Here is a 72,089-nt window from a genome sequence, read left to right on the forward strand (position 1 = left end):
CGCCGCCACATGTACACACTGAACCTTTCTCTCCAGCAGCACCGCCTCACCTTATCTCAAAACTGTTCTACTCCGCAGTTTCATTTCATCCTTCGTCTCATCCGACGCATTAACAAAAAACTTTTTTATTCCTTTCAGGTGTCAACAAACGCAAGCTCCAGCAGCTGATGGGGACGAATGCCCCTCCAGATCCTTCTTCCCCTTCACTTCCCTCTGATCCCACCCCTTCTGATCTGACCCCTTGCCGTGTATTCACTATACCCTATGACCTCCCCCTCTCTGACGCTGAACGTTCTGTACTCAGCAAAGGTCTCAGTTTTACCCCCTTTCGTCCCCACCTCTATGAATCTCGCGCTTGGCATGACATTGAGCTCTTCTTCCGTCGCCTCCACCTCCGGCTCACTTCTTTGACCAGGAGTCCTCCCCCTGACCAGCAGACCCATTCACCCACCTCCAGTATTCTCCCTCTACCTGGATCCCTCCCCCCGGCCTGTTACCTGCTCTTGATCTTTTCATTGAAAACTGTTGGCAAAACATTGGTCATCTCAATTTCTCTGCCCCCCTCACTCACTCTAACCTGTCCCCCTCTGAACTTGAGGCACTCCGTTCTCTCAGGTCTAACCCCGACATGGTCATCAAACCTGCAGACAAGGGTGGTGCTGTTGTTGTATGGCGTACCGACCTCTACCTTGCAGAGGCTCAGCGCCAACTCTCAGACACTTCTTCCTACTTCCCCTGGACCATGACCCCACCACCGAACATCAAGCTATTGTCCACAGGACTGTCACTGACCTCATCACCTCTGGAGATCTTCCCTCTACAGCTTCCAACTTCATAGTCCCGCAAGCCTGGACAGCCCGCTTCTACATCCTTCCTAAAATCCACAAACAGGACTTTCCCGGTAGACCCACTGTATCAGCCTGCTCCTGCCCCACTGAACTTACTTCTTCCTATCTTGACTCTATCTTTTCTCCGCTGGTCCAGTCTCTTCCCACCTACATCCGTGACTCTTCTGACACCCTACGTCATTTTGACAATTTCCAGTTTCCTGGCCCCAACCGCCTCCTCTTCACTATGGACGTACAATCTCTCTACACCTCCATCCCCCACCAGGATGGTTAGAGGGCTCTCTGCTTCTTCCTTGAACAGAGGCCCAACCAGTCCCCATCCACCAACACCCTCCTCCACCTGGCTGAACTTGTTCTCACATTGAACAACTTCTCCTTCAACTCCACTCACTTCCTTTAAATAAAAGGTGTTGCTATGGGTACCCGCATGGGTCCTAGTTATGCCTGTCTTTTTGTGGGATATGTCGAACATTCCTTGTTCCAGTCCTACTCAGGCCCCTCCCCCAACTCTTTTACCGGTACATTGATGACTGTATCAGAGCCGTTTCCTGCTCCCACCCCGAACTGGAAAACGTTATCAACTTTGCTTCTAATTTCCACCCTTCTCTCACCTTTACATGGTCCATCTCCGACACTTCCTTTCCCTTCCTCGACTTCTCTGTCTCCATCTCTGGGGATAGGCTGTCTACTAATATCCATTATAAGCCCACCGACTCCCACAGCTACCTCGACTACACTTCTGCACACCCTACCTCCTGTTTCTGATTCTCCGTCTCTGACGCATCTGCTCTGATGATGCAACCTTCCATGACAGCGCTTCTGATATGTCTTCCTTTTTCCTTAACCGAGGATTCCCCCACCCACTATTGTTGACAGGGCCCTCAACCGTGTCCGGCCCATTTCCCACACCTCTACCCTCACCCCTTCCCCTCCCTCCCAGAACCGTGACAGGGTTCCTCTTGTCCTCACTTTCCACCCCATCAGCCTCCATATCCAAAGGATCATCCTCCGCCATTTCCGCCACCTCCAGTGTGATGCCACTACCAAATGCATCTTCCCCTCCGTTCCCCTGTCAGCATTCCGAAGGGATCATTCCCTCCGCGTCACCCTCGTCCACTCCTCCATTACCCCCACCACCTCCTCGCCTTCCCATGCTACCTTCCCCTGCAATCGCAGGAGGTGTAACACCTGCCCATTTACCTCCTCTCTCCTCACTATACCAGGCCCCAAACACTCCTTTCCGGTGAAGCAGCGATTTACTTGTACTTCTTTCAATGTAGTATACTGTATTCGCTGCTCACAATGTGCTCTACATTGGGGAGATCAAACGCAGGCTGAGTGACCGCTTTGCGGAACACCTCCGCTCAAAGAACAAAGAACAGTGCAGCACAGGAACAGGCCATTCGGCCCTCCAAGCCTGCGCCGATCTTGATGCCTGCCTAAACTAACACCTTCTGCACTTCTGGGGCCCATATCCTTCTATTCCCTTCCTATTCATGTACTTGTCAAGATGTCTCTTAAACGTTGCTATCGTATCTGCTTCCACCACCTTCCCTGGCAGCAAATTCCAGGCACTCACCACCCTCTGTGTAAAAAACTTGCCTTGCACATCCCCTCTAAACTTTGCCCCTCACACCTTAAACCTATGTCCCCTAGTAACTGACTCTTCCACCCTGGGAAAAAGCTTCTGACTATCCACTCTGTCCATGCCGCTCATAACTTTGTAAACCTCTATCATGTCACCCCCTCCACCTCCATCGTTCCAGTGAAAACAATCTGAGTTTTTCCAACCTCTCCTCATAGCTAATGCCCTCCAGACCAGGCAACATCCTGGTAAACCTCCTCTGTACCCTCTCCAAAGCCTCCACGTCCTTCTGGTAGTGTGGTGACCAGAATTGCACGCAATATTCTAAGTGTGGCCTAACTAAGGTTCTGTACAGCTGCAACATCGGTTGGAGATAGATATAGGACAGATGTCAGAGGTAGTTTCTTTACTCAGAGAGTAGTAGGGGCGTGGAACGCCCTGCCTGCAACAGTAGTAGACTCGCCAACTTTAAGGGCATTTAAGTGGTCATTGGATAGACATATGGATGAAAATGGAATAGTGTAGGTCAGATGGTTTCACAGGTCGGCGCAACATCGAGGGCCGAAGGGCCTGTACTGCGCTGTAATGTTCTAATTCTAATTCTAACATGACTTGCCAATTTTTATACTCTATGCCCCGACCGATGAAGGCAAGCATGCCGTATGCCTTCTTGACTACCTTATCCACCTGCGTTGCCACTTTCAGTGACCTGTGGACCTGTACGCCCAGATCTCTCTGCCTGTCAATGCTCCTAAGGGTTCTGCCAGTTACTGTATACTTCCCACCTGCATTAGACCTTCCAAAATGCATTACCTCACATTTGTCCAGATTAAACTCCATCTGCCATTTCTCCGCCCAAGTCTCCAACCGATCTATATCCTGCTGTATCCTCTGACAATCCTCAGCATTATCCGCAACTCCACCAACCTTTGTGTCGTCCGCAAACTTACTAATCAGACCAGCTACATTTTCCTCCAAATCATTTATATATACTACAAACAGCAAAGGTCCCAGCACTGATCCCTGCGGAACACCACTAGTCACATCCCTCCATTCAGAAAAACACCCATCCACTGATACCCTCTGTCTTCTATGACCGAGCCAGTCAGCAAGCATGATCCCGAGCTTCCGGTTGCTTGCCATTTCAACACTCCCCCCTGCTCTCACGCCCACATCTCTGTCCTGGGATTGCTGCAGTGTTCCAGTGAACATCAACGCAAGCTCGAGGAACAGCATCTCATTTACCAATTAGGCACACTACAGCCTGCCGGACTTAAACACTGAGTTCAATAATTTCAGAGCATGACGGGCCCCCCATTTTACTTTTACTTTTAGTTATTTTTTCTTTTTTATATTTTTTTGTGTATTTATTTTATTTTATTTCATCTTAGTTTGTTCAGTTTGCTTACCCACTGTTTTTCTCGTGTTTGTACTTGCTGCTGTTCAATTTTCAGTCCGTTAACACCCTATCTGTACTAATGCTTTGTCTTTCAACACACTATTAACATATGGTTTGCCTTTGCTCCATGACCTTCTGGTCAGCTATTCTGTGACCTTGTCCTCTCTACACTTTCTCCTTTGTTATCTCTTGCCCCACCGTTGCTTTACTTGCTCATAACCTTTCACATTTCTAATATTTACCAGTTCTGAAGAAGGGTCACTGACCTGAAACGTTAACTCTGCTTCTCTCTCCACAGATGCTGAGTATTTCCAGCATTTCTTGTTTTTATTTCAGATTTCCAGCATCCGCAGTATTTTGCTTTTATTAAGGTAGTTTTACTTACCCGTTATGCTGAAACTTTAAGAGGCTCTTAAGTTCAGAGTGATTACTAGTGATTCGTCTGGTGATTTGCTGCTGCCAATAGCTGCAATTCCCTGCCTCGGAAACAGTTGACTGTTGTTTGGTCCCAAAGGTCCATTTGGATTCTTAGACATCAATGACAATATTTGCATTTTTTTTAGTACTTCTTATGTGTCAACATATTGAAGCACTTTATTTTAAAGAGACTAATAAACAGTGGACACCAAGCAGAAGGGGATAATTGAAAAATGGAGCACTAGAAGACTTAAGGGTTCAGAATGTGTGCATGATTTAGGTGAGGAACAGAAGTTTATAAGGGGAAGATAAGAGGTTTTGTTCATAACCTGGGACCTATTTTTATAAATCTTTGAAGCACCTTAAGATGCCTTTCTATTATAAAGGTGCTATACAAATGCAAATTGTTGTTCCTCATACCTGGACATGTTAGAGGAGAGATGTCTTCTTCTGTTTGATTTTACAAGACCAGGTTGTCACAGTGTTGTAACATCTGCTGCAAGATGATCTCCAGACAACCTCCAGACAAGAAAGGCTGTTCTCATAGAAATAAACATTCCTAAAGCATGACATTGTCATATGATTAGATCCTTCCAAACCACCACAGAGGTCATCTGCCATATCATGTGGTCTACAGTACACAACATGTATCAAGCAAATGACAGACACTACATTTGAAAGAGACAACAGCTTCATCACATTTCCTGTGGAAAGCAGGCATTAGCTGGTCATTGCGTAGGGTTCTCAGGCACTAAATGTCACAGACGGCATCCATGTAGGAATCAGGACTCCTCATATCAATCCCACTGCTGACATGAACAGCAAGAGTTTGCACTCAATTAATTCGTCAGTTAATATCTGATTACAAAAACATCACTGTGCATTGGCCATTATCAAATAAAGACCATTACACCTTCATTATGCTTACTCCTGCATCCAGGCCTGCTGAATCCACTGAAAAACCCCTTAACAACCGAGGACGCTTCAGGTTGGAAGTTATTTGTTATTCCAAGGCTGCCACCTCCAATAACAAGATAAATGTGCTTTACAGGTTTGGCACGGTGGATGAGTATACACAAAAGGGAACAGTAGTGTACCATGCTTAAATGAGAACATTTCAGTGGGTATGCAAGCTCTTAAATTTGGTTTATGCCATGCTCAATGGGTCCCACAAGAATGGTGTGAAAAAAATGGAAAGCCCTATTTTTGCCACTCTCACAACAACCCCCAGGACTATAATAAAAGCAAAATACTGCAGATGCTGGAAAATCTGAAATAAAAACAAGAAATGCTGGAAATACTTAGCAGGTCTGGCAGCATCTGTGGAAAGAGAAGCAGAAGTAACGTTTCAGGTCAGTGGCCCTTCTTCAGAACTCAAGAGTTCTGAAGTAGGGTCACTGAACTGAAACGTTAACTCTGCTTCTCTCTCCACAGATGCTGCCAGACCTGCTGAGTATTTCCAGCATTTCTTGTTTTTATTACCCCCACGACTATAACATACTAATTTGGAATTCTGTTAACTTTGTTGATTGTAACACTGCAATAGACAGGATTTTCTGCCCGAGTTACAAACCAACAGTGGCTGCAGCACCAATCCTTTGAAAATGCTACTTGGTATTTCTGTCCAACCCAAAATGTTTGAACAGATACTTTACTTTCAAACTGAACAAAATTACTTGATGCACCTTGGAAAACAATTCAAGGCTTAAGTTCACCAGATAAAAAGACAAAATTAAAGGCTCTTTATCTAAATGTTTACAGCATTCATAACAAAATAGCTGAATTGATGTCGCAAATAGAAATAAATGGGTATGATATGATAGCCGTTACAGAGACTTGCAGCTGGATTTTAAAGCCCCTCCACCATCGGGAACATTGGCAAGGGGGCAATGAAGATCGGTGCGGCGGAGTCCCGCCACTGACCCCGATGACGACAGCCCTGTGCCGATCTCGGCAGTGGCGGCAAGGCCTTGTGGCAGCCGCCCCACCACTCGGCGACAGGACCCCTATTTAAATATGTAAACTAATTTACATAACTGATTTCATGAGGGTCCCGTCGCCTTCTTGATCGCTGCACCAATCTTCATTTGGGCGGCCGACAATGCCGTGCCTTCGCATCCCCGTTCGGGAAAATGTGGCGTGGCACCTGTGGGGGAGGGGGGGGGGATGTTTCCCTGTGCCGGAGTGGGGGGGGTGGTGCGTGAGTGGGGTACCATTGCTGCAGATTGGTCGGGCGGGTGATGGAAAGGGGTAAAGGGCAAAGGTGCTGAACTTTAGGGGGGTGGGGGGAAGGTCAAATTGTTAATAAGCAAATTCCGGGGGTGGCAGGGTAGAAATGTTTTGAAATGCCATGGGGGGGGGGTGGGGGGGGGGGGAAATAAATTTAATGGTAATTTAATTCTTTTTTTTTTGATCATTGAACTGACCTGGCCCTTTAATTTTAAAATCTCCATTCAGGGCTGTAAGCCCTTTAAAAATGGCATTTGCGCATTGGCACTGGATGCTGTTGCCTGCAATGGCTTGCCTTCCCTCTCCATGTAATCGTGGGACGCGGGTGCCACGGCCATGCAAATGAGCCGCCGCATTTGAAATCGCAGTGGCTCCATGACGTGGTGCCCGTGCAGGTGGGGCGCTTTTTTTTACATCCGCCACCTACTTCGGCACTGGACTCTTAAGATGCAGCCCTTGGTTGCAAGATGACCAAGGCTGGGAACTGAATATGCAATGGTGTTTGGACATTTCAAAAGGATAAGAAGAAAGGAAAAGGAGGTGGGGTAGCTCTATTCATAAAGGATGAGATCAGTACAGTCGTAAGAAATGATCTTGGCTTGGAAGATCAAAATGTAGAATCAGTTTGGGTGAAGATAACAAATCACAAGGGAAAGAAATCATGGGTGGGAGTAGTTTATATGGCCCTTAACAGTAGCTACACTGTAGGACGAGATATGAATCAAGAAATAATGGAGGCTTGTAAGAAAGGTACTGCAATAATCGTGGGCAATTTTAATCTTCATATCGATTGGACAAATCAAATTGGCAAAGGTAGTCTTGAGGATGAGTTCATAGAGTTTTTTGGGACAGTTTCTTAGACCAATACGTTGTGGAACAAACCAGGGAACAAGCTACTTTACACTTGGAAATGTGTAAAGAGACAGGATTAATTAATGATCTCATAGTAAGGGATCCTCTCAGGAAGAGTGATTATAACATGATAGAATTTCACATTCAGTTTGAAGGTGAGGAACTTGGGTCTGAAACTATTGATAAACTTAAATAAAGGTAATTACAAAGGTATGAAGACAGAGTTGGCTAAAGTGGACTGTGAAAATATGTTAAAAGGTAAGATGGTAGATAAGCAGTGCAGAAACTTAAGGATATATTTTATAACTCTCAACAAGGGCGGCACAATGGCGCAGTGGTTAGCACCGCAGCCTCACAGCTCCAGCGACCTGGGTTCAATTCTGGGTACTGCCTGTGTGGAGTTTGTAAGTTCTCCCTGTGTCTGTGTGGGTTTCCTCCGGGTGCTCCGGTTTCCTCCCACATGCCAAAGACTTGCTGGTTGATAGGTTAATTGGCCATTATAAATTGCCCCTAGTGGTAGGGAAATGTGGGGACAGGTAGGAATATGGAATTAGTGTAGGATTAGTATAAATGGGTGGCTGATGGTCGGCACAGACTCGGTGGGCCGAAGGGCCTGTTTCAGTGCTGTATCTCTAAACTAAACTAAACAATGAAGATATATTCAATTGAGAAAGAAAGACTCTACAGGAAGGATGAACCCCACCTGCCAAGAATGAGGCACACTAATTTTGTCATGAACATTGATTTTAAACTGTTACTGGAGTGAGGGGAGGACTTGTTAAACAGATCAGCCGTGGCTGGAAAAGACATTTGCATATTAACAGACAGTGTTTGGAAGGACAAAACTGCCATTCCCTGACATTCAACCCACAATGGAGTTTTGATCACCAGATGTTGAAGGTGGGGGAAGCTTGCATTCCAGGTTGACTGCTAAGATGACCGAATACACAAACAGACATGGTCAAACCAGCTAGTCACATGACTAACCTGCTGGACAACCTGAGTTTTTTGAATTTGCACAAACAGTTTGGGCAGAAAGCTGTTTGCTCCTGGATTGAGAAGATCTCTCTCCTGTCTGCTCGTATCTCTTTCTTACAAGCCTCTAAATCCACTGAAGACACATGAACCCCACAAGAGAAAAGTCTCCTACAGCGAACAAGGTTTAAGAAGGTTACTGGTCCCCAACAAAAAGCAAGATCTACCTACAATCAAGGACTCTACAGTGAGCTCAAAGAACTGTAACAACAACTCTTCAGATATTACCTCAAACCTTTCCACTTTATTTTTCTTCTGCTCTTTTCTTTCTCTATTTGCATCTGTGTATCGCATATGCATGCTAGCGTGGGCATGGCATGTATCCGTAGGCGTTAACTGAATTAGAGTTTAAGTTTAATAAATTTCAACTTTTCTTCTTTAAACCTAAGAAAGCCTGTTTGTGCTGGTTTCTTTGCCTTATAATTAGAAAACAGCGAACAAGGATTCACCAAGGGGAAGCTAAAAACACGGTGTGTTTAAAATTAAACTCTGTTACAGTAAGACCAGGTGAACGCTGAAAGGGAACCCTAGACACCTTTCTCACCTGGTCGTAACAACAGTATCAAATTGAAAGAAAAGGTGTATAATTCTGCGAAATTTAGTGGTAGACCAGAAGATTGGGAACATTTTCGAAACGATGACTGAAAAAACAGAGGGAGAAATTAGAATATGAGAGAATATAAACACAGACAGTAAGAGCTTCTACAAATATATAAAAAGGAAGAGAGTATCTAAAGTAAATTTTGGTCCCTTAGAGGATGAGACTGTGGAATTAATAATAGGAAACCAGGAAATGGCAGAGACTTTCTACAAGTATTTTGGATTTGTCTTCATGGTAGAAGATACTAAAGGCATCTCAATAATAGGATAAAATCAAGGGGCAAATGGGATGGAGGAACTTAAAACAAACAATATAACTAGGGAAAAGTACTAGGAAAACTAATGGGACTAAAGGCTGACAAGTATCTGGAGCTGATGGCCTGCATCCTAGGCTCTTAAAAGAAGTGGCTGCAAACATAATGGATGTAATCTTCCAAAGTTCCCTGGATTCTGGAAAGGTCTCAGCAGATTGGAAAACCGCAAATGTAATGCCCTATTCATGAAAGGAGGGAGACAGAAAACAGGAAACTATAGGCCAGTTAGCCTAACCATCTTTCATTGGGAAACAAACTGATTTAAATCTCAAACTGTTACTAGGGAGGGGGGTGGAGTTGGTAGCTAAGTAACAGAGTTTGGAGCAGGGACCAAAAACAACGGCTTCCGTCTTCCCAATATTTAATTGGGGGAAATTTCTGTTCATCCAGTACTGAATGTCAGATAGGCAGTCTGATGATTTAGCAACAGTGGAGGAATCGAGAGAGGTGGTGGAAAGGTAAAACTGGGTGTCGCCAGCGTACGTGTGAAAACTAGTGCTGTGCTATTGGATGATGTCACCGAAGGGCAGCTTGTAAATGAGAATAGGAGGGGGCGAAGTATAGACCATTGGGAGTCACTAGAGGTAAGAGTGTGGGAGCTGGGAGAGAAGCCATTTCAAGTGATGCTCTGGCTACGATTAGATAGGTAAAAATGGAACCAGGTGAGAGCAGTCCTACCCAGCTGGATGACGGAGAGGAGTGGAGAGGCATTCGAGGAGGATGGTGTGGTCAACCATGTTAAAGGCTGCAAACGGGTCAAAAAGGATGAGGAGGGAAAGTTTACCTTTGTCACAATCACACAGGATGTCATTTGTGACTTGTAACTTTAAGATACAAAATTGAAACCAACAGCTTTGTCAGGTACTGTTTATATTGAAGTTTAAATACACACTAGACTAGTAATCCAGAGGCCCAGACTAATAATCCAGAGACATGAGTTCAAATCCCACCATTGCAGCATCTTCTTCTTCATAGAATATCGTAAGAACATAAAAACATAAGAAATAGGAACAGGAGTAGGCCATTCAGCCCCTCAAGCCTGCCCCGACATTCAATAAGATCATGGCTGATCTGTCCCAGGCCTCAACTCCTCTTTCAGTCCTGCTCCGCCTAACCCTCGACTCCCCGAGATTTCAAAAATCTATCTACCTCCTTAAATACATTTAGTGACCTAGCCTCCACAACTCTCAGAGGCAGAGAATTCCAGAGATTCACTACCCTCTGAGAGAAGAAATTCCTTCGCATCTCAGTTTTAAATGTGTGGCCCCTTATTCTGTAACTATGTCCCCTAGTTCGAGATTCCCCCACTAGTGGAAACATATTCTCAACATCTACCCTGTCAAGCCCCGTTAAAATCTTATATGTTTCAGTCAGATCACCTCTCATTCTTCTAAACTCCAATGAATAAAGGCCTAACCTGTTTAGCCGTTCTTGATAAGACAACCCCTTCATCCCAGGTATCAGCCTAGTGAACCTTTTCTGAACTGCCTCTAATGCTAATATATCCTCCTTTAAATACGGGGACCAAAACTGTACGCAGTACTCCAGGTGTGGTCTCACCAACACCCTGTACAGTTGTAACAAGACTTCCCTATTTTTAAACTCTAACCCCCTAGCAATATAGGCCAAAATTCCATTTGCCTTCTTAATTACTTGCTACACCTGCATGCTAACCTTTTGTGTTTCAGGTATAAGAACACCCAGATCCCTCTGTACTGCAGTATTTTGTATTCTTTCTCCATCTAAATAATAATCTGCCTTTTTATTCTTCCTACCAAAGTGGATTACCTCACACTTTCCCACATTGAACACCATCTGCCAAGTTTTTGCCCACTCGCTTAACCTATCTATATCCCTTTGCAGATTCTTTGTGTCCTCATCACAACATGCCTTCCCACCTATTTTTGTATCGTCAGCAAATTTGGATACACTACACTCTGTCCCTTCCTCTAAGTCATTAACATAGATAGTAAATAGTTGAGGCCCTAGGACCAATCCTTGTGGCACCCCACTAGTTACGGCTTTCCAACCTCAAAAAGACCCATTGATCCTGACTCTCTGCCTTCTGTGTGTTAGCCAGTCCTCAATCCATGCCAACACATTACCCCCAATACTCTGAGCTCTTATTTTGTGCAATAACCTTTTATGTGGCACCTTTTCAAACGCCTTCTGAAAATCCAAATACACTACATCTACTGGTTCCCCTTTATCCATTCTGCTTGTTATATCCTCAAAGAACTCTAACAAATTTGTCAAACATGATTTCCCTTTCATAAAACCATGTTGACTCTGTTTGATTGCATTATGTTTTTCTAAATGTCCTGCTATTTCTTCCTGCATAGAAATCATGGAAATGTACAGCTCAGAAGGAGACCATTTGGCCCATCTTGTCCGTACCAACCACCAGATAGCCATCTAGACTAATCCCACTTTGCAGTTCTTGGTCCGTAGCCTTGTAGTTTACAGCACTTCAAGTGCATATCCAAGTATTTTTTAAATGTTATGCCGGTTTCTGCCTCTACCACCCTTTCAGGCAGTGAGTTCCAGATCTCTACCACCCTCTGGGTGAAAACATTTCTCCTCAAATCCACTGTAAACCTCCTACCTCTTAACCTCAATCTATGTCCCTTGGTTATGGAGCCCTCAGTCAAGGGGAATTGGACATTCCTATCACCCTATCTAGACCCCTCATAGTATTTTACACTTCAATTATGTCTACCCTCAGCCTCCTCTGTTCCAAAGAAAACAACCCTAGCTTATCCAATCTTTCCTCATAACTAGAATTCTCGTCCAGGCAACATCCTCGTAAATATCCTCTGTACCCTCTCTAGTGCCACCACATCTTTCCGATAGTGCGATGAACAGAACTGCACACAGTACTCCAGCGGGGCCTGACTAGTGTTCCAGCATAACCTTCCAGCTCTTATATTCTTTGCTTAGGCTAATAAAAGCAGATATCCTGGATACCTTCCTGATGACTTTATCGATCTGTCCAGCCACCTTCAGGGATCTGTGGACATGTACTCCAGGGTCCCTCTGTTCCTCTACACTGCTCAGTATCCTACCATTTATTGTGTATTCTCTTGGTTTGTTAGCCTTCCACAAATGCATTACCTCACACTTCTCCAGAGTGAACTCCATTTGCCACTGTTCCACCCACTTGACTATTTTTTTTTTATTTAGAGATACAGCACTGAAACAGGCCCTTCGGCCCACCGAGTCTGTGCCGACCATCAACCACCCATTTATACTAATCCTACACTAATCCCATATTCCTACCACATCCCCACCTGTCCCTCTATTCCCCTACCACCTACCTATACTAGGGGCAATTTATAATGGCCAATTTACCTATCAACCTGCAAGTCTTTTGGTGGTGGGAGGAAACCGGAGCACCCGGAGAAAACCCACGCAGACACAGGGAGAACTTGCAAACTCCACACAGGCAGTACCCAGAATTGAACCCGGGTCGCTGGAGCTAGTCCATTGATATCTTCCTGTGGTCTACAGCATTTTTCTTCATTATCAGCCACACAGCCAATTTTTGTATTGTCTGCAAACATAATCATACCCCCTACATTCAAGTCCAAATCATTAATATATACCACCAAAAACAAGGGACCTGGTAATCAGCCCTGCAAAACCCCACTGGAAACAGCCTTCCAATGACAAAAACACCCATCAACCATTACCCTTTGCTTTCTGCCTCTGAGCCAACTTTGGATCCAACTTGCCACTTTGTTTTTGATGTTTCCCCTAGGTGAGTCTAGAAGCAGGGAACAGAATAAGGGGCAGGTCATTTAGGATTGAGACAAGGAGGAATTTCATCACTCAAAGGGTGGTGAATCTTTGGAATTCTCTACCCCAGAGAGCTGTGGAAGCTCAGTCATTGAGCATGTTCAAGACTGAGATTGGTAGATTTCTACATATTAAAAACATCAAAGGTTACAGGGATAGAGCTGGAAAATGGTGTTGAAGTAGAAGATCAGCCATGATCTCACTGAATGGCAGAGATAGCTCGAAGGATTGAATGGCCTACTCCTGCTCCTATTTCTTATGTTCTTATCCCATGGGCTTTAACTTTCATAACCAATCTGCCATGTAGGACCTGAGTGAGACTGGCAGTGTTTAAAAAGAGCAGCGACAGCAGGAAAGAAGGAGACTGAGTGAAACCGGCGGTGTTTAAAAAGTGCAGCGACAGCGGGAAAGAAGGAGACTGAGTGAGACCAGCGGTGTTTAAAAAGAGCAGCGACAGCGGGAAAGAAGGAGACTAAGTGAGACCGGCGGTGTTTAAAAAGTGCAGCGACAGCGGGAAAGAAGGAGACTGAGTGAGACCAGCGGTGTTTAAAAAGAGCAGCGACAGAGGGAAAGAAAGAGACTGAGTGAGACCAGCTGTGTTTAAAAAGAGCAGCGACAGCGCGCCTGAGTTTTGAAAAAAAAAAGCCAACAGTGACATCACAGGAGAGCTGCAAAGTGATTGGTTGGTGAGTAGCAGCTGTTAGAATATCTTTAAAAAAGGGGTACGTTTTTTTTTGCTGAAAATAAAACCTCTGGTGATAAGGTGAGTACTACTAAAGTGTTTTTTTTAAAGGACTTTAGATTGAAGTGGGTAGAACAAGGCCCCTAGTATAATTAGTATTTTTTAATTAAGGGAGTAACTAATTAACCTAAGGGTAAGTCATGGCAGGAGAGCTCAGCCCCATGATATGCTCCTCCTGCACTATGTGGGAAATCAGGGATGCTTCCAGTGTCCCTGATGACCATGTGTGCAGGAAGTGTATCCAGCTGCAGCTACTGGCTACCCGCATTACGGAGCTGGAGTTGTGGGTGGATTCACTGTGGAGCATCTGCGATGCTGAGGAAGTCATGGATAGCACGTTTAGTGAGGTGGTCACACTGCAGGTAATGGCTGCACAGGCAGAAAAGAGATGGGTGACCACCAGACGGAGTAGTAGGCGCAGGCTGGTAGTGCAGGAGTCCCCTGTGGCCATCCCCCTCTCAAACAGATATATCACTTTGAACACTGTTGTGGGGGATGGCCTCCCAGGGGAAAGCAGCAACAGCCAAGCTCGTGGCGCCACGGAGGGCTCTGCTGCACAGCAGGGGAGGAAAATGGTTGGAAGACCTATAGTGATAGGGGATTCAATCGTATGGGGTGCAGATAGGTGTTTCTGTGGCCACAAATGAGACTCCAGGATGGTATGTTGCCTCCCTGGTGCTAAGGTCAAGGATGTCTCGGAGCGGCTGCAGGACATTCTGAAAGGGGAGGGTGAGCAGCCAGAGGTCGTGGTCCATACTGGTACTAACGACATAGGCAGGAAGAGAGATGAGGTCCTGCAAAGTGAATATAGGGAGTTAGGCAGAAGGTTAAAAAACAGGACCTCTGGGGTTGCAATCTCAGGATTACTCCCTGTGCCACGTGCTAGTGAGGGTAGGAATAAGAGGATTAGGCAAATGAATGTGTGGCTGAAGAGCTGGTGTAGATGGGAGGGTTTCAGCTACTTGGATCATTGGGATCTCTTCTGGTGCAGAGGTGACCTGTACAAGAAGGACGGGTTGCAGCTAAACTGGAAGGGGACCAATATCCTTGCGGGGAGGTTTGCTAGCACTACTCGGGAGGGTTTAAACTAGTCTTGCAGTGGGGTGGGACCCAAAGTAGTAGTCTCTCAGATGAGATAGTTGAGGCAAATGTAGAGGTTAAAGCAAGCAAGTCCAGTAGGCAGGCCGGGCAGCGGCAGGACAGGGAGCGTGGAAGGTCTGGTAGGCTAAACTGCATTTACTTTAATGCAAGAAGCCTTACAGGTAAGGCAGGTGAACTCAGAGCATGGATCGGTACATGGGATTGTGATATTATAACAATTACAGAAATGTGGTTGAGGGATGGGCAGGACTGGCAGCTCAATGTTCCGGGGTACCGATCTTTCCAGCGTGACAAGGGTGGAGGTAAGAGAGGAGGGAGAGTTGCACTATTGATTAGGGAGGACATCACGGCAGTACTTAGAGAGGATATCCCAGGGGAATGTCCAGCGAGGCCATATGGGTAGAACTTAGAAATAAGAAAGGGGTGATCACTTTGATGGGATTATACTATAGGCCCCCCAATAGTCAGAGGGAAGTGGAGGAACATATATATAGGGAAATCACAGATAGGTGTAAGAAATACAGGGTTGTAATAGTAGGTGATTTTAACTAAGGGATCAGATGGGGAAGAATTTATTAAGTGTATCCAGGATAGTTTTCTGATGCTGTATGTGGATGGCCCTACTAGAGAAGGGGCTACACTCGACCTCCTCTTAGGAAATGAGGATGGGCAGATGGTTCATGTGTCAGTGGGGGAGCACGTTGGGACCTGTGACCATAACTCTATTAGCTTCAAGATAGTTATGGAAAAGGATAGGACTGGTCCACAGGTTGAAGTCCTAAATTGGGGGAAGACTAATTTCGATGGCATCAGACAGGAACTCTCAAAAGTTGAATGGGAGAGGCTGTTTACAGGTAAAGGGACATCTGGCAAGTAGGATGCTTTTAAAAGTGAGATAGGAAGAGTTCAGGGCTGGCATGTTCTTGTTAGATGGAAGGGCAAGGCTGGCAAGTTTAGGGAACCTTGGTTGATGAGGGATATTGAGGGTCTGCTCAGGACAAAGAAGGAGGCATATGTCAGGTATAGGCAGCTGGGATCGAGCGACTCCCTCGAGGAGTATAGGGGATGTAGGACTACACTTAAGAAGGAAATTCGGAGGGCGAAAAGGGGCCATGAGATTTCCCTGGCAGATAAGATAAAGGAGAATCCTAAAAGTTTCTATAAGTATATTAAGAGTAAAAGGGTAGCTAGGGAAAGAGTAGGTCCCATTAAGGATCAGTGTGGCAATCTATGTGTGGAGCCACGGGAAATGGCCGAGGTCTCAAATGAATATTTCTCATCTGTATTTACCATGGAGAAGGTCATGGAAGCTAGTGAGTTCAAGGGAGGGAACACCGATATCCTGGAGCATATCAACATAACAAAAGAGGAGGTGTTGGAGGTTTTGAAGCGCATTAAGGTGGATAAATCCCCAGGGCCTGACCAGGTGTATCCTAGGATGCTATGGGAAGCAAGGGAGGAGATTGCTGGGGCAGAGATTTTTGTATCATTGTTAGCCATGGGTGAGGTACCGGAAGACTGGAGGATAGCTAATGTTGTGCCTTTATTTTAGAAGGGCAGCAGGGATAAACCAGGGAACTACAGGCCGGTGAGCCTTACATCAGTGGTGGGAACGTTATTGGAAGGGATTCTGAAAGACAGGATTTCTATGCATCTGGAAAGGCAAGGTCTGATTAAGGATAGTCAGCATGGCTTTGTGCTTGGGAAATCATGTCTCACGAATTTGATTGAGTTTTTCAAGGAGGTGACCAAGAGGATTGATGAGGGCAGGGCGATGGACATTGTCTACATGGACTTTAGCAAGGCCTTTGACAAGGTCCTGCATGGTAGGCTGGTCCAGAATGTTCGAACACATGGGATCCAGGGTGAGCTAGCAAATTGGATACAAAATTGGCTTGGTGATAGGAGGCAGAGGGGGGTAGTGGAGGGTTGTTTTTCAGATTGGAGGCCGGTGACCAGTGGTCTGCCACAGGGATCGGTGTTGGACCCTCTGTTGTTTGTCTTATATATTAATGACTTGGATGTGAATGTAAGGGGCATGATTTGCAGATGACACCAAAATTGGTGGTATAGTGGACAGTGAAGAAGGTTGTCTAAGGTTACAACAAGATATAGATCAACTGGGAAAGTGGGCAAGGGAGTGGCAAATGGAATTTAACGCAGACAAGTGTGAAGTGATGCATTTTGGGAAGTTAAACCAGGGCAGGATATATACAGTGAATGGCAGGGCCCTGGGGAGTGTTGTTGAGCAGAGAGACCTTGGGGTGCAAGTACATAGTTCCCTGAAAGTGGCAACACAGGTAGACAGGGTGGTGAAGAAGGCATATGGCATGCTTGCTTTCATCGGCCGAGGCATTGAGTACAAGAGTTGGGACGTCATGTTACAGTTGTACATAACGTTGGTTAGGCCACATTTGGAGTACTGTGTGCAGTTCTGGTTGCCGCACTACAGGAAAGATGTGATTAAGCTAGAGAGGGTGCAGAAAAGATTCACAAGGATGTTGCCTGGTTTGGAGGGCTTGAGTTATAAAGAGAGACTGGATAGGCTGGGTCTGTTTTCCCTGGAGCAAAGGAGGCTGAGAGGGGACATGATAGAGGTATATAAAATTATGAGAGGCATAGATAGGGTAGATAGCCAGAGTCTGTTTCCCATGGTAGGGGTGACTAAAACTAGAGGGCATAGATTTAAGGTGAGAGGGAGGAAGTTTAAAGGGGATCAAAGGGGTAAATTTTTCACACAAAGGATAGTGGGTATCTGGAATGAGCTGCCTGAGGAGGTGGTGGAGGGAGGAACAGTAGCGACATTTAAGAGGCATCTGGACAGGTACTTGAATGAGCAAGGCATAGAGGGATATGGAATGAATGCAGGCAGGTGGGATTCGTATAAATAGGCATTATGGTCGGCATGGACACGATGGGCCGAAGGGCATGTTTCTATGCTGTACGACTCTATGACTCTATGATCTTATCAAAAGTCTTGTTAAAATCCATATCGACTACATCAAATGCACTACCCTCATCAGCCCTCCTTGTTACCTCTTCAAAAAATTCAATCATGTTAGTCAGACATGACCTTCCCTTAACAAATCCATGCTGACTTTGATTAATTTGTATCTTTCTAAATGAAGATTTAGCCTGTCCCTCAGAATTTTTCCAATAAATTTCCCACCACTGAGGTTAGGCTGACTGGCCTATAAGTATTCGGTCTATCCCTTTGTCCCTTTTTAAACAATGGTACAGAGTTAACGGTCCTCCAGTCCTCTGACATCACATGTGCAGCCAGACAGCATTGGAAAATGATGATTCGAGCCTCCATTATGTCTTCTCTTGCTTCCCTTAACAGTCTAAGATACATTTCATCCAGGCCTGGGGATTTATCGACTTTCAACGATGATAGACCCCACAATACTTCTTCTCTCACTATGTTAATCTAATATTTCACACTCCCCCTCCCTGATTGCAATGTCTGTATCATCAGTCTCTTTGTGAAAACAGATGTAAAGTATTCATTAAAAACCGTACCAACATCCTTTGCCTCCACACACGGGTTAGCCTTAGGGCCCTACTCCTTCTTTAGATATCCTCTTGCTCTTTATGTATTTATAAAAAGTCTTTGTGTTTCCTGATCTTATTTGCCAATGTTTTCATGCCTTCTCTTTGCTTTCCTAATTTCCTTTTTTTTTTACTCCCCTAGGTTTTCTGCAGTATCAAACCCTCAGCTTCATAAGCTTTACTGTTTTTCTTTATCTTCTCCTTTATGCCCCTTGACAACCAGGGGTCTCTGGATTTATTAGTCCTATCCTTTTATCTTTAATGGAGCATTCTTGCTCTGAACACTCACTATCTCTTCCTTGAATGCCTCCCATTGATGTGGCACTGATTTACTTTCAAGTCGCTGTTTCCAACCCACTTTAGCTAAATTACATTTCAGCTTAGTAAAACTAGCTTTTCCCCAATTGAGAACTTTTACTCCTGGTCTATCTTTGTCCTTCCTTGGTAAAGACGGATGCAAACTATTCATTTAATACCTCAACTATGCCCTCTGCCTTCATGCAGACAGCCCATTTTTGTTTCTTAATTGGTCCCACCCATCCTCTTACTACCTCTTTACTATTTATATGCATATAGAAGACTTTTTTGTATTAATGTGCAGCCTTTAACATAGAAAAATGTCCCTAAGGATTTCAAAAATGGATGTTGTGGCAGGAAAAAAAAGGAGGCATATGTCAGGTATAGGCAGCTGGGATCGAGCGAGTCCCTCGAGGAGTATAGGGGATGTAGGACTACACTTAAGAAGGAAATTCGGACGGCGAAAAGGGGCCATGAGATTTCCCTGGCAGATAAGATAAAGGAGAATCCTAAAAGTTTCTATAAGTATATTAAGAGTAAAAGGGTAGCGAGGGAGAGAGTAGGTCCCCTTAAGGATCAGTGTGGCAATCTATGTGTGGAGCCACGGGAAATGGGCGAGGTCTTAAATGAATATTTCTCGTCCGTATTTACCATAGAGAAGGTCATGGAAGCTAATGAGTTTGAACACCGATATCCTGGAGCATAGCAACATTACAAAAGAGGAGGTGTTGGAGGTTTTGAAGCGCATTAAGGTGGATAAATCCCCTGGGCCTGACCAGGTGTATCCTAAGATGCTATGGGAAGCAAGGGAGGAGATTGCTGGGGCCCTGGCAGAGATTTTTTGTATCATCATTAGCCACGGGTGAGGTACCGGAAAACTGGAGGATAGCTAATGTTGTGCCTTTATTTAAGAAGGGCAGCAGGGATAAACCAGGGAACTACAGGCCGGTGAGCCTTACATCTGTGGTGGGAACATTATTGGAAGGGATTCTGAGAGACAGGATTTATATGCATCTGGAGAGGCATGGTCTGATTAGGGATAGTCAGAATGGCTTTGTGCGTGAGAAATCATGTCTCACGAATTTGATTGAGTTTTTCGAGGAGTTGACCAAGAGGATTGACAAGAGCAGGGTGATGGACATTGTCTCCATGGACTTTAGCAAGGCCTTTGACAAGGTCCCGCATGGTAGGCTGGTCCAGAAGGTTCAAACACATGGGATCCAGGGTGAGCTAGCAAATTGGATACAAAATTGGCTTGTTGATAGGAGGCAGAGGGTGATAGTGGAGGGTTGTTTTTCAGATCGGAGGCCAGTGACCAGTGGTGTGCCGCAGGGATTGATGCTGGGCCCTCTGTTGTTTGTCATATATATTAATGACTTGGATGTGAATGTAAGGGGCATGATTTGCAGATGACACCAAAATTGGTGGTATAGTGGATAGTGAAGAAGGTTGTCTAAGGTTACAACAAGATATAGATCATCTGGGAAAGTGGGCAAGGGATTGGCAAATGGAATTTAACGCAGACAAGTGTGAAGTGATGCATTTTGGGAAGTTAAACCAGGGCAGGATATATACAGTGAATGGCAGGGCACTGGGGAGTGTTGTTAAGTAGAGAGACCTTGGGGTGCAAATACATAGTTCCCTGAAAGTGGCAACACAGGTAGACAGGGTGGTGAAGAAGGCGTATGGCATGCTTGCCTTCATCAGCCGAGGCATTGAGTACAAGAGTTGGGACGTCATGTTACAGTTGTACATAACGTTTGTTAGGCCGCATTTGGAGCACTGTGTGCAGTTCTGGTCGCCGCACTACAGGAAAGATGTGATTAAGCTAGAGAGGGTGCAGAAAAGATTCACAAGGATGTTGCCTGGTTTGGAGGGCTTGAGTTATAAAGAGACATTGGATAGGCTGGGTCTGTTTTCCCTGGAGCAAAGGAGGCTGAGAGGGGACATGATAGAGATATATAAAATGATGAGAGGCATAGATAGGGTAGATAGCCAGAGTCTGTTTCCCATGGTAGGGGTGATTAAAACTAGAGGGCATAGATTTAAGGTGAGAGGGAGGAGGTTTAAAGGGGATCAAAGGGGTAAATTTTTCACACGAAGAATAGTGGGTATCTGGAATGAGCTGCCAGAGGAGGTGGTGGAGGCAGGAACAGTAGCGACATTTAAGAGGCATCTGGACAGGTATTTGAATGAGCAAGGCAAAGAGGGATATGGAATTAATGCAGGCAGGTGGGATTCGTATAGATAGGCATTATGGTCGGCATGGACGCGGTGGCCGAAAGGCCTGTTTCCATCCTGTACGACTCTGATTCTATGAAGTAACACTGCGAAAGCTAAACAAAATAATTTTACAGTCTGTGTCCTCGCCTGGTGACGCCGTGCACATCATCATCCTCCCTGTTAATTAATCCATTTACAAAATCTTTGGCCTCAACTTCAAACTTTTTCGTAGCCTTGCTCCATCCTCCCAGACCAATCTACGCGAGCCAGATGTCTCAGTCTGCACCTTCTGTTCGTCTGACACTGGATTGTTACTCTTTCGTCGCACCTTCTCTTTAATTGGAGGTTAATATTCACTATTGTGTTGCTCTTTGAAATTCGAACCCCAAACCACTCCGCTTTGTTACCTGCCTCCCTATTTTCTAAAACCTCCTAAAGATCCGTCTCTTTTCAACTAAGTCTTCATCCCATTCCTTTTTCTACTCAGTGTACACTTACTTAACTTCTAAAATGCTTTGAAATGTTGCTTTATGCGAAGAGCGCTATAAAATTAGGTTACTTTGTTAAACCTGCAGTGAAGAAGTGTTACTCTTTCTATCGCAGTGTGTTACATTGTATCAACGGCGGTTGTGGTTACTTGAATATCATTGAGTTTGTGTCTATGGTAAAATGATGTAGTATAATATACTAAACAATGCCAGGTTTTCTTTTATGTAAATAGAGGGGGTTGCCCAACTTGTTCAGACTAAAAGTTTATCGAACTAAATATTACAAATATGCTATTCTGGAGAATGGCTGTGCCCTAAACATTAGCCTGGCTTTCCTCCCCGCTATTTGCTGACTCCTCTGTACGTTTCCAGCAGTTCAGGTTCTGCTTGTTATCGGCAGGATGTTTGTTTTTAAATTTAAAATATCCAAACAGGCAATCGCATTCTCTTTCTGGCGTTTTGATTGGATGTACAAATATAATTGCATTCTCAGTTCAATAACCCTGCCCAGGCGTTGGGCGTGTTTTCTCTACTCTTTGCAGGATTTTTTCATCCCTCATCCCCCCTCATCATCCCTCCCCACAAAAAACAAATTGCGTCAATTTCAGCAAAAAGTCTTCAACACCCCCAATATTGACAGGCTGAGGAACCAATCGCTGAGCCACTTTCTTCGAGTGACCGCCCCCAGCAGTGCTCATCGATTGTTCTTTTACCAATAAAAAGAGAAGCCTAGGGTAAGTGGGCGGGACCAAAGCGATGATCCACCACTCGGAAGCTGTGGGAGGGACCTAACTTGCATCTATTTTGCATGGCATTATCATCTGATTAGCAAGGTGTTTAGAAATTGAACTGCGCTGCTTGGGAGTTGAAACTTGCAACTGTAGCTGCAGTGTTGACTCTGGTAGTGTATTTGTGTAGGCTATCTCGATCTACTTTTTGCAGTCATGCCTCCTAAAAGGACGGTAAGTTTTATTGCAGGATCAATTCAGCAAATTTTAATCTGGTAACTCGAATCGTATAGTGTGTTCTTTTTACAAAGGGTAAATAGAAATGCGTTGCGCATTCTTAGTATTCGGTAACATGTATTTTTAAATTGCCTTTTTAAGCTTTAATTTTATGGCAAACTTTTTAAAATGAGGAAACTGAAAAGTGTGGTCCGGTAATTAAATTGCAACACGGTCCTGAGTTATCTGGCGTCCTTCTTCCCCTCCATGATGGCTGCAACAAATGGGTCTTTCTTCACTTAAATATTTCAAATGTTGATTCTGTTTTATATGCTTCGAGGTGGCTTTATTCGGTTTTTTTTTAAGCATATAATATAAAGCATCCGAATCAAAGGACAAGAAAATTGGTGCGTCGGTGTTTAATGCATGTTTGAAGGAACAGTATGTGGAGTCCTTTTTTTTTCATTCCTCTTCGAAGGCTAAAGCCATGTTTGAAACTAATCTCTGCCAGTCGGGTTTTCGTGGAGCCCGTATGTACCTGTCAGTCACTCACACTCACACCCCACCGTCCACCTGCGTGCTCGTTCCCGGGCCGCCCGCGTGCTCGCCCCCGGGTCCGCGTCGCGGGCGCGAGCATTCTCGGGAGCTGATGAGCCGAGGCGGGAATGTGTATTGAAGGGAAGTTGAAGACATTCTCTTAATTGGAAGGAGGTGAGTGTTGGAGATGGGAGAGGAGCAAACAAGAAAGGGATTGATAGCATTAAAGGAATTGTCATTTTTGGGAAGTGCCAAGGGGGCATCTAATGGAGGAGAAGGAGGGGGGAAATAATGAATAATAACTGGAGGGAAGTGAGAATTAAAGGGCCTTAGGAATGTAATGAATTAGAGGGGATTGGGGGTTCAAGAGTCGGATTAACTGGGAGTGAATTATTTAAACATTTTTATATGGTTATAATATAAAATTAATATGACTTGCTAATTTGAAAAATTAGTTTTAAATGGAAATAAGTGTTTGTAAGTAGAATGATGGAATAAGTGCAAGCATTAAAGGGGTTCCCCAACTAGGTTAAAAGAGTATTGAGAATTTATAAAGCCAGCTAGTGTTACACCAAATCTTGAGGCGTTAGCGCGCTCAGTGACTTTTTTTTCTGCCAACATGTCATTCATTTCAAATGTGGTTTTATATTGTGGATTGAGAACATAAATCTCTCAATGCCATGATCGCTGCATTCGTATACCTGGTCAGGGTGGGAAGGGGCAGATCAGTGTCTGGAGAGTGGGAAAGATGAAGGAAGTTATCATTTGGGGCAGAGTAGAAATTGGGTATCACTAAATGTTGGGGCAGGAGCAGTGAGTACTAGTTACTGTGGGGGGGGGCGGGGTGGGAAGGGGGAATTGGGTGAAGTCAATGGACAGGGAGGTGTCGTGGAGGGGAAATCTCAGCCATTGACAGAGGAAAGGGCAAAGTGTAAGGTGGGGACGGGTGCTGGAAGATATGTTAGTGCCTGGGTGAGGGAGTCAATGAAAGATCAGTGTTGGAGAGGAGTGGTATTCGTCAGCAACAGGTTGGAAGATAGGAGCAAGAGTAGGCCATTCAGCCCACTGGATCCTATTCATTCAATTGAGGCTGATCCATGGGTGATCTGTACTTCAACTCCATATTCATTGATACCCTTACCAGCATAAAAGCTATTGACTTCTGTCTTCTGAAAGCTTTAATTGACCCAACATCCATGGCATTTTGATGAGAGAACTCCAGTTTTCCGCTAACATTGGGTGGGGTAAGAGGTGGGTGAGTGGGGAGGGGAACCTGCAGTGCTTCCTCCTTTCACTCCTGAGTAGTCTAGCTCTAACCTTAAAGATAACCCTTTGTTTTGGATTCTCCACCAGAGGAAATAACTTCTGTCTATCCTATTGAATCCTTTTAACATTTTAAACGCATCAACTAGATCATTCCTCAACTTCCTTAACTTATGGGAATACCAGCCAGGTTTATGCAATCTGTCGTCCATAATTTAACTCTTCAAGCCTCAGTGTAACTCTGAGTCTGTGCTGGACCCTGCCCTTTCATCTGTTGATGCCTCATGCCTTTTGGTGTCCATTGTGAATTGCTCTCATCAGCTACACTCTGGTTTCTACCACACAGCCATTTTAGCCCTCCCCACTCCTACCAGACGAATCCATCTGTGAATTTAATGGATTATTTATATTTGGTTTTTAAATATAATTCAGTGAGTTGCTAACTTAATTATTTTGAACCTCTAATATGAATCATTTCTACAGGTTTTCCCATTTTGTATATAGGCAGGAAAGTCTCTCTATGCAATCTATAGCCAATAACCATCAGGTAGCAGGTGACAGCAACAGCACCCTTCCCTGTCCACTGACTGATCCCAGCCTACTTCTGACTTGTGTGCCCCACTGCCCCCACCAGCTTCCATCCCTTCCACCCAGGTACTGACCCTTCCTTCCCTCCTTGTAGGTGGCAGAGATGGGATTTGCTGCCTGAATGTTTTCCTGTGACGAGTTATTTGTGATTTATGGGCAGATTTGCCCATTGCAGAAGATGGAAGTGTTGCCTGATTAAATCTACTCCCTAAGGTTTCTTTGCCATCTTGCCATCAATAGAGTTTCAGCCACGCATGCCCTTTCTCCTGCCTCTAAAGTACTTCTGTCAGGAGGCAGTGTATTTTTGTACATCCAGGTGCACATTTTTTGTCGTCATATGCTATAAATGCCTTCATCTTCCCCTTGTAAGGATCCTCCACCACCCTAAAGGGATATTTAGAAACACATATCTGACTTTTTTTGTATAGGAGCAAAAACATCTTTGTAAAGGTTTGATCTTTTCAGTTGAAATTAGATGTAATTTTTTTTTTTAATGGTTGCCACTTAAAAGAACAAGGAAAATGTATAAGTCATCAGTTTGCATACTCTGTTTATGCTGCTCTGTCCAGGTGGTGATTCTTCGAAAGCGAACATGACTTGAGTTTTAGGCTGTTAGCCATTTTCCTCACTTGCCGCTGGATAGGGTTCAGATTAATACTATATGCAATGTTGTCTTTTCAGGCACCAAATGAGGGTGAGCAAAAGCATGATTCAAAAGGGATTAAGCAGGTGAGAATTTTAACAGGTTTTCCTTCCAGTGTCTAGTTATCAGTAACATTATCATAGCTGTTTGTTCATGCATCTTTCTTGTAGTTACATGACCCTCCGAAAAACATTTAATGGCAGCAATGTATTATCTTAACCTTTTCAGTGTACCTAGGAAAAAAATGAAGAAAATTAACATCCTCCTTTTTTTGCAGCTCCGAAGATCTGGCAGACTGGAAGAAGTAAGTAGATTTACAATCTAACTATGATGTATATAAATGAGAGGATAAATTGGGTTGTTTACTTCAGTGCCAATCCAGGTGGCCACCAAGTGTGTTCTGTCTAAATTTAGTGGGAGTACCTTGCCTATTTAGCTATCCAACAAATGCCTCAATGCTAATGTTTGTTGGAGTAGTAACCTTTAGCATCATGGACAAGTTTGTCTCATTTTCCAACAGTAACAGGTTTAATTATACCCATGACTCATTTCAGGTACCATTTGATGCATTTTAAGAAAAAGAGTCTGCCTGATTTTTAATTTTGAGTACATATTGATGGTGAGGAACCTTGCCCAGCACCAGCATATCTGGTTAACATTACAAGTAGCAGTCCTGTTATCTCCCCAAGTGTGTGTGCTGGTAGGTGAGAATCCCTGGTGTATTCCTGGAAAATGGCCCTCCCCAGCCTATGTTATTACTTGCAAATTCTGATAGAATGCAAATAATACAGACTTGTATAACGATGAAGTTTATATATGTAACAGCAAATTCTCTCTCTATATATATATATATTTTTTTTTTTTTTTGACCACTGCTCTGCACCCATTCTCTTTCTTTTTGATTTATCTGCTTTGCTGCCCTTTCCTTGTGTCCCATCACCGATTATATTCTTTGTCCCTGTTATTGGTCCCATCACATTTTACCACCCTACTGCCTTTAAAACCTCAATCCACTTACCACTATTTATCTGTTGACCTATCCTAACTACAGCTTAATTTGCTCTTGGCATCCCCCACGCACCATTTATGGCTCCTGCCACTGGCTCTTCCAATACAGTAATCCATACTCATTTCCTATCTTGGTGCAAAGTCCACCTATCTTCCCATCTGGGAACAAACTTCTAGCCACCTTCCCGTTCCTCACCCTTCTGTCCCTGCATTCCCCTTTGCAAACAGCCCTGTGGGTCTCCTACTAGCTATACGTTACTTGTCGAAATGTGTGCACCATTATAAAATGAGTTGCTATTTGTAACCTGATCCTGGATGAGTTCATTATTTATTGTGGGCTTTGCTTGCTTCATTGATTTCAACAGTCATCTAGATTCCCCTTGCCCTGCCTCTTCTAATTTGTCTTTCTGTCTTCATTTCATTGTTGCCCTCCACCCAGAACCATCTCTGATTGCTTCTGTATTTCCTGTTGTATCCATGTTGCCCTTCCTGCTTCAAACACTTCTGCAATTGTCCTTAGATAAAATTATCATAACTTTTTTACTATTCATACTCATGTTGATAAAACCCAAAATGTTGTTGGCCTCTCTGCAGTTTTTTCTGTCTGCACTCTTGCTTTAAGAGAATATGTTTTTGAACCTCCTAGTACTGTTTGTTCATCCATACCTTTCAGCAGCTTTCCATTGAGTACGAACTGCTATATCTTGACTTCACTAATTTTCTATCCTTTTAATTTCGTCCTGTACCATGCAAGGATTTTTTTTAAGTCTGTTCAATTCACGTAATTGAAAGAAAAGGAACATGGGAACAAAGCTTAATTTTGCCAAATCGAATCCAACTGAAGAAATAAAATTATTTTAAATGACCTTTTTTCAAATAAGTTGTTAATGTGAATAGCTTGTTCAAATGATTTGCTAGTCAGAGTACTTTTAATTTTAAAAAAATGTCCAAAATTTGATAACTCTTGATTGAATTCCCCTAAAATTATAGAACTGTATCAAGGTATTGATTGTATGCTTTGTACTTTATTTTTACATAATTATAAATGTATTTGAAACGTCTGTTGCAGAATGCTGCTGCTGCCGCCGCTGCTGCTGCAGCTGCTGCTAAGGAAGAGTCCAAACCGCAGAAACGTGCCAGGGTAAGAATCTATTGTTTAAAAGCTGTAGTGCTTTGGCAGATAATGATTATCCTGATTGTGTTAATTTCTATGAATGTGTTTTTTAAAGAAGAAAATAATATCCTCACTCCTCGCCAGACTTGCACGGATGCATGGTTTCATCGGTGTCTTGCTCATATGGTTGTTTGTCGTGTGAGCCCAAGCAGTAATTATATTGTGTTTCTTCAGCCAGGGAGGATATTACAGTTGAGCCTGATGCTGTCCTTGGCTTGATCTCCTCAAACAAGCACTTTACTAGGGGTTATTGACTAGGGGGTCCAAGTGTTTATATAAAAAAAAAAATCTGTTGCACCCCACTGTGGGGTGGGGGGTGGGGGGGGGGGGGGGGGGGGGGAATGGAATGCGAAAGAATATTTTAGCAGCCCCTCTACTCCAGCTGCGATTAGCATATGCAACATGGTTTGAGTATGGAACTTGACCTCTCTGGTTTGTATGGTCAATGGCCACACACTGGTAGTGCATTTAGATACTAAACCCCTAAGGAACTGTAAATGTAGTATTTTTAGTATTATAATCTCTGTCCTTCAGAATGCAATTGAAGGCTTGGAGAATGTCAAAGAAGCAATGTACCCTCGTCTCAGAAGAGCAGCCTGTACCGCAGCATATTATGAGTTTCAGTCTTTTTATAAGTTCTTTCAGTGCAGAATAAGACTATTTTGGGGCTATCTTGATGCTGATGCTTAGAACTTATTAACTTTTAATTCTACACAAAATGTCAATTGCTCGCAGCTGAATTCAGCTGCTTTATAATGCAGAAAATGGTGTAACATTAATCAATAATAGCATCATCTAAAGATTAAGGCTTTACTTATTTTGAAAACCCAATACTGACTGGCAAGAAATTGTGTATAGTTTAAATCTGTTACTAAGTTTAAAAGAGAAGGAAAGTCTAGGTGGGACTTTGTTTTTTTAAGGTGGTTCTTTAGTGTCTATTTTAAAAACTTCATGCTGCTGCCCCAAAACTTATATTAACTATAAAAGGAGCAGAAACCTGGACGTTCAAGTGCAGAAGTCTTTCAAAGTGGGAGGTAAGTTCTTCAAGCTTTTTGTTTGTGTCAGTGGGGGGGGTGGGGGAAGTACCTAAATATATGGATTCATAACTCGATATCTCCATTCATAGACTTTAAACAGATGTCCTGTTGCCATTGCTCCAGCAATTTTGTGCCACATATCAAGAATTCCCTATTATCTCTGCAGGGGTTGAGCCTGCCCCTCGAATCATGTTTAATAAAGGTTACTGATAAACTTGAGTGCTTCTGGAGCTTTCTATTTCCTATTCTGTAGTCTAACCCTGCAGTCTACATTGGTCTTTGGGTAGGTGATCACCTTACCGGTTTTCTGCAATGTAAATAAACTGTGATAACCAAGTGCTGGAAATTCTCGAGTCTGGCAGCATCTGTCAAAAGGTCATTGACCTGAAAAGTTAACTCTGTTTTACTCTCCTCCATTGCTGCCAGATCAGCTGAGTATTTCCAGTATCTGCAGTATTTTGCTTTTAATTTTAGTAAACACACTGCTTGTTTTGTCTCCTTGTAACTCATCACTTTTTCTAGGGCTAGGTTGTCTTTCCTTTATTGTGATTGGTTAATCTGGCCAAGTACAGTGCTCTATATAGCTTCAATAATGCTTTCTGTGATCTATATTCCACTCCATCCCCAATACAACTCCAGTTCCTAAGTTTCTTTACTGCTGCCATACATTGTGCAAAAGGAACCTGTCCACAGTACCCTCATACTTTTTCCTCTGCTGTATTCTGTCATTACTGCCATTTAGTTCATAATTCTGAAGTTTATTCTTGGTCTCATCACTTTGCACTTTGGTATCAATATGTTGTTTACCTTGTCAGCCACGATGTATTCATTAAATTGACTGCATGTCACAAAACAATCAGTTGCATTTGAGGTGTTGCAGGGCTGTTGGAAGCCTCGAAAATTACATGTTCTGAACTACCTGCACCATAGATACTTAATGTGCATAGTTTAACAGTGGTTTTGAGTTCAATGCTCTCTACAGTGAAATTCTTGAAGTTGTGTAGTATTTCCATGCAATGTTAATCGAAAAATTGTCTGGACCGTTTTGATCTCTTTTTGCAGAAGAGTTCACCGAAACCCAAAAAACCTTCCAAAGGGAAGGAGAAGAAAATAGCTAAGGAAGTTGCACCCGCTCAAAATGGTGAAACAAAACCTGATGAGGTACCATCTAAATATAATTTTCACTCAAACTCATTTCTAAAATATAGCTTTAAGGGCAAATTGTGTCCAACTAATTTGAATTTTTCAAATGAAGTATGTGTTGATGTGTACATGGAGTTTCAAAAGACATTTTAATAAAGTGCCACGTAGTGGGCTTGTTAGCAAAGTTGAAGCCCATTGAATAAAAGGGACAGTGGCAGCATGAAGTTGACTGAGTGACCAGAAACACAATAGTAGTGAACGGTTGTTTTTTTGGACTAGAGTATGGTATATTGTGGGGTTCCCCAGGTGTTGATATTAGGATCACTGCTTTTCTTAATTTATATATTAATGACCTAGACTTGAAGGTGCAGGGCACAATTTCAAAATTTGCAGGTAACATAAATCTTGGAAGTATTGTGAACTGTGAGGAAGATAGTGATGGACTTCAAGACAGATGCATGGAAAGTGAGTGCTACATTTTGATGGGAAGAATGAGGAGAGTTAATAGAAAATAAAGGTTAAGATTTTTAAAGGGGTGCAGGAGCAGAGGGACCTGGAAATATATGTTCACAAATTGTTGAAGGTGGAAGGACAGGTTGAGTAAGTGACTAAAAAGGCATATGGGATCCTGGGCTTTATAAATAGGGACATAGAGGGCTATAGAGAACCTTTTTATAAAACACTGCTTCATCCTCAGCTGGAGTATTGCATACTTTAGGAAGGATTTTTGAAGGCATTGAAGAGGATGCGGAAGAGATTTGAGTTACATGGTTAGATTGGCAAAGCTGGGGCTGTTCTTGGAGAAGAACAGGCTTGAGAAAAGATTTTAGAGGTGCTCAAAATCTTGAGGTGGCCTGAACAGAGTAGATGGGGAGAAACTGTTTCCAGTCTTGAAAGAGTGAAGAACCATTGGGCACTGATTTTTTTTTTTTAAGGTGATTGGCAAAAGAGCCAGATGCATTGAGGAAATTTTTTTTAATGCAGTGGTTAGGATCTGTAATGCACTGCCTTGGACTGTGGTGGAGGCAGTTCAATGTGGCTTTCAAAAGGGAATTGGCTAATTATCTGAAGAGAAAATTTGTAGGGCGACAGGAAAAAGGTGAGCGAGTGGGACGAGCTGAGTTGATCTTCAGAGAGCTGGCATGGACATGACAGACCAAATGGCGGTCTCCTGTGCTGTAACCATTCTGATTCTGTAAAACTTTCAGTGATATGATTGCTTGCTCAGTTTTTCTTTCTCCTCAACACCTGTTGCAGATCCATGTCTCTCGACCCTCTGTTAGTGTTACATCAGCTAGAGGTACCCCGCCCAGTTCACTGTTGGTGAAAGGACAGGTTGACACAGTGGCAGTAAAGGGTATGATAGTACATATTAGTGTGCAGTGTATTTGCAATTGTGTGCTGTGGATGACTTTTTTTTTAAATCTAGATGAAGTACCTTCAAGTTGGTAAGATTTTTGAGTGCTGTGTTTCTACCATTTTCAAAGACTCACATTTGAAGTGGGTAATGGGTGTGTTCCTGTGTGCGTAATTTGTAGTAACTTTGTACTGAACGATGAACATTGCTCTAAAGGTTGAAAGACAAATAAATATTATTAGAACAAAAATCAGGTATGAAAGTTTCTGTTTGGAACAAATACTTTGGTTCTGCTGGATAACATTAAGCAATGCTGAAAGACCTAAGTAAGCATGGGTTGCATCTTGTACATCACTACAAAAGGTGAACAGTTAGTAACTCTTTTTCTAGCATTTGATTTGTCTGCTAGCCTGGCCAGTCAACTGAAGTCCATGTTTCAGGCTACTCATAAAGGCAACTTCATAATTCAAGCATAACTACAATTTAATTTTATTGAACAATGCATACTGTCCTTGTAAGTATGAAGTCTGAACATTTCAAATGGCTAAATGAAGAAAATCATTCTCTCAAAACGTAACGACCCAGTGTCTGTCCAAACAATAACCGAGAATCAACAGAATCCTTGGTTTACAGATGGCCTCATTGTGTCACACTGTTGTATTTATACAATTAGTGTTGTGCATCTTTTTGACCTTTAAATTTGGTGTGTATTGTTAGAATTTTAATAATTGTCTCTATCATAGATTTCAGATTTGCAAAGTCGCCTTGCTGTATGTGGTATGAAAATAAGAGATCCTGAGCATTAACATGCAATTGTTCAATTTTGTGGAGTGGTGATGGATATAGCTTCAAGTGCTGCTACACTCCGTTTCTGTCTGAGCAGATTACATAGTCTAGCAGAGAAGGGGCCTAGGTAACCTCTGGCACTTCATGATGGCCACATACAAGGGAACATTGGTGGTATAGAAGTATAGAATATTCCATTTTTGACTTCTGAATTTTTTGAGTCTGTACTAAATTAAAACCAGCTTATTGGGTATATTTGCTCACTATTGTAACATACAAATTGGGTTGAATTTACAGTGTGTATAAAATAGTGAAAGATAATTTTGTTGACTGGAAATTGAAAGCAAAAAGTGTCAGATTTACTGTAAACTGCAGTTGCATTTATAATTGTCTCTAATTAAGCTACCTTTTTGTTTCTAGGAACAGAAAACTGAATCTGCAAGTGATCAGAATGACTGAACAACCTGCCATTGTCTTCAGTTGATTATCTACCACTTGTAGAATTGAAAATATTTTTACCAAGTATTTTGTAAATGCAAATATTTTTAGGATTAGTACATTTTATAGTACATATGCTGAAAGGTATTGAGAGAACGTGAACATCTTTACGAAATGGAAATATTTGTAACTTAGTGTGAAAGAGCAATTATTTTATAATTGGAAAGATTTTACATTGTTTTCTCAAACTTGGATGTATGTTCCATGGGCTTTTAAGCTTGGAAACATTGGCTTTACTGGTTAAGGTGATTGAAATGTGGAATTGCAATCTTAGTTTCACTTTTTGAATTTTTTTTGTAAAACGATTAAATCAGTAGTGAATTGTGCTAAAAGTTGACATTAGTGAGTGAATGAATAATGTGATCACCTGCTTGGTTTGTGATGTCTACTTTTGTAATAAACAGTTTTCCTGTTTACTATGAAATGTTTGTTTTCACAATAGTTTATTTTGTCTGTATACTTTCCAAAAATTAATATACAAATCAAAGATAACAAATGTGTGCATTATTACCTTTTCAGATAGTAAATTGGTAATGATATGAACTTGTTTTTAAGGAGGGTGATGTAGTTTCAGGGTTTAGTTCTACCTTCTCCCCGACTACAATCGTTCCAAAATCGATGGATATTGAAGTTGTACCAAAGGATTTTCAATTCAATATCTTCAAAAAGGATCTAGATCAGCTAGCACAACAATTAGAGAATGGGAGACCAACCAGGAAAGCACTGAAATAGTTAGATATGGTTTGAGCAAAGGCATGAAGGTTTCAGGGCCAGATGGGCTGAGAGGGATCTTGCAAATGGCAGCTTTAACCAATCACTTGTTTGTAATGTTCCTGGTGCAGAGGAATAATGGCAGGCTTTTACTAGTGGGGTACTACAAGGATCAGTGCTGGGGCCACAGCTATTCATCTATATAAATGGTTTGGAAGTTGAGACCAAATGTTTTATTTCTAAATATGCTGATAAAACTAGGTGGCAATGTAAGTTGTGAGGAGGATGCAAGGAGGCTTCAAGGGGACCTGGACAGGCTAAGTGAATGGGCAAGGACATGGCAGATAGAATATAATGTGAATTTTTAAATATTATTTCACAGGATGTGGGCATCACTGGCTAGGCCAGCATTTGTTGCCCATCTCTAATTGCCCTTTTAGGAAGTGGTGGTGACCTGCCTTCTTGAACCACTGCAGTCCATGTGGTGTAGGTACATTTAGATATTTCTCTAGCAGTTTGGTACAACTGAGTGACTTGCTAGGCCATTGCAGAGGGCATTTAAGAGTCAACCACATTGCTGTGGATCTGGAGTCGCGTGTAGACCAGACCAGCTAAACGTGACCGATTTCCTTCTCTAAAGGACATTAGTGAACTAGATGGGTTCTTACAATTGACAATGGTTTCTTGGTCACCATTACTGAGAATTTTTTTTTTTTTAATTCCAGATTTATTAAGTGAATTTAAATTTCACCAACTTCCATGGTGGGATTCGAACCCATGTCCCCAGAGCATTATCCTGGGCCTCTGGATTACTAGTCCAGTGGCATTACCATGACACACTGTCTCCTCCTAGAAGTGTGCAGTTATCCACTTTGGTAGAAAAAAACGGAAATACATAGTATTTCTTAAATGGTGAGAAGTTGGAAGTATTGATGTCCAAAGGGACCTGGGTGTCCTTTTTGATGTGCTGAAAGATAGTAGGGCAGGTGCAGCAAGAAATTAGGAAGGCAAATTGTATGTTGGTTTTCATCACAAGGACTTTTGAGTGCAGGAGTAAAGAAGTCTTGCTGCAATTGTGCAGAGCCTTGTTGAGACCGCACCTGGAGTATTGTGTACAGTTCTGGTCTCATCAAAGGAAGGGTATACTTGCCAGAGAGAGAGTGCAATGGAGAGTCACTAGACTAATCCCTGGGATGGTGCGATTGTCTATGAGGAGAGATTGAGGAGACTGGGCCTGCATTCTCCAGAGTTTTGAAGAATGAGAGGCGATCTCATTGAAACTAACAAAATTCTTACAGGGCATGACAGGATGGATGTAGATGTTTCCCCTGGCTGGTGAGTCTAGAACCAGGGGACATAGTCTCAGAATGAGGGGTAGGCCATTTAAGACTGAGATGAGGAGGAACTTCTTTACTCAGGGTGGTGAATCTTTAGAATTGTCTACCCCCAGAGGGCTGTGTAAGCTCAATCATTGAGAATGTTCAAGACAGAAATCAATAGATAGCTGGATAGTAGTGACATCAAGGGATATGGGGATAGCATAGGAAAGTTGTGTTGAGGTAGATGATCAGCCATGATCTAATTGAATTGGCAGAGCAGGCTAGATGGGCTGAATGGCCTACTATGTTCCTACACATGTTGCTATTTCTGTCCTATAAATCTTAGATTCTGTACAGTAGTTTTACTTCAGCTAAAAGAAATGTATCAGATATTCAAGCTTGCTCATGATTCATGCTCTGTGAAATGCTGCCTTGAAGTTGAGGTCAGCTACTCTCATCTATTGTTTCTATCCATGTCCAGATGTATTTAGAAGAGAGTTCTGGTGGAACCTGAACTGAGCGGTAACTAGGTACTGTTTCATAGCGCTATTGATGACTCTTGTCATATCAGCCTTGCCCCAGTCATCACTGAAGTGACGAGAGTTGCTCTTTTTCTGTGAAAAGGACAAGAGTTATCTTGCCCATTGATGGGCAGTGCCAACTACACTGGAGCAGCTTGGCTAGGGGAGCAGCCTTGCTCTGGTCCACAGGTCTTCAGCAGTACTACTATTAGGGATGCTTTAAAATGGGGCTTCCTGCTTCTAACCATGAGAGGTGAACATAATGAAACCAAAGGTCAAAGCGCCAGGGATCAGAGGATCATATGTTTGCGAGCTGCATGTTGACATTGCTATTATACGTATTGCTCTGCAGTCCTGCCACATCCAGTCATGAATGGTGGTGGACAATTAAACAACTAACTGGAGGAGGTGGCTCCACAAATATCCCCATCCTCAATGATGGGGGAGCCCAGCACATTAGTGCGAAAGATAAGGCAGAAGCATTTGCAACCATCTTCAGCCAGAAGTGCTGGGTTGATAATCCATCTCGGCCACTTCCTGCAGTCTCCAGCATCACAGATGCCAGACTTCAGTCAATTCGATTCACTCCGCGTGATATCAAGAAGTGACTGAAGGCACTGGATACTGCAAAGGCTATGGGCGCGAACAATATTCCGGGAATAGTACTGAAGACCTGTGCTCCAGATCTTGCTGTGCCCCTAGCCAAGCTGTTCCAGTACAGCTACAACACTGGGATCGACCCTGCAATGTGGAAAATTGCCCAGGCATATCCTGTATACAAAAAGCAGGACAAGTCCAACCCGGCCAATTACCGAACCATCAGCCTATTCTCAATCATCAGTAAAGTGATGGAAGGTGTCATCAACAGTGCCATCGAGCGGCACTTGCTTAGCAATAACCTGCTCAGTGATGCTCAGTTTAGGTTCCGCCAGGGTCACTCAGCTCCTGACCTCATTACAGCCTTGGTTCAAACATGGACAAAAGAGGTGAGGTGAGAATGACTGCCCTTGACATCAAGGCAGCATTTGACCAAGGAGCTCTAGCAAAACTGGAGTCAATGGGAATCAGGGGCAAAACTCTCCGCTGGTTGGAGTCATAAATAGCGCAAAGGAAGATGGTTGTGGTTGTTGGAGGTCAATCATCTGAGCACCAGGACATCACTGCAGGAGTTCCTCAGGGTAGTGTCCTAGGCCCAACCATCTTCAGCTGCTTCATCAATGACCTTCCTTCAATCATAAGGTCATAAGTGGGGATGTTTGCTGATTGCACAATGTTCAGCACCATTCACAACTCCTCAGATACTGAAGCAGTCCGTGTAGAAATGCATCAAGACTTGGACAATATCCAGGCTTGGGCTGATTAATGGCAAGTAATGTTCACACCACACAAGTGCCAGGCAATGACCATCTCCAACAAGAGAGAGAATCCAACCATCTCCCCTTGACATTCAACGGCATTACCATTGCTGAATCCCCCACTAGCTCCTAGGGACTACCATTGACCAGAAACTGAACTGGAGTAGCCATATATATACTGTGGCTACAAGAGCAGGTCAGAGGCTAGGAATCCTGCGGCGAGTAACTCACCTTCTGACTCCCCAAAGCCTGTCCACCATCTACAAGGCACAATTCAGGAATGTGATGGAATACTCTCCACTTGCCTGGATGGGTGCAGCTCCAACAGCACTCAAGAAGCTCGACACCATCCAGGACAAAGCAGCCCGCTTGATCACCACCCCATCCACAAAAATTCATGCCCTCCACCACCGACGCACTGTGGCAGCAGTGTGTACCATCTACAAGATGCATTGCAGCAACGCACCAAGGCTCCTTAGACAGCACCTTCCGAACCCGCAACCTCGACCACCTAGAAGGACAAGGGCAGCAAATGCATGAGAACACAACCACCTGCAAGTTCCCCTCCAAGTCACACACCATCCTGACTTGGAACTATATCGCCGTTCCTTCACTGTCGCTGAGTCGAAATCCTGGAACTCCCTTCCTAACCGCACTGTGGGTATACCTACCCCACGTGGACTGCAGTGATTCAAGAAGGCAGCTCACTACCACCTTCTCAATGGCAAGTAGGGATGGGCAGTAAATGCTGGCCTAGCCAGCGATGCCCACATCCCAGGAATGAATAAAAAAAGTTACTTGGGTACAATGCTTTTGATTCAGGAAAGTCCTCTTTTCATTAATAGACTGTGAAAAGCCAAAGGGAGTTCTAGCAAAATTCAGCATTTAACATTTATTCACTATTAGGACTGGAAGCTATGTAATCATTCTACACTCCATCAGAGTACATATCTGGACAAAGCCAATCTGCAATGCCAGCAAGGTTTGAGATTCTTTTTCTCTTCCCTCCCCCACCCTGCATCCGACCAACAATTACTAGTTCCTGTACAGAAGTAGCAGCCAGTAATTTTTAGTCTCTAATACCCTACTGCCCAAAAATGATGTGCTCCTTTTTGAGTTTCAACACAACTAAGCTTTAGGAAAAAGTTACCAGCAAACGTTTTGAATTGGACCATGACAAAACTTTTTGCTGATCTTTTTGACCACTGACCTCTGACCCATTTATGTTCACTTCAAATCAGCAAGTAACATGCACCCATGACACCTCCATCTTGTGGCAAGATCTTTCTCTGATCTAAACTGAGATCCTGCATGAAGTAACTAAAATTCCCCAGGTCAGAGTGCTTGAGTAGGCAGCATTGGAAAGAATCATCTTCAAAAGGATGCAATAGCTTGAACATATACACAGCGGCTTGGAGGCCTTAAATTGTATTCAACTTTGGATTCAGTCACAGCTTCATTAGCTGACAGCAAGAACTACAAAGTAATTAGTCATTGATGTGACTAAGTGACTGACTCCACTAGGATAGCTTTTAATAGTGCCAAAACACTGTTGTCTTGACTGCAGTGACACGTCAACCAACTCCAGTAAGAAGCCCATAACTAATGGAAGCTTTAACCCTGATGCTAACTCTTTATCATCAACATTCATTGCAGAAGTGCAAGTCTGAGATGTTAACGGAGGAGGCCCCACTGATGAATGTGGTTACAAATTCTTCCTCTTGGTCTTGAGAAGCTATCACATTTGTTCAAACATCTACTACTGCAATTACCAGATCGATCTGGTCCAACCTGCAAAGTTTCAACCCTCTCTATTCAGATCCCAAACAAGGCACGAGTGATGTTGAAGATGGAGAGGTGAGTTTTCTATGGCCTTATTGTGGAGGATCCAGCCAATTTTCCCTCCCTTTTGAGGAGGAGAAAACCAATCTTCCTTTCCCAGGTTCTCATATCTGCACAGCACACAAATTCCTAACTTAGTCTTTATATTCTTTGGTCTGTGCAATAGCTGTATTGGCTCACAGCTTGGGAGTTAGGGATAGAAATAAGACCTGATGCCCACACAAAGAAGAAATTTCAGGGACTAACATTCCGCACTCACAATGCAGGTTGAGGGGGTTTTTAACAGGTGGCTGATCTACAACGACCAGTGGTTACCCCCACCAAAGTTGACAATTATTCCCTTTGGCTCAACAACCCTGCCTGCAAGAATATTCCAAACATTGATCACTTTTTCAGTAAATACAGTCTTCCTAATATCTTAGAGAAAATAAATGTTAAACTTAAATTCATGTCATCTGGCTTTTAATTTTATTTTAGAGATACAGCACTGAAACAGGCCCTTCAGCCCACTGAGTCTGTGCTGACCAACAACCACCCATTTATACTAACCCTACAGTAATCCCATATTCCCTACCACCTACCTACACTAGGGGCAATTTACAACAGCCAATTTACCTATCACCTGCAAGTCTTTGGCTGTGGGAGTAAACTGGAGCACCTGGCAAACCCACACAGTCACAGGGAGAACTTGCAAACTACGCACAGGCAGTACCCAGAATCAAACCCAGGTCCCTGGAGCTGTGAGGCTGTGGTGCTAACCACTGCACCACTGTGCTGCCCCATTTATATTCTGAGTTTAACTTGAAATAATATTCTGGTTTTATCACAACACCTAGATAACTACTTCTTGTAAACAAAGATTCTATCTGATTGTCTAATCATTTATCAATCATGATAAATCAAAACTGATAAATTTGAGTGTGTGCTGGCATTGCAGAACCTCACCCACTGGCATTGGATATTCTGGGCAGCATGCCCACCTATATCCAGGAAGTGCCCTCCACAAATTTTCTGTGATCGGGTAATATATTTTAATGCACTCTGAATATCTTCTTACACAAAACAGTTACAGCCATAGAACTCATGACTATTTTGTTGGAAATCCATAACGAAAAAAGGTTGTAAGTATTCCACGGAACAGATAACAGAAATTTATGCTTTGGACAACTTGTCATTGCGTACACAGAGAGGAAATATCAGGTCAGATAGAGAGTTTGCAGGAATATACAGTCCATTCAGTGAACTGATTGTACTACATCAACCCAAAGTGAAAAGTTTCGATAGAATACAACTGCTGATGTCAGAAAGTGAATGATCAGCATTAGCTGCAATACTATTGTGTCAGGTACAGGTTTCATGTGATGCATGACATGAGAAAGCTAGATTGCAATTTATTTTGGAGGACATAGCTTTACTATGGAATATTAATAGGAGAATATATTCCTAAATTTATTATTGATTTATTTCTTTAATTCCCTTTATTTTGTAGGTTATATTCTCTTTATTCAATGCTCCCTTTAAGGGAAGCAACATACCTCCTAATGACACACAATGATCAACCACTTTTTGGGTTGTACAAGTGACCAGTTACGAATATTTCGATTTTCAATTTCATTCTGCAAAGAAAAGTTCTAAAAATCAAGATGTAGAGCCAGTTTGTGTAGAGATAAGAAACATTAAAGGTAGTAAATCACATGGGGGAGTAGTTTATAGGCCCCCTAACAGTAACCACACTGGTATATTGCAAGAAATAATGGGGGCTTGGGAGAAAGGTACAGCAATAATCATGGATGATTTTAATCTACAGATAGATTGGATGAATCAGATTGGCAAAGGTAACCTGGAAGATGGGTTCGTGGAGTGTTTTCAGGAAAGGTTTTTCCCACAAATATACTTTATTCATAAAAATTTGCAAAAACTACATAACAAAACAGTTCAAAACAGTTCAAAAATGACATTTCGGCAAGTGCAAGAGATCAGATTCCTTCTATACAGAACATGAGTTGCCTCACAATTCTTGCCATTCCATTTTATATGCAATGCACATTTGCATTGCATAGCGAAAGATATTTTTGGTGCAGACAGCTCGAGGGGTTTTACACCGGTTCCAGACCCTCAGTATACTATGGCAGAAGGACATTACACAGTGACCTTTCCCCATTGAGCCCTTGCGGCGGCTGCCCCAAGCTTTAGTGCGTCTCTCAGCATGTGGTCCTGGACCTTGGAATGTGCCAGTTTGCAACATTTGGTTATGGACAACTCTTTGCACTGGAAGACCAGCAGCTTTCCGGCAGACCAAAAAGCATCTTTCACCGAGTTGATGATCCTCCAGCAACAGTTGATGTTTATCCCAGTGTGCATCCCTGGGAACAACCCATAGAGCACAAAGTCCTGTGTTTCAGAGCTGCTCAGGATGAACCTCGACAAAAACCACTGCATCTCTTTCCAGACTTGCTTTGCAAAGGCACATTCCAGAAGGAGGTGGCCAACTGTCTCTTCCCCACCACAGCCACCTCGAGGGCAGTGTGCGGAGGCAGTGAGATTCCAGGTATGCAGGAAGGATCTGACGGGGAAGGCCCTTCTCACCACCAGCCAAGCTACATCTTGGTGCTTGTTTGAAAGTTCTGGTGATGAGGCGTTCCGCCAAATGACTTTGGTAGTCTGCTCGGCGAACCATCCAACAGGATCCACCATCTCTTTTTCTCGTAGGTCCTTGAGGATATTCCCTGCAGACCACTGCCTGATGGATTGGTGGTCAAAGGTGTTTTCTGCACAAACTTTTCCATGAAGGACAGGTGTTACGGCACGGTCAAACTGGATGGAGCATTCCGCGGCAATGTGGCCAGATCCATCCTTCTCAACAGCGGGGACAGATAGAACCTCAGCACATAGTGACACTTGGTGTTTGCGTACTGGGGATCTACGCACAGCTTGATGCAGCTTCACACAAAGGTGGCCATCAGGATGAGGGTGACGTTGGGTACATTTTTCCCCCTTTATCCAGAGGTTTGAACATCGTGTCCCTGTGGACACGGTCCATTTTTAATCTCCAGATAAAGTGGAAGATGGCTTGGGTGGCCGCCACAGCGCAGGAGTGGGTTATGGGCCAGAACTGTGCCGCGTACAGTAACAACGTGATCGCCTCGCACCTGATGACCAGGTTCTTACCCACAATGGAGGAGATTGCTGCTCCCACATGCCCAGTTTCTGTTTCACCATGGCTACTCGCTCCTTCCAGTTTTTGGCGCATGCCCCGGCCCCTATGAACCACATCCTCAGCAGCTTCAGGTAGTCTGACTGGACGGTGAAGGGAACAAAGGATTGATCAGCCCAGTTCCCAAAGAACATGGCCTCGCTCTTGCTGAGATTTACTTTGGCTTCCGGGGCCAGTTCAAACTGCTTGCAGATGCTCATCAGCCTATGAACAGATAGTGGTCCGAGCAGAAGACGGTGATGTCGTCCATGTACAGGGAGGCTTTGACCCAAGTGCCTCCGCTGACTGGGATTGTCGCCCCTCTATGCCCGCATGTGGACTCAGCAAAAGGTTCGATACAGCAAATAAACAAGGCAGGGGAGAGAGGACAGTCCTGTCTGACTCGCTCTTTGCCATGGAAGCCTCTAAGATCATCCTCCAGTCCAGAATTCGCTCCGTTGAGCAGGATGAGCCTGCTGGCTCTTCACCTCTTGGAGATCTTCTTTGATCTCGGCTCCCATCGACTGCAGCCAGAGCAGATTCTGCATTCTTTTCTGGAGTTGGGACATTTCCTCCTGTCTCTCGCTCACCCTCTGAACACCTTTGAGGATGAAGAACCTCTTGATGTTTGCTTTGATTGCTTCCCACCAGTGCGCCAGAGACTCAAAGAGGGGTTTCACGGTTCTCCAACCTTTGTAATCCCTTTTGATTTCCTCAATGTTCTCTGGGATCAGCAGTTTTACATTCAGCTTCCATGTCCCCCTGCCAACCCGCTGGTCATCCCTGTAAGTGACAGTCGGCCAGTAGGAGGCAGTGGTCAGAGAAGAACATCGACTTGACATCAGTGGATCTGACCCTGAAAGCACAGGACACAAACAGGAAGTCAATCCTGGAAAGGGCAAACCCGTCCAGTCTTGACCAGGTGTATCTCCGCTGCGCTCCATCTGCAGGGTTGCTGAAGACGTGGTGTAGCTTGGCATCTTTTACCATTTCCATCAGGTGTCAGGACGTGCCCGCAAGTCTGCTGACGTCACTAAATTAAACGCAAAATACTGCGGATGCTGGAAATCTGAAATAAAAACAAGAAATGCTGGAAATACTCAGCAGGTCTGGCAGCATCTGTGGAGAGAGAAGCAGAGTTAACGTTTCAGGTCAGTGACCCTTCTTCAGAACTCATATGACAGGAACATGGTGGTTGTAGAGGTGGATTGTCACCACATGGTTCCGTTGAGACGGCAGCGTGAAGAGCAGCTCCACTGTGAGGATCAACAGCGGCGCATGGTTTCCTCTCTCCTCAAACACCTTCAGGAAGTTGATGTATTCCACCATGTTCTTGAACGTCACATCGAAATAGCCACTGCTGGGGAAGTCCTGCAGGCAGATGATGTCCGCAGCTTGGAATCCACAGGATTTTCTTAATTGGTGAGTGCACCTCCTTCACTATCTTTCACTACCACTCTAACGGTGTTACGCACCCACTGGCTGGGGCTCTGGTGTTGGTTGCAGCCATTGTTTGCTTGAAACTTTCTTGGAATAGGCACTAAAACCCCAACCAACAGGAAATCAACAACCACAGTAAATCTCCAATCCCTTAGGGCAAAATGTCATAAAATACGGCATGAAACCCCCCCAAAAAACCCAAAGAAAACACACAAAAACACCACCTGGATTATGGTCTCTCCCCTGCCAGTTTCTTACAGCAGCACTCCTAGAGCCAACCAGAGAGCAGGCTACTCTAGATCTGGTAATGTGTAATAAGGCAGGATTACTCATTAATCAATGACCTCAGAGTAAAGGCACCCCTAGGTAGCAGTGATCACAACATGATTAAACTTTGCATTCAGTTTGAGGGTGAGAAGAGTCGATTTAAGACTAGTGTTTTAAACTTAAATAAGGGTAATTATGCGGGTTTGAAGACAGAGCTGGCTAAAGTAAACTGGGAAATTAGGTTAAGAGATAGGTCAGCAGAGATGCAGTGGCAGACATTTAAGGAGATATTTCATAACACTCAGCAAAGATACATTCTAGTGAAAAAAAAAGACTTTAGGGGAAGGACACACCATCCGTGGCTAACAAAGGAAGTTAAAGATAGTATCAAATTGAACAAAAAAGCGTACAATTCAGTGAAGAGTAGTGACAGATCAGAAGATTGGACAGAATATCAAAAACAGCAAAGAATGACTAAAAGAATAATTAGAGAGAAATTAGAGTATGAGAGAAACTGAGCTAGAAATATCAAAATGGATAAGAGTTTCTACTGATATTTGACAAGGAAAAGAGTAAGTAAAGTGAGTGTTGGTCCTCTAGAGAGTGAGTCTGGGGAATGAGTAATGGAAAATAACATCCCAGAAATAATTGTGAATCAACAGTTGAAAGGGAGGGAGGAACTTAAAACAAGTATCATCACCAGGGAAAGGGAACTGAGAACATTATTAGAACTAAAATCTGACAAGTCCCCAGGTCCTGGTGGACTTCATCCTAGGGTCTTAAAAGAAGTGGTTGCTGAGATAGTGGCTGCATTGGTTTTAATTTTCCAAAATTCCCTAGATTCTGAAAAGGTCCCATCAGATTGGAAAATAGCAAATGCAATTCTGCTATTCAAGAAAGGAGGAAGATAGAAAACAGGAAACTACAGGCCAGTTAGCTTAACATCTGCCATAGGGAAAATGGAATCTATTATTAAGAAAGTTATAGCAGGTCATTTAGAAAATCTCAATGAAATCAGGCAGAGTCAACATGGTTTTGTGAAAGAGAAATCGGGTTTAACCAATTTATTGGAGTTCTGTTGAAAGGATGTTTCGCCTTGTGGGAGAGACTAAAACTAGGGGGCACAGTTTAAAAATAAGGATCTCCCACTCAAGACAGAGATGAGGAGAAGTTTTTTGAGTCTGTGGAGCTCTCTTCCCGGAGAGAGGTGGAAGCAGGGTCATTGAATGTTTTTAAGGCAGATTCTTGACAAACAAAGGAGTCAAAGGGTATCGGGGGTAGGCAGGAAAGGGGAGTTGTGTCCACAAACTGATCAGCCATGATCTTATAGAGATTACTACCTTCAAGGTCCTACTCTTTAACTTCCTCCCTAGCTCCTGAAAATCTGACTACAGGACCTCAATACCTGTCCTTGCTATGTCATTGGTACCAACGTATACCACAACTTCTGGCTCACTCCCTTACCCCTCCATCATGTCCTTTATCCTGGCACCAGGGAGGTAACACAGCATGCGAGACTCATGATAATGCTTACAGAAATACATATCTGTCCCCTGACGATGCAATCACCTATAACAACAGTACTTCTGCACTATGCTGCTCCCTCCTGTACAGTCCCATGCTCATGGTGCCATGGTCTGGACTGCACTCCTTCAAGGTGTCGTCACTCCCAGGAGTCTCCAAAGCTGAGTATTAGTTTGAGTGTGGCACATAGCCCTGCACTTCCTGCCTCTTCCTACTCTTTGGATGGCCACCCATCTACTATCCTGAACTCTTACTGCCTGTGGGGTGACCATAAGATCCAGGAAACTCTCCTGCTCCCTGATGCTCCGTAGTGACTCCATCTGCCCCTCAAGCTTGTTCCATGTTCATGGGAAGTGCAGCAATGGAAATATAAAAGATAAACTGAGGAGCTATATGAAAATACGAATTAGGAGCAGGAGTTGGCCACTCGGCCCCTCGGGCCAGCTCTGCCATTCAATAGGTTCATGGCTGAACTGATTACTCTACATTCTTGCCTACCCCCGACAACCTTTTACCCCTTCTTACCAAGAATCTATCTACATCTGCCTTAAAAATATTCAAAGACTCTGCTTCCACTGCCTTTTGAGGAAGAGAGTTCCAAAGACTCACGACCCTCTGAGAGAAAACATTTCTCCTCATCTCTGTCTTAAATGGGCGACCCCTTATTTTTAATTAGTGACTCCTAGTTCTAGATTCTCCCACAAGAGGAAACATCCTTTCCATATCCACCCTGTCAAGACCTCTCAGGATCTTATATGTTTCAATCAAGTCACTTCTTACTCTTCTAAACGCCAGCAGACACAAGCCTAGTCTGTCCAATCTTTCCTCATAAGACAACCCACCCATTCCAGGTATTAGTCTAGTAAACCTTCTCTAAACTGCTTCCAACGCATTTCCAGCCTTCCTTAAATAAGGAGACCAATACTGTGCACAATACTCCAGATGTGGTCTCACCAATGCCCTGTATAACTGAAGCATAATCTCACTACTTTTGTATTTAATAACCCTCACAATAAACGATAACATCCTATTAGCTTTCCTAATTACTTGCTGTACCTGCATACTAACCTAATCCGATTCTTTCACGAGGACACCCAGATCCCTCTACATTTCAGAGCTCTGCAATCTCTCACCATTTAGATAATATGCTTTTTAAAAAATTCTTCCTGCCAAAATGGACAATTTCACATATTCCCATATTATACTCCATTTGCCAGATTTTTGCCCACTCACTTAACCTATCTATATCCCTTTGTAGCCTCCTTATGTCCTCTTCACCACCTACTTTCCTACCTATCTTTGTGTCATCAGCAAATTTAGCAACCATACTTTCAGTCCCTTCATCTAAGTGATTTATAGAAATTGTAAAAAGTTGAGGCCCCAGCACAGATCCCTGTGGCCTACCACTCATTTCATTTTGCCGACCAGAAAATTACCCATTTATGCTTACTCTATTTCCTGTTAACTAGCCAATCTTCTTTCTATGCCAAAATGTTGCTCCCTACACCAGGAGCTTTTATTTTTTGCAATAACCTTCGATGTGGCACCTTATCAAATGCCTTCTGGAAATCTAAGTACAGTACATCCACAGCACATGTTATTTCCTCAAAGAACTCCAATAAATTGGGTAAACACGATTTCCCTTTCACAAAACCATGTCCATTCTGCCTGATTACCTTCAATTTTTCCAAGTGCCCCACTATAACGTCTTTAATAATAGCTTCTAACATTTAAGACTGATACACTTGACTTCAACAAGACGGAGGACAAAGTCACATGACATACACTTTCTCCTGCACTGAAATACACATTCACGTCTGCCAGAACTCATTGACATCATCTGCATTGAAATTATAAACAGCTCATCACACATGGATGTGAGCTATCCACAAAAACAAGCTAAAACAAAGGCACTCACAGACATCCTATCTTCAGCGACAATCACTACAATAAAGTGTGAAAATGCCTCATCTTATCAAAATAGACTGCCAACAGAAGCTATTGTATAGCCCTTCAGGAACTGAAACCTAAAGTTACATGGGCAAAACTAATGCTTACTGAGTTTACCTTTAAAGGTAACCTTCTTTGGAGAACAAAAGAGAACATCAGGACATCAAGGCATCACCAGAGATCTCCAGCCACAGAGAGGACATCGAAAAGCCATCTTCAATTCCAGCACAAGGTTGAGGGAGAGAGAGATCAATTCCAGCTAAGACAGTTGAACCCTGCTGAGAGGAGTTTGCAACCAACTGCAGCAGAGAAATAAGAGACTTTTAAACTACTCCTCTGCCTGTGAAATTTGAACCAAGAAATACCAGTGCTGTCTTCAAATGGAAATGTTGACTGCCAGAAGACTTCAACATCCCAGCAAATGCAAGACAACCAGGAAACGATCTTGCAATTTTAAAAACTTACCTTCCAAGAGGATCCCACAGGTTTTTCCTGGAAACAGCAGACTTTTATACCTTAAACTCTTAACACCTCTTACCCTTTACCTTCTATCTATCTTCTCTTGAGTGTGCATGTGAAAGTGAAAGTGTGCATGCGTGGTGTTGCGATTATTTCTGGTGATCGTTGTTCAATAAATATTTAATCTTCTGTTTCAAACCTACAAGAAAAGCTTGTCTATTTGGCAAACAAAGCTTGGGGGCTGAAACACTAGTTTACAAAAACACTATCTGAGCTCAGTTGGGAGGGGACAAGTGGAAACCAGTCATCACATTTCCCACCTGCCCGTAAAACTTGGAAATCCTGAGCGTCAGGTTGCCAAGACACGTGAAGTGTACTGAAATTCCCACATGGTGCAGGAATTAGGGGAGGAGGTGACCTAGTGGTATTGTCACTGGACTAGTAACCCAGAGGCCCAGGGTATTGCTCTGGGGACATAGGTTCGAAACCCACCAAGGCAGAAGGTGGAATTTGAATTCAATTAATATATCTGGAATTTAAACAAAAATCTAGTCGAATGATGGCTATGAAACCAATGTCGATTGTTGTAAAAACCTATCTGGTTCACTAATGTCCTTTAGAGAAGGAAATCTGCCGTCCTTACCTGGTCTGGCCTACATGTGATTCCAGAGCCACAGCAATGTCATTGACTCTTAACTGGCCTCTGAAATGGCATAGCAAACCACTCAGTTGTATCTAACTGGTACGAAGTCAATAAGGAATGAAACCAGACGGACCACCCGGTATCGACCTAGGCACTGGAAACGACAACGGCAAACACAGCCCTGTCGACCCTGCAAAGTCCTCCTTACTAACATCTGGGGCTTGTCCCAAAGTTGGGAGAACTGTCCCACAGACTAGTCAAGCAACAGCCTGACATAGTCATACTCACGGAATCATACCTGACAGACAATGTCCCAGACACTGCCATCGCCATCCCCGGGTATGTCCCACTGGCAGGACAGACCCAGAAGAGGTGATGGCACAGTCCTCAACATGGACTCCAGACCCCATGAAGTCTCATGGCATCAGGTCAAGCATGAGCAAGGAAACCTCCTGCTGATTACCACCTACCGCCCTCCCTCAGTTGATGAATCAGTACTCCTCCATGTTGAACAGCACTTGGAGGAAGCATTGAGGGTGGCAAGGGCGCAGAATGTACTCTGAGTGTGGGACTCCAATGTCCATCACCAAGAGTGGCTCAGCAGCACCACTACTGACTGAGCTGGCCGATTCTTAAGGACATAGCTGCGAGCCTGGATCTGTGGCAGGTGCTGTGGGACCCAACAAGATGGAAAAATATACTTGACCTCATCCTCACCAATCTGCCTGCCGCAGATGCATCTGTCCATGACAGTATTGGTAGGAGTGACCACCGCATAGTTCCTGTGTAGACAAAGTCCGGTCTTCACATTGAGGATACCCTCCATCGTGTTGTGTGACACTACCACCATGCTAAATGGGATAGATTTCGAACAGATCTAGCAATGCAAAACAGGGCATCCATGAGGTGCTATGGGCCATCAGCAGCAGGAGAATTATACTTGATTGAAACATATAAGATCCTGAGGGGTCTTGACAGGGTGGATGTGGAAAGGATGTTTCCCCTTGTGGGAGATTCTCGAACTAGAAACTAGAACACTGTTTAAAAAAAGGGTCACCCATTTAAGACAGAGATGAGGAAAAAAATTTTCTTTCAGAGGGTTGTGAGTCTTTGGAATTCTCTTCCTCAAAAGGCAGTGGAAGCAGAGTCTTTGAATATTTTTAAGGCAGATGTAGATAGATTCTTGATAAGCAAGGGGGCGGAAGGTTATTGGGGGTAGGTGGAAATGTAGAGTAATCAGTTCAGCCGTGAACTGATTGAATGGCGGAGCAGGCTCGAGGGGTCGAGTGGCCTACTCCTGTTCCTAATTCGTATGTTCGTATTCAACCACAATTTGTAACCTCATGGCCCAGCATATCCCCCACTCTATCATTACCATCAAGCCGGGAGACCAACGCTGGTTCAATGAAGAGTGCAGGACGGCATGCTAGGAGCACCACAAGGCAAACCTCAAAATGTGATGTCAACCTGCTGAAGCTACAACACAGGACTACTTGCATGCCAAACAGCATAAACAGTATGCGATAGACAGAGCTAAGCGATCCCATAAGCAACGGATCAGATCTAAGCTCTGCAGTCCTGCCACATCCAGTCATGAATGGTGGTGGACAATTAAACAACAAACAGGAGGAGGTGGATCCACAAATATCCCCATCCTCAATGATGGGGGAGCCCAGCACATCAGTGCGAAAGATAAGGCTGAAGCATTTGTAACAATCTTCAGCCAGAGGTGCCGAGTGGATGATTCATCTCGGCCTCCTCCTGACGTCCCCAGCATCACAGATGCCGGACTTCAGCCAATCCGATTCACTCCATGTGATATCAAGAAACGACAGAAGGCACTGGAGACTGCAAAGGCTATGGGGCCTGACAACATTCTGGCAATAGTATTGAAGACCTGTGCTCCAGAATTTGCCGCACCCCGAGCCAAGCTGTTCGAGTACAGCTACAACATTGGCATCTACCCGGGAATGTGGAAAATTGCCCAGGTATGTCCTGTACACAAAAAACAGGATAAATCCAACCCGGCCAATTACCGTCCATCAGTCTTACTCTTGATCATCAGTAAAGACATGGAAGGTATCATTGACAATGCTATCAAGCGGCATTTGCTTAGCAATAACCTGTTCAGTGATGCTCAGTTTGGGTTCTGCCAAGGCCACTCAGCTCCTGATCTCATTACGGCCTTGGCTCAAACATGGACAAAAGAGCTGAACTCAAGAGATGAGATGAGAGTGACTGCCCTTGACTTCAAGGCAGCATTTGACCGAGTATGGCATCAAGGAGCCCTAGCAAACTGGAGTCAATGGTAATCAAGGGGAAAACTCTCTCCTGGTTGGAGTCATACCGAGTGCAAAGGAAGATGGTTGTGGTTGTTGGAGGTCAATCATCTGAGTTCCAGGACATCACTGCAGGAGTTCCTCAGGGTAGTTTCCTAGGCCCAACCATTTTTAGCTGCTTCATCAATGACCTTCCTTCAATCATAAGGTCATAAGTGGGGATGTGCGCTGATGATTGCACAATATTCAGCACCATTCGCTACTCCTCATATACTGAAGCAGTCCATGTCCATATGCAGCAAGACAATATCCAGGCTTGGGCTGATATGTGGCAAGTAACATTCATGCCACACAAGTGCCAGGCAATGACTATCTCCAACAAGAGAGAATCTAACCATCTCCCCTTGACAATCAATAGCATTACCATCGCTGAATCGCACACTATCAACATTCTGGGGGTTATCATTGACCAGTAACTGAACTGGAGTAGCCATATAAATACCATGGCTACAAGAGCAGGTCAGAGGCTAGGAATCCTGCAGCGAGTAACTCACCTCCTGACTCTCCAAAGCCTGTCCACCATCTACAAGGCACAAGTCAAAAGTGTGATGAAATACTCTCCACTTGCCTGGATGGGTGCAGCTCCAACAACACTCAAGAAGCTTGACACCATCCAGGACAAAACAGCCCACTTGATAGTCACCCCATCCACAAACATTCACTCCCTCCATCACTGACGTACAGTTGCAGCAGTGTGCACCATCTACAAAATGCACTGCAGCATCGCACCAAGGATCCTGAGACAGCACCTTCCAAACCCATGACCTTTACCACCTAGAAGGACAGGGGCAGCAGATGCATGGAAACACCACCACCTGCAGGTTCCCCTCCAAGTCACACACCATCCTGACTTGGAGCTACATCGCCGTTCCTTCACTGTCGCTGGGTCAAAATCCTGGAACTCCCTTCCTAACAGCACTGTGGGTTTATGTACCCAACATGGACTGCAGCGGTTCAAGAAGGCAGCTCATCACCACCTCCTTATGGACAATTCAGATTGGACAATAAATGCTGGCCTAGCCAGCAACAACCACATCCCTGAATCAATAAAAAAAAATTGCAAGCAATAGGTCACAGCTGCCCATCCAGGATCTAAAAAATACCCGCTATTCTCTTTTTTAGCAATCTATTTAGTACCCTGTTTAAACTATCAATTTTAATTAATGCCTTGAGACGTGCTCTATGCTTATACTCTTATTACAAAACTTACTGTTATACTACTCATATTGAATATTTTAAATTTCCCAGGTCCTAATTTGAACCAATATCCTCATTGAGGGAGAGAAAAGAGAAAAATACTCACCAACCAATCACTTGCTTTCTTCGCTGTGACATCACACTTGGATTTTAGATTAGATTAGAGATACAGCACTGAAACAGGCCCTTCGGCCCACCGAGTCTGTGCCGAACATCAACCACCCATTTATACTAATCCTACACTAATCCCATATTCCTACCAAACATCCCCACCTGTCCCTATATTTCCCTACCACCTACCTATACTAGTGACAATTTATAATGGCCAATTTACCTATCAACCTGCAAGTCTTTTGGCTTGTGGGAGGAAACCGGAGAACCCGCAGAAAACCCACGCAGACACAGGGAGAACTTGCAAACTCCACACAGGCAGTACCCGGAATCGAACCCGGGTCCCTGGAGCTGTGAGGCTGCGGTGCTAACCACTGCGCCATTGTGCCGCCCTTACTTTAGAAGGCAGTCAGTCGGCATTTCTCCCTCCACCCACTCCTTTATCCTGCAGCCAGTCTCACTGTGCACTCTCTCCAGGAATCTCCTTTATCCTGCCTCAGTCTCACTGTGCTCTCTCTCAGGCCTGCTCCAGCGTTCTGGAGTTAAACAAAGGTAATTACATAGGCATGAGGAGCCTCAGTCTCACTGTGCTCTCTCTCAGGCCTGCTCCAGCGTTCTGGAGTTAAACAAAGGTAATTACATAGGCATGAGGACAGATTTGGCCCTAGTGGACTGGGCAGGAAGACTAAAAGGTAGAACAGTTGATGAGCAGTGGCAGATGTTTAAGGAGATATTCAATTCCTCCCAACTAAAATATATTCCAGAAAGGAAGAAAGATTGTAAGAGGGGTAAAAAAACATTGATGGAAGGATAACATAAAGACAAAAACTAAAGCATACCATATTGTAAAGGCCAGTGGCAGGCTGGAAGATTGGGAAACTTTTAAAGATCAACAAAGCGTTACTAAAAAAATAATAAAAAGAGCAAAGGTAAATCATGAAAGAAAACTAGCACAAAATATAAAAACGGATAGCAAAAGCTTCTATAAGTGTGTAAAAGGGAAGAGAGTAGCTAAAATGAATGTTGGTCCCTTGGAGGATGTGACTGGGGAGTTAATAGAGGCAAACACAGAAATGGCGGAGACAGTAAATCAGTATTTTGCCTCGGTTTTCACGGTGGAGGACACTAGTACCATCCCAATAATAACAGGTAATGCACAGGTTATAGAAAGGGAGGAACTTAGAACAATCATCACCAGGGAAAAAGTACTGAGCAAACTATTGGGATTGAAGGCAGACAAGTTCCCAGGGCCTGATGGCCTACATCCTAGGGTCTTAAAGGAAGTGGCAGCGGAGATAGTGGATCCATTGGTTATAATATTCCAAAATTCCCTGGATGCGGGAAAGGTTCCAGTGGATTGGAAAAATGTTAATTTAACACTCTTATTCAAAAAGGGAGGGAGGCTGAAAGTAGGAAACTATAGACCAGTTAGTTTAACATCTGTCGTTGGGAAATTGTTAGAATCCATTATTAAGGAAATAATGACAGGACATTTAGAAAGTCAAAACGCAATCCATCAGAATCAGCATGGTTTTATGAAGGGTAAATTGTGTTTGACTCATTTGCCAGAGTTCTTCGAAGATGTAACAAGCAAAGTGGATAATGGGGATCCTGTAGATGTAGTATATCTGGACTTCCAGAAGGCACCACACAAAAGGTTAATACACAAGGTAAGATCGCATGGGGTTAGGAGCAATTTATTAGCTTGGATAGAGGATTGGATAACCAACAGAAAACAGAGAGTCGGGATAACTGGGTCTTTTTCTGGCTGGCAAGATGTAACTAGTGGGGTGCCACAGGGTTCGGTCCTCGGGCCCCAACTATGTACAATATACATTAATGACTTGGATGCAGGGATAGAAAGTACTAAAGCCAAATTTGCAGATGACACTAAAATAGGTGGGATAATAAGTTGCAATAAAGAAATAAGAAATTTACAAATGGATATGGATAGGTTAGGTGAATGGGCCAAAATTTGGCAGATGGAGTTTAACGTGGATAAGTGTGAGGTTATCCATTTTGGTTGGAAGAATAGAAAGGCAAATTATTCTCTAAATGGAGAGAAACTTCAGAGTGCTTCAGTGCAGAGGGATCTGGGTGTCCTCGTGCATGAATCGCAGAAAACTAGTATGCAGGTACAGCAGGTAATAAGGAAGTCAAATGGAATTTTGGCATTTATTGCGAAAGGAATAGAGTATAAAAGTAGGGAAGTGTTGCTGCAACTGTACAAGGCATTAGTGAGACTGTACCTGGAGTATTGCGTGCCGCTTTTGTCCCCGTACTTGAGGACGGATGTAGTTGCATTGGAAGCAGTTCAGAGGAGGTTCACTAGGTTGATTCCAGAGATGAGGGATTTGTCTTATGAAGAGAGATTGAGCAGTTTAGGCCTTTACTCTCCAGAGTTTAGAAGAATGAGAGGAGATCTAATTGAGGTATATAAGATGATTAAGAGGATTGACAAAGTAGACGTAGAGAGGATGTTTCCTCTGGTGGGACAATCTAGAACAAGAGGTCATAGTTTTAGGATAAGGGGTAGCAGATTTAAAACAGAGATGAGGAGAAATTACTTCTCTCAAAGGGTCGTGAGTCTGTGGAATTCACTACCCCAGAGTGCGGTGGATGCCAGGACATTGATGAAATTTAAGGAGGAGATAGACAGATTTTTAACTAGTAATGGGTTGAAGGGTTATAGAGAATGGGCAGGAAAGTGGAGTTGAGGCCGAGTTGATATCAGCCATGATCGTATTGAATGGCAGAGCAGACGCGAGGGGCTGAATTGCTACTCCAGCTCCGAGTTCTTATGTTCTGATGTACTTATTCTGCCGCCATTCCCACTGTGCTCTCTCTCAAGCCCGTTCATTTATCCAGCAGCCAGTTTCACTGTGCTCTCCCTCAGGCACACTCCTTTATCCTGCCACCAGTCTGACTGTGCTCTCGCTCAGGCCCGTGCCTTTATCCTATCACCTGTCCCACCGTGCTCTCTCTCAGGCCCACTCCTTTATCCTGCCACCAGTCTCACTGTGCTCTCTCTCAGGCCCGTGCCTTTATCCTGCCTCCAGACTCACTGTGCTCTCTCTCAGGCTCACTCCTCTATCTTGCCCCAGTCTCACTGTGCTCTCTCTCAGGCCCACTCCTTTATCCTGTCACTAGTCTGACTGTGCTCTCTCTCTGGCGCACTCCTTTATCCTGTCACCAGTCTCACTGTGCTCTCTCTCAGGCCCACTCCTTTATCTTGCCCCAGTCTCACTTTACTCTCTTTCTCAGGCCCACTCCTTTATCCGGCCACCAGTCTCACTGTGCTCTCTCTAAGGCCCACTCCTTTATCTTGCCCCAGTCTCACTGTGCTCTCTCTCAGGCCCACTCCTTTATCCTGCCACCAGTCTCACTGTGCTCTCTCTCAGGCCCACTCCTTTATCCTGTCACCAGTCTCACTGTACTCTCTCTCAGGCACACTCATTGATCCTGTCACCAGACTCACTGTACTCTCTCTCAGGCCCACTCACTTATCCTGTCACCAGTCTCAGTGTGCTCTCTCTCAGGCCCACTCCTTCATCTTGCCCCAGTCTCACTGTGCTCTCTCTCAGGCCCACTCCTTTATCCTGTCACCAGTCCCGCAGTGCTCTCTCTCAGGCCCACTCCTTTATCCTGCCACCAGTCTCACTGTGCTCTCTCTCAGGCCCACTCCTTTATCCTGTCACCAGTCTCACTGTACTCTCTCTCAGGCCCACTGCTTTATCTTGCCCCAGTCTCATTGAACTCTCTCTCAGGCCCACTCCTTTATCTTGCCTCAATCTCACTGTACTCTGACTCAGGCCCACACATTTATCCTGCCACCAGTCTCACTGTGCTATCTCTCAGGCCGACTCCTTTATCTTGCCCCAGTCTCACCGTACTCTCTCTCAGGCCCACTCCTTTAACTTGCCCCAGTCTCACCGTACTCTCTCTCAGGCCCACTCCTTTATTTTGCCACCAGTCTCACTGTGCTCTCTCTCAGGCCCACTCCTTTATCTTGCCCCAGTCTCACCATACTCTCTCTCAGGCACACTCATTTATCCTGCCACCAGTCTCACTGTGCTCTCTCTCAGGCTAACTCCTTTATCCTGTCATCAGTCTCACTGTGTTCTCTCTCAGGCCGACTCCTTTATCTTGCCCCAGTCTCAGTGTACTCTCTCTCAGGCCCAATAATTTATCCTGTCACTAGTCTCACTGTACTCTCTCTCAGGCCCACTCCTTTATCGTGCCCCAGTCTCAGTGCACTCTCTCTCAGGCCCACTACTTTATCTTGCCCCAGTCTCACTGTACTCTCTCTCAGGCCCACTCATTTATCCTGCCACTGTTCTCACTGTGCACTCTCTCAGGCCCTCTCCTTTATCTTGCCCCAGTCTCACTGTACTCTCTCTCAGGCCCACTCCTTTATCCTGTCACTGGTCTCACTGTGCTCTCCCACTCAGGCCCACTCCTTTATCCTGTCACTAGTCTAACTGTGCTCTCTCTCAGGCCCACTCCTTTATCCTGTCACTTGTCACACTGTGCTCTCTCTGAGGCCCACTCCTTTATCCTGTCACCAGTCTCACTGTGCTCTCTCTCAGGCCCACTCATTATCCTGTCATTAGTCTCACTGTGCTCTCTCTCAGACCTACTCCTTTATCCTGTCATTAGTCTCACTGTGCTCTCTCTCAGGTCCACTCATTTATCCTGTCACCAGTCTCACTGTGCTCTCTCTCAGTCCCATTCCTTGATCCTGCCACAGGTCTCACTGTGCTCTCTCTCAGGCCCACTCCTTATCCTGTCACCAGTCTGACTGAGCTCTCTCTCAGACCTACTCCTTTATCCTGTCATCAGTCTCACTGTGCTCTCTCTCAGGCCCACTCCTTATCCTGTCACCAGTCTCACTGTGCTCTCTCTCAGGCCCACTCATTTATCCTGTCACCAGTCTCACTGTGCTCTCACTCAGTCCCATTCCTTTATCCGGCCACAAGTCTCACTGTGCTCTCTCACAGGCCCACTCCTTATCCTGTCACCAGTCTCACTGTGCTCTCTCTCAGACCTACTCCTTTATCCTGTCATTAGTCTCACTGTGCTCTCTGTGAGGCCCACTCCTTATCCTGTCACCAGTCTCACTGTGCTCTCTCTCAGACCTACTCCTTTATCCTGGCCCACGTCTCACTGTGCTCTCTCTCAGGCCCACTCCTTATCCTATCACCAGTCTCACTGTGCTCCCTCTCAGGCCAACTCATTTTTCCTGTCACCAGTCTCACTGTGCTCTCTCTCAGTCCCATTCCTTTATCCTGCCACAAGTCTCACTGTGCTCTCTCTCAGGCCCACTCCTTATCCTGTCACCAGTCTCACTGTGCTCTCTCTCAGACCTACTCCTTTATCTTGCCTCAATCTCACTGTACTCTGTCTCAGGCCCACTCATTTATCCTGCCACCAGTCTCACTGTGCTCTCTATCAGGCCCACTCCTTTATCCTGTCACTGGTCTCACTGTGCTCTCTCTCAGGTCCACTCTTTCATCTTGCCCCAGTCTCACTGTGCTCTCTCTCAGGCCGACTCCTTTATCTTGCCCCAGTCTCACCGTACTCTCTCTCAGGCCCACTCCTTTAACTTGCCCCAGTCTCACCGTACTCTCTCTCAGGCCCACTCCTTTATCTTGCCACCAGTCTCTCTGTGCTCTCTCTCAGGCCCACTCCTTTATCTTGCCCCAGTCTCACCATACTCTCTCTCAGGCCCACTCATTTATCCTGCCACCAGTCTCACTGTGCTCTCTCTCAGGATAACTCCTTTATCCTGTCATCAGTCTCACTTTGTTCTCTCTCAGGCCGACTCCTTTATCTTGCCCCAGTCTCAGTGTACTCTCTCTCAGGCCCACTCCTTTATCTGGCCCCAGTCTCACTGTACTCTCTCTCAGGCCCAATAATTTATCCTGTCACTAGTCTCACTGTACTCTCTCTCAGGCCCACTCCTTTATCGTGCCCCAGTCTCAGTGTACTCTCTCGCAGGCCCACTACTTTATTTTGCCCCAGTCTCACTGTACTCTCTCTCAGGCCCACTCATTTATCCTGCCACTGTTCTCACTGTGCACTCTCTCAGGCCCACTCCTTTATCTTGCCCCAGTCTCACTGTACTCTCTCTCAGGCCCACTCCTTCATCCTGTCACTGGTCTCACTGTGCTCTCCCACTCAGGCCCACTCCTTTATCCTGTCACTAGTCTAACTGTGCTCTCTCTCAGGCCCACTCCTTTATCCTGTCACTTGTCACACTGTGCTCTCTCTCAGACCTACTCCTTTATCCTGTCATTAGTCTCACTGTGCTCTCTCTCAGGCCCACTCATTTATCCTGTCACCAGTCTCACTGTGCTCTCTCTCAGTCCCATTCCTTGATCCTGCCACAAGTCTCACTGTGCTCTCTCTCAGGCCCACTCCTTATCCTGTCACCAGTCTCACTGAGCTCTCTCTCAGACCTACTCCTTTATCCTGTCATTAGTCTCACTGAGCTCTCTCTCAGGCCCACTCCTTATCCTGTCACCAGTCTCACTGTGCTCGCTCTCAGACCTACTCCTTTATCCTGTCATCAGTCTCACTGTGCTCTCTCTCAGGCCCACTCCTTATCCTGTCACCAGTCTCACTGTGCTCTCTCTCAGGCCCACTCATTTATCCTGTCACCAGTCTCACTGTGCTCTCACTCAGTCCCATTCCTTTATCCTGCCACAAGTCTCACTGTGCTCTCTCTCAGGCCCACTCCTTATCCTGTCACCAGTCTCACTGTGCTCTCTCTCAGGCCCACTCCTTATCCTATCACCAGTCTCACTGTGCTCCCTCTCAGGCCAACTCATTTTTCCTGTCACCAGTCTCACTGTGCTCTCTCTCAGTCCCATTCCTTTATCCTGCCACAAGTCTCACTGTGCTCTCTCTCAGGCCCACTCCTTATCCTGTCACCAGTCTCACTGTGCTCTCTCTCAGACCTACTCATTTAGCCTGTCATCAGTCTCACTGTGCTCCCTCTCAGGCCCACTCCTTATCCTGTCACCAGTCTCACTGTGCTCTCTCTCAGACCTACTCCTTTATCCTGTCATTAGTCTCACTGTGCTCTCTCTCAGGCCCACTACTTATCCTGTCACCAGTCTCACTGTGCTCTCTCTCAGACCTACTCATTTAGCCTGTCATCAGTCTCACTGAGCTCCCTCTCAGGCCCAATCCTTATCCTGTCACCAGTCTCACTGTGCTCTCTCTCAGACCTACTCCTTTATCCTGTCATTAGTCTCACTGTGCTCCCTCTCAGGTCCACTCCTTATCCTGCCACAAGTCTCACTGTGCTCACTCAGGCCGACTCCTTTATCCTCTCACTGGTCTCACTGTGCTCTCTCTCAGGCCCACTCCGTTATCCTGTCACTAGTCTAACTGTGCTCTCTCTCAGGCCCACTCATTTATCCTGCCACCAGTCTCACTATGCTCTCTATCAGGCCCACTCCTTTATCCTGTCACTGGTTTCACTGTGCTCTCTCTCAGGTCCACTCTTTCATCTTGCCCCAGTCTCACTGTGCTCTCTCTCAGGCCCACTCCTTTATCTTGCCCCAGTCACACTGTACTCTCTCTCAGGCCCACTCCTTTATCCTGTCATCAGTCTCACTGTGCTCTCTCTCAGGCCCACTCCTTTATCTTGCCCCAGTCTCACCGTACTCTCTCAGGCCCACTCCTTTATACTGCCACCAGTCTCACTGCGCTCTCTCTCAGGCTAACTCCTTTATCCTGTCATCAGTCTCAGTGTACTCTCTCTCAGGCCCATTACTTTATCTGGCCCCAGTCTCACTGTACTCTCTCTCAGGCCCAATAATTTATCCTGTCACTCGTCTCACTGTGCTCTCTCTCAGTCCCATTCCTTTATCCTGCCACAAGTCTCACTGTGCTCTCTCTCAGACCTACTCCTTTAGCCTGTCATCAGTCTCACTGTGCTCCCTCTCAGGTCCACTCCTTATCCTGCCACAAGTCTCACTGTGCTCACTGTCAGGACGACTCCTTTATCCTGTCACTGGTCTCACTGTGCTCTCTCTCAGGCCCACTCCTTTATCCTGTCACTAGTCTAACTGTGCTCTCTCTCTGGCCCTCTAATTTATCCTGTCACTGGGCTCACTTGCTCTCTCTCAGGCCCACTCATTTATCCTGCCACCAGTCTCACTGTGCTCTCTATCAGGCCCACTCCTTTATCCTGTCACTGGTCTCTCTGTGCTCTCTCTCAGGTCCTCTCTTTCATCTTGCCCCAGTCTCATTGTGCTCTCTCTCAGGCCCACACCTTTATCTTGCCTCAGTCTCAATGTACTCTCTCTCAGACCCACTCATTTATCCTGTCATCAGTCTCACTGTGCTATCTCTCAGGGCGACTCCTTTATCTTGCCCCAGTCTCACCGTACTCTCTCTCAGGCCCACTCCTTTATCTTGCCACCAGTCTCACTGTGCTCTGTCTCAGGCCCACTCCTTTATCTTGCCCCAGTCTCACCATACTCTCTCTCAGGCACACTCATTTATCCTGCCGCCAGTCTCACTGTGCTCTCTCTCAGGCTAACTCCTTTATCCTGTCATCAGTCTCACTGTGTTCTCTCTCAGGCCCACTCCTTTATCTGGCCCCAGTCTCACTGTACTCTCTCTCAGGCCCAATAATTTATCCTGTCACTAGTCTCACTGTACTCTCTCTCAGGTCCACTCCTTTATCGTGCCCCAGTCTCAGTGCACTCTCTCTCAGGCCCACTACTTTATCTTGCCCCAGTCTCACTGTACTCTCTCTCAGGCCCACTCATTTATCCAGCCACTGTTCTCACTGTGCACTCTCTCAGGCCCACTCCTTTATCTTGCCCCAGTCTCACTGTACTCTCTCTCAGGCCCACTCCTTTATCCTGTCACTGGTCTCACTGTGCTCCCTCTCTCCGGCCCACTCCTTTATCCTGTCACTAGTCTAACTGTGCTCTCTCTCAGGCCCACTCCTTTATCCTGTCACTCGTCACACTGTGCTCTCTCTGAGGCCCACTCCTTTATCTTGTCACCAGTCTCACTGTGCTCTCTCTCAGGCCCACTCATTATCCTGTCATTAGTCTCACTGTGCTCTCTCTCAGGCCCACTCATTTATCCTGTCATCAGTCTCACTGTGCTCTCTCTTCGGCCCACTCCTTATCCTGTCACCAGTCTCTGTGTGCTCTCTCTCAGGCCCACTCATTTATCCTGTCACCAGTCTCACTGTGCTCTCACTCAGTCCCATTCCTTTATCCTGCCACAAGTCTCACAGTGCTCTCTCTCAGGCCCACTCCTTATCCTGTCACCAGTCTCACTGTGCTCTCTCTCAGACCTACTCCTTTATCCTGTCATTAGTCTCACTGTGCTCTCTGTCAGGCCCATTCCTTATCCTGTCACCAGTCTCACTGTGCTCTCTCTCAGACCTACTCCTTTATCCTGTCACCAGTCTCACTGTGCTCTCTCTCAGTCCCATTCCTTTATCCTGGCCAAAGTCTCACTGTGATCTCTCTCAGGCCCACTCCTTATCCTATCACCAGTCTCACTGTGCTCCCTCTCAGGCCCACTCATTTATCTTGTCACCAGTCTCACTGTGCTCTCTCTCAGTCCCATTCCTTTATCCTGCCACAAGTCTCACAGTGCTCCCTCTCAGGCCCACTCCTTATCCTGTCACCAGTCTCACTGTGCTCTCTCTCAGACCTACTCCTTTGTCCTGTCATTAGTCTCACTGTGCTCTCTCTCAGGCCCACTACTTCTCCTGTCACCAGTCTCACTGTGCTCTCTCTCAGACCTACTCCTTTAGCCTGTCATCAGTCTCACTGTGCTCCCTCTCAGGCCCACACCTTATCCTGTCACCAGTCTCACTGTGCTCTCTCTCAGGCCCACTACTTATCCTGTCACCAGTCTCACTGTGCTCTCTCTCAGACCTACTCCTTTATCCTGTCATTAGTCTCACTGTGCTCCCTCTCAGGTCCACTCCTTATCCTGCCACAAGTCTCGCTGTGCTCACTCTCAGGCCGACTCCATTATCCTGTCACTGGTCTCACTGTGCTCTCTCTCAGGCCCACTCCTTTATCCTGTCACCAGTCTCACTGTGCTCTCTCAGAAAAAACTCCTTTATCCTGTCATTAGTCTCACTGTGCTCTCTCTCAGGCCCACTACTTATCCTGTCACCAGTCTCACTGTGCTCTCTCTCAGACCTGCTCCTTTAGCCTGTCATCAGTCTCACTGTGCTCCCTCTCAGGCCCACTCCTTATCCTGTCATTAGTCTCACTGTGCTCCCTCTCAGGTCCACTCCTTATCCTGCCACAAGTCTCACTGTGCTCACTCTCAGGCCGACTCCTTTATCCTCTCACTGGTCTCACTGTGCTCTCTCTCAGGCCCACTCCGTTATCCTGTCACTAGTCTAACTGTGCTCTCTCTCAGGCCCACTCATTTATCCTGCCACCAGTCTCACTGTGCTCTCTATCAGGCCCACTCCTTTATCCTGTCACTGGTCTCACTGTGCTCTCTCTCAGGTCCACTCGTTCATCTTGCCACAGTCTCACTGTGCTCTCTCTCAGGCCCACTCCTTTATCTTTCCCCAGTCACACTGTGCTCTCTCTCAGGCCCACTCCTTTATCCTGTCATCAGTATCACTGTGCTCTCTTTCAGGCCCACTACTTTATCTTGCCCCAGTCTCACCGTACTCTCTCTCAGGCCCACTCCTTTATACTGCCACCAGTCTCACTGTGGTCTCTCTCAGGCTAACTCCTTTATCCTGTCATCAGTCTCACTGTGTTCTCTCTCAGGCCCACTCCTTTATCTTGCCCCAGTCTCAGTGTACTCTCCCTCAGGCCCACTCCTTTATCTGGCCCCAGTCTCACTGTACTCTCTCTCAGTCCCATTCCTTTATCCTGCCACAATTCTCACTGTGCTCTCTCTCAGACCTACTCCTTTAGCCTGTCATCAGTCTCACTGTGCTCCCTCTCAGGCCCACTCCTTATCCTGTCACCAGTCTCAGTGTGCTCTCTCTCAGACCTACTCCTTTATCCTGTCATTAGTCTCACTGTGCTCCCTCTCAGGTCCACCCCTTATCCTGCCACAAGTCTCACTGTGCTCACTGTCAGGCCGACTCCTTTATCCTGTCACTGGTCTCACTGTGCTCTCTCTCAGGCCCACTCCTTTATCCTGTCACTAGTCTAACTGTGCTCTCTCTCTGGCCCACTAATTTATCCTGTCACTAGTCTCACTTGCTCTCTCTCAGGCCCACTCATTTATCCTGCCACCAGTCTCACTGTGCTCTCTATCAGGCCCACTCCTTTATCCTGTCACTGGTCTCACTGTGCTCTCTCTCAGGTCCACTCTTTCATCTTGCCCCAGTCTCACTGTGCTCTCTCTCAGGCCCACACCTTTATCTTGCCCCAGTTTCACTGTACTCTCTCTCAGGCCCACTCCTTTATCTTGCCTCAGTCTCAATGTACTCTCTCTCAGACCCACTCATTTATCCTGTCATCAGGCTCACTGTGCTATCTCTCAGGCCGACTTCTTTATCTTGCCCCAGTCTCACTGTGCTCTCTCTCAGGCCAACTCCTTTATCTTGCCCCAGTCTCACCATACTCTCTCTCAGGCACACTCATTTATCCTGCCACCAGTCTCACTGTGCTCTCTCTCAGGCTAACTCCTTTATCCTGTCATCAGTCTCACTGTGTTCTCTCTCAGGCCCACTCCTTTATCTTGCCCCAGTCTCAGTGTACTCTCTCTCAGGCCCACTCCTTTATCTGGCCCCAGTCTCACTGTACTCTCTCTCAGGCCCAATAATTTATCCTGTCACTAGTCTCACTGTACTCTCTCTCAGGCCCACTCCTATTTCGTGCCCCAGTCTCAGTGTACTCTCTCTCAGGCCCACTACTTTATCTTGCCCCAGTCTCAGTGTACTCTCTCTCAGGCCCACTCCTTTATCTGGCCCCAGTCTCACTGTACTCTCTCTCAGGCCCAATAATTTATCCTGTCACTAGTCTCACTGTACTCTCTCTCAGGCCCACTACTTTATCTTGCCCCAGTCTCACTGTACTCTCTCTCAGGCCCACTCATTTATCCTGCCACTGTTCTCACTGTGCTCTCTCTCAGGCCCACTCCTTATCCTGTCACCATTCAAACTGTGCTCTCTCTCAGACCTACTCCTTTATCCTGTCATTAGTCTCACTGTGCTCTCTGTCAGGCCCACTCCTTATCCTGTCACCAGTCTCACTGTGCTCTCTCTCAGACCTACTCCTTTATCCTGTCACCAGTCTCACTGTGCTCTCTCTCAGTCCCATTCCTTTATACTGGCCCAAGTCTCACTGTGCTCTCTCTCAGGCCCACTCCTTATCCTATCACCAGTCTCACTGTGCTCCCTCTCAGGCCCACTCATTTATCTTGTTACCAGTCTCACTGTGCTCTCTCTCAGTCCCATTCCTTTATCCTGCCACAAGTCTCACTGTGCTCTCTCTCAGGCCCACTCCTTATCCTGTCACCAGTCTCACTGTGCTCTCTCTCAGACCTACTCTTTTATCCTGTCATTAGTCTCACTGTGCTCTCTCTCAGGCCCACTACTTATCCTGTCACCAGTCTCACTGTGCTCTCTCTCAGACCTGCTCCTTTAGCCTGTCATCAGTCTCACTGTGCTCCCTCTCAGGCCCACACCTTATCCTGTCACCAGTCTCACTGTGCTCTCTCTCAGGCCCACTACTTATCCTGCCACAAGTCTCACTGTGCTCACTCTCAGGCCGACTCCATTATCCTGTCACTGGTCTCACTGTGCTCTCTCTCAGGCCCACTCCTTTATCCTGTCACTAGTCTAACTGTGCTCTCTCTCAGGCCCACTCCTTATCCTGTCACCAGTCTCACTGTGCTCTCTCTCAGAAAAAACTCCTTTATCCTGTCATTAGTCTCACTGTGCTCTCTCTCAGGCCCACTACTTATCCTGTCACCAGTCTCACTGTGCTCTCTCTCAGACCTGCTCCTTTCGCCTGTCATCAGTCTCACTGTGCTCCCTCTCAGGCCCACACCTTATCCTGTCACCAGTCTCACTGTGCTCTCTCTCAGGCCCACTACTTATCCTGTCACCAGTCTCACTGTGCTCTCTCTCAGACCTGCTCCTTTAGCCTGTCATCAGTCTCACTGTGCTCCCTCTCAGGCCCACTCCTTATCCTGTCATTAGTCTCACTGTACTCCCTCTCAGGTCCACTCCTTATCCTGCCACAAGTCTCACTGTGCTCACTCTCAGGCCGACTCCTTTATCCTCTCACTGGTCTCACTGTGCTCTCTCTCAGGCCCACTCCGTTATCCTGTCACTAGTCTAACTGTGCTCTCTCTCAGGCCCACTCATTTATCCTGCCACCAGTCTCACTGTGCTCTCTATCAGGCCCACTCCTTTATCCTGTCACTGGTCTCACTGTGCTCTCTCTCAGGTCCACTCGTGCATCTTGCCCCAGTCTCACTGTGCTCTCTCTCAGGCCCACTCCTTTATCTTTCCCCAGTCACACTGTGCTCTCTCTCAGGCCCACTCCTTTATCTTGCCTCAGTCTCAATGTACTCTCTCTCAGACCCACTCATTTATCCTGTCATCAGTCTCACTGTGCTCTCTTTCAGGCCAACTCCTTTATTCTGTCATCAGTCTCACTGTGTTCTCTCTCAGGCCCACTCCTTTATCTTGCCCCAGTCTCAGTGTACTCTCTCTCAGGCCCACTCCTTTATCTGGCCCCAGTCTCACTGTACTCTCTCAGTCCCATTCCTTTATCCTGCCACAATTCTCAGTGTGCTCTCTCTCAGACCTACTCCTTTATCCTGTCATCAGTCTCACTGTGCTCCCTCTCAGGCCCACTCCTTATCCTGCCACAAGTCTCACTGTGCTCACTGTCAGGCCGACTCCTTTATCCTGTCACTGGTCTCACTGTGCTCTCTCTTTGGCCCACTAATTTATCCTGTCACTAGTCTCACTTGCTCTCTCTCAGGCCCACTCATTTATCCTGCCACCAGTCTCACTGTGCTCTCTATCAGGCCCACTCCTTTATCCTGTCACTTGTCTCACTGTGCTCTCTGTCAGGTCCACTCTTTCATCTTGCCCCAGTCTCACTGTGCTCTCTCTCAGGCCCACACCTTTATCTTGCCCCAGTCTCACTGTACTCTCTCTCAGGCCCACTCCTTTATCTTGCCTCAGTCTCAATGTACTCTCTCTCAGACCCAGTCATTTATCCTGTCATCAGGCTCACTGTGCTATCTCTCAGGCCGACTTCTTGATCTTGCCCCAGTCTCACTGTGCTCTCTCTCAGGCCAACTCCTTTATCTTGCCCCAGTCTCACCATACTCTCTCTCAGGCACACACATTTATCCTGCCACCAGTCTCACTGTGCTCTCTCTCAGGCTAACTCCTTTATCCTGTCATCAGTCTCACTGTGTTCTCTCTCAGGCCCACTACTTTATCTTGCCCCAGTCTCAGTGTACTCTCTCTCAGGCCCACTCCTTTATCTGGCCCCAGTCTCACTGTACTCTCTCTCAGGCCCAATAATTTATCCTGTCACTAGTCTCACTGTACTCTCTCTCAGGCCCACTCCTTTATCGTGCCCCAGTCTCAGTGTACTCTCTCTCAGGCCCACTACTTTATCTTGCCCCAGTCTCACTGTACTCTCTCTCAGGCCCACTCATTTATCCTGCCACTGTTCTCACTGTGCTCTCTCTCAGGCCCACTCCTTATCCTGTCACCATTCAAACTGTGCTCTCTCTCAGACCTACTCCTTTATCCTGTCATTAGTCTCACTGTGCTCTCTGTCAGGCCCACTCCTTATCCTGTCACCAGTCTCACTGTGCTCTCTCTCAGACCTACTCCTTTATCCTGTCACCAGCGGCACAGTGGTGCAGTGGTTAGCACTGCAGCCTCACAGCTCCAGGGACCCGGGTTCGATTCCGGGTACTGCCTGTGTGGAGTTAGCAAGTTCTCCCTGTGTCTGTGTGGGTTTTCTCCGGGTGCTCCGGTTTCCTCCCACAAGCCAAAAGACTTGCAGGTTGACAGGTAAATTGGCCGTTATAAATTGTCACTAGTATAGGTAGGTGGTAGGGCAATATAGGGACAGGTGGGGATGTTTGGTAGGAATATAGGATTAGTATAAATGGGTGGTTGATGTTCGGCACAGACTCGGTGGGCCGAAGGGCCTGTTTCAGTGCTGTATCTCTAATCTAATCTAATCAGTCTCACTGTGCTCTCTCTCAGTCCCATTCCTTTATCCTGCCACAAGTCTCACTGTGCTCTCTCTCAGGCCCACTCCTTATCCTATCACCAGTCTCACTGTGCTCCCTCTCAGGCCCACTCATTTATCCTGTCATCAGTCTCACTGTGCTCCCTCTCAGGCCCACTCCTTATCCTGCCACAAGTCTCACTGTGCTCACTGTCAGGCCGACTCCTTTATCCTGTCACTGGTCTCACTGTGCTCTCTCTCAGGCCCACTCCTTTATCCTGTCACTAGTCTCACTGTGCTCTTTCTCAGACCTACTCCTTTAGCCTGTCATCAGTCTCACTGTGCTCCCTCTCAGGCCCACACCTTATTGTGTCACCAGTCTCACTGTGCTCTCTCTCATGCCCACTACTTATCCTGTCACCAGTCTCACTGTGCTCTCTATCAGGCCCACTCCTTTATCCTGTCACTGGTCTCACTGTGCTCTCTCTCAGGCCCACACCTTTATCTTGCCCCAGTCTCACTGTACTCTCTCTCAGGCCGACTCCTTTATCTTGCCCCAGTCTCACCGTACACTCTCTCAGGCCCACTCCTTTATCTTGCCCCAGTCTCACCGTACTCTCTCTCAGGCCCACTCCTTTATCTTGCCACCAGTCTCACTGTGCTCTCTCTCAGGCCCACTCCTTTATCTTGCCCCAGTCTCACCGTACTCTCTCTCAGGCCCACTCCTTTATACTGCCACCAGTCTCACTGTGCTCTCTCTCAGGCTAACTCCTTTATCCTGTCATCAGTCTCACTGTGTTCTCTCTCAGTCCCATTCCTTTATCCTGCCACAAGTCTCACTGTGCTCTCTCTCAGGCTAACTCCTTTATCCTGTCATCAGTCTCACTGTGTTCTCTCTCAGGCCCAATCCTTTATCTTGCCCCAGTCTCAGTGTACTATCTCTCAGGCCTACTCCTTTATCTGGCCCCAGTCTCACTGTACTCTCTCTCAGGCCCAATAATTTATCCTGTCACTAGTCTCACTGTACTCTCTCTCAGGCCCACTCCTTTATCGTGCCCCAGTCTCAGTGTACTCTCTCTCAGGCCCACTACTTTATCTTGCCCCAGTCTCACTGTACTCTCTCTCAGGCCCACTGCTTTATCCTGCCACTGTTCTCACTGTGCTCTCTCTCAGGCACACTCCTTTATCCTGTCACTAGTCTAACTGTGCTCTCTCTCAGGCCCACTCCTTTATCCTGTCACTCGTCAAACTGTGCTCTCTCTGAGGCCCACTCCTTTATCCTGTCACCAGTCTCACTGTGCTCTCTCTCAGGCCCAGTCATTTATCCTGTCACCAGTCTCACTGTGCTCTCTCTCATGCCCACTCATTATCCTGTCATTAGTCTCACTGTGCTCTCTCTCAGACCTACTCCTTTATCCTGTCACCAGTCTCACTGTGCTCCCTCTCAGGCCCACTCATTTATCCTGTCACCAGTCTCACTGTGCTCTCTCTCAGTCCCATTCCTTTATCCTGCCACAAGTCTCACTGTGCTCTCTCTCAGGCCCACTCCTTATCCTGTCACCAGTCTCACTGTGCTCTCTCTCAGACCTACTCCTTTATCCTGTCATTCGTCTCACTGTGCTCTCTCTCAGGCCCACTACTTATCCTGTCACCAGTCTCACTGTGCTCTCTCTCAGACCTAATCCTTTAGCCTGTCATCAGTCTCACTGTGCTCCCTCTCAGGCCCACTCCTTATCCTGTCACCAGTCTCACTGTGCTCTCTCTCAGACCTACTCCTTTAGCCTGTCATCAGTCTCACTGTGCTCCCTCTCAGGCCCACTCCTTATCCTGTCACCAGTCTCACTGTGCTCTCTCTCAGACCTACTCCTTTCGCCTGTCATCAGTCTCACTGTGCTCCCTCTGAGGCCCACTCCTTATCCTGTCATTAGTCTCACTGTGCTCCCTCTCAGGTCCACTCCTTATCCTGCCACAAGTCTCACTGTGCTCACTCTCAGGCTGACTCCTTTATCCTCTCACTGGTCTCACTGTGCTCTCTCTCAGGCCCACTCCGTTATCCTGTCACTAGTCTAACTGTGCTCTCTCTCAGGCCCACTCATTTATCCTGCTCCCAGTCTCACTGTGCTCTCTATCAGGCCCACTCCTTATCCTGCCACCAGTCTCACTGTGCTCTCTATCAGGCCCACTCCTTTATCCTGTCACTGGTCTCACTGTGCTCTCTCTCAGGTCCACTCTTTCATCTTGCCCCAGTCTCACTGTGCTCTCTCTCAGGCCCACACCTTTATCTTGCCCCAGTCTCAATGTACTCTCTCTCAGGCCGACTCCTTTATCTTGCCCCAGTCTCACCGTACTCTCTCTCAGGCCCAGTCCTTTATCTTGCCCCAGTCTCACCGTACTCTCTCTCAGGCCCACTCCTTTATCTTGCCACCAGTCTCACTGTGCTCTCTCTCAGGCCCACTCCTTTATCTTGCCCCAGTCTCACCGTACTCTCTCTCAGGCCCACTCCTTTATACTGCCACCAGTCTCACTGTGCTCTCTCTCAGGCTAACTCCTGAATCCTGTCATCAGTCTCACTGTGTTCTCTCTCAGGCCCAATCCTTTATCTTGCCCCAGTCTCAGTGTACTCTCTCTCAGGCCCACTACTTTATCTTGCCCCAGTCTCACTGTACTCTCTCTCAGGCCCAATAATTTATCCTGTCACTAGTCTCACTGTACTCTCTCTCAGGCCCACTCCTTTATCGTGCCCCAGTCTCAGTGTACTCTCTCTCAGGCCCACTACTTTATCTTGCCCCAGTCTCACTGTACTCTCTCTCAGGCCCACTGCTTTATCCTGCCACTGTTCTCACTGTGCTCTCTCTCAGGCCCTCTCCTTTATCCTGTCACTGGTCTCACTGTGCTCCCTCTCTCCGGCCTACTCCTTTATCCTGTCACCAGTTTCACTGTGCTCTCCCTGTCAGGCCCACTCCTTTATCCTGTCACTAGTCTAACTGTGCTCTCTCTCAGGCCCACTCCTTTATCCTGTCACTCGTCAAACTGTGCTCTCTCTGAGGCCCACTCCTTTATCCTGTCACCAGTCTCACTGTGCTCTCTCTCAGGCCCAGTCATTTATCCTGTCACCAGTCTCACTGTGCTCTCTCTCAGGCCCACTTATTATCCTGTCATTAGTCTCACTGTGCTCTCTCTCAGACCTACTCCTTTATCCTGTCAACAGTCTCACTGTGCTCCCTCTCAGGCCCACTCATTTATCCTGTCACCAGTCTCACTGTGCTCTCTCTCAGTCCCATTCCTTTATCCTGCCACAAGTCTCACTGTGCTCTCTCTCAGGCCCACTCCTTATCCTGTCACCAGTCTCACTGTGCTCTCTCTCAGACCTACTCCTTTATCCTTTCATTAGTCTCACTGTGCTCTCTCTCAGGCCCACTACTTATCCTGTCACCAGTCTCACTGTGCTCTCTCTCAGACCTACTCCTTTAGCCTGTCATCAGTCTCACTGTGCTCCCTCTCAGGCCCACTCCTTATCCTGTCACCAGTCTCACTGTGCTCCCTCTCAGGCCCACTCCTTATCCTGTCACCAGTCTCACTGTGCTCTCTCTCAGACCTACTCCTTTAGCCTGTCATCAGTCTCACTGTGCTCCCTCTCAGGCCCACTCCTTATCCTGTCATTAGTCTCACTGTGCTCCCTCTCAGGTCCACTCCTTATCCTGCCACAAGTCTCACTGTGCTCACTCTCAGGCCGACTCCTTTATCCTCTCAATGGTCTCACTGTGCTCTCTCTCAGGCCCACTCCGTTATCCTGTCACTAGTCTAACTGTGCTCTCTCTCAGGCCCACTCATTTATCCTGCCACCAGTCTCACTGTGCTCTCTATCAGTCCCACTCCTTTATCCTGTCACTGGTCTCACTGTGCTCTCTCTCAGGTCCACTCTTTCATCTTGCCCCAGTCTCAATGTGCTCTCTCTCAGGCCCACTCCTTTATCTTTCCCCAGTCACACTGTACTCTCTCTCAGACCCACTCATTTATCCTGTCATCAGTCTCACTGTGCTCTCTCTCAGGCCCACTACTTTATCTTGCCCCAGTCTCACCGTACTCTCTCTCAGGCCCACTCCTTTATACTGCCACTAGTCTCACTGTGCTCTCTCTCATGCTAACTCCTTTATCCTGTCATCAGTCTCACTGTGTTCTCTCTCAGGCCCACTCCTTTATCTTGCCCCAGTCTCCGTGTACTCTCTCTCAGGCCCACTCCTTTTTTTTAGAATTAGAATTAGAATTAGAATATTACAGCGCAGTACAGGCCCTTCGGCCCTCGATGTTGCGCCGATCATCTGACCTACACTATTCCATTTACATCCATATGTCTATCCAATGACCACTTAAATGCCCTTAAAGTTGCCGAGTCTACTACTGTTGCAGGCAGGGCGTTCCACGCCCCTACTACTCTCTGCGTAAAGAAACTACCTCTGCCATCTGTCCTATATCTTTCACCCCTCAACTTAAAGCTATGTCCCCTCGTGTTTGCCATCCTCATCCGAGGAAAAAGACTCTCACTATCCACCCTATCTAACCCTCTGATTATCTTGTATGTCTCTATTAAGTCACCTCTCCTCCTCCTTCTCTCTAACGAAAACAACCCCCAGTCCCTCAGCCTTTCCTCGTAAGACCTTCCTTCCATACCAGGCAACATCCTAGTAAATCTCCTCTGCACCCTTTCCAAAGCTTCCACATCTTTCCTATAATGCGGTGACCAGAACTGCACGCAATACTCCAGGTGCGGCCTCACCAGAGTTTTGTACAGCTGCATCATGACCCCGTGGCTCTGAAACTCGATCCCCCTACTAATAAAGGCTAACACACCATATGCCTTCTTAACAGCCCTATTAACCTGGGTAGCAACTTTCAGGGATTTATGTACCTGGACACCAAGATCTCTCTGCTCATCTACACTACCAAGAATCTTCCCATTAGCCCAGTACTCTGCATTGCTGTTACTCCTTCCAAAGTGAATCACCTCACACTTCTCCGCATTAAACTCCATTTGCCATCTCTCAGCCCAGCTCTGCAGCCTATCTATGTCCCTCTGTACCCTACAACACCCTTCGACACTATCCACAACTCCACCGACCTTCGTGTCATCCGCAAATTTACTAACCCACTCTTCTACACCCTCATCCAGGTCGTTTATAAAAATGACAAACAGTAGTGGCCCCAAAACAGAACCTTGCGGTACACCACTAGTAACTAAACTCCAGGATGAACATTTGCCATCAACCACCACCCTCTGTCTTCTTTCAGCTAGCCAATTTCTGATCCAAAGCTCTAAATCACCTTCAACCCCATACTTCCGTATTTTCTGCAATAGCCTACCGTGGGGAACCTTATCAAACGCCTTACTGAAATCCATATACACCACATCCACGGCTTTACCCTCATCCACCTGTTTGGTCACCTTCTCGAAAAACTCAATAAGGTTTGTGAGGCACGACCTACCTTTCACAAAACCGTGCTGACTATCGCAAATGAACTTATTCTTTTCAAGATGATTATAAATCCTGTCTCTTATAACCTTTTCCAACATTTT

General features: G+C 45.6%; 1 protein-coding gene across 1 annotated transcript; it reads left to right on the forward strand.

Annotated features, from left to right (window-relative positions):
- Positions 1 to 22,297: 22,297 nt before the first annotated feature.
- On the forward strand, positions 22,298 to 32,882 carry hmgn3 (high mobility group nucleosomal binding domain 3). Its single transcript, XM_068026772.1, has 6 exons — positions 22,298 to 22,442; positions 25,494 to 25,541; positions 25,733 to 25,759; positions 27,533 to 27,604; positions 29,737 to 29,835; positions 32,381 to 32,882. Exons 1-6 carry the CDS (start codon positions 22,425 to 22,427, stop codon positions 32,417 to 32,419), a joined length of 303 nt encoding a protein of 100 aa, XP_067882873.1. The 5' UTR covers positions 22,298 to 22,424; the 3' UTR covers positions 32,420 to 32,882.
- Positions 32,883 to 72,089: the final 39,207 nt, after the last annotated feature.

This window comes from Heterodontus francisci, chromosome 3 (assembly GCF_036365525.1).
Source record: "Heterodontus francisci isolate sHetFra1 chromosome 3, sHetFra1.hap1, whole genome shotgun sequence".
NCBI classification, from domain to species: domain Eukaryota; kingdom Metazoa; phylum Chordata; class Chondrichthyes; order Heterodontiformes; family Heterodontidae; genus Heterodontus; species Heterodontus francisci.

What these genes read in the sequence shown, in the direction of transcription:
- hmgn3 (XM_068026772.1), top strand. An exon ending in ATTCAAAAGGGATTAAGCAG is followed by an intron (nt 25,542 to 25,732) that starts GTGAGAATTTTA and finishes CTTTTTTTGCAG; the next exon opens with CTCCGAAGATCTGGCAGACT. An exon ending in GATCTGGCAGACTGGAAGAA is followed by an intron (nt 25,760 to 27,532) that starts GTAAGTAGATTT and finishes CGTCTGTTGCAG; the next exon opens with AATGCTGCTGCTGCCGCCGC.